The sequence below is a fragment of the Nomascus leucogenys genome, chromosome 4 (genome assembly GCF_006542625.1).
Source record: "Nomascus leucogenys isolate Asia chromosome 4, Asia_NLE_v1, whole genome shotgun sequence".
NCBI classification, from domain to species: domain Eukaryota; kingdom Metazoa; phylum Chordata; class Mammalia; order Primates; family Hylobatidae; genus Nomascus; species Nomascus leucogenys.
The window spans coordinates 47,559,614-47,630,789 of NC_044384.1; the positions used below are offsets into that span (position 1 = coordinate 47,559,614).

Consider the following 71,176-nt stretch of genomic DNA (forward strand, 5'->3'; position numbering starts at 1 on the left):
ATATGATTATGTTCCCATATAAGAAACTGAAGGTTTTTTTCTTCTGTTGACCGTAGAGTAAAATATAAAATTCTCAAAAATTTATCTTGATCTCAATTTGAGAATTTTTTTATTATGGAGCAGTAACAGTTTACCCATAACTTGGTAGTAGGTAACCACCCAAGAGAACCATGGAACTTGTGGCTCAAATGGCATGACTCTACATAGAAAACAATGATGAGATCAACCTTCAAAGGGCTGACTTTTCTTAATCAGGATTTTGATTGTAAACCATTGTAAACACATACTGCAAGGAAAGGCATATATGCTATTGCTTTTGCTAATCAGGCTCATATTAGTTTATTTTCACTCTGCTGTAAAGAAATACCGGAGACTGGATAATTTATAAAGGAAGAAGTTTAATTGACTAGCAGTTCTGCATGGCTGGGGAGGCCTCAGGAAACTTAACAATCATGATGGAAGGGGAAGCAGGCACGTCTTACATGGTAGCAGGAGAGAGAGGAGAAAGCAAAGCAGGAGAGCCCCTTATAAAGCCATCAGATCTCGTGAGAACTCACTCACTATCAGGAGAACAGCATGGGGAAAGCCGCCCCCGTAATCCATCACCTCCCACCCTCGACACATGGGAATTACAGGTCCCTTCCTCCACAAGTGAGGATTACAATTCAAGAAGAGATTTGGGTGGGGACCCGGAGCCAAACCATATCGCCTATTGAAAAACTGCTTTTAATCAGTTCCCCCTCTTCATCCTCTTTCTTCCTTTCCCCAATTCACTGAGAATAATCTGTTTTTCTCTAATGTTCTTCCTCCTGCTTTTCTACCGCCCCCTGCTTTCTATCATCCCCTCATATTTCCTCTTCTAGCACTAGCCATTCTTACTTACACAGAGCTTATGATGTGCCAAACGCTGTTCTAGACACTTTACATGTGTTATGTAATTTAATTCTTGCAACAACATTACAAGATGTGTATTTTTATTACTCATTATAGAGGTGAGGGAATTAAGGCATACAGACATTAAGTAACTTGTCTAAATGCACACAACTAGTTAGTGTGTGGCTGGGATTCAAACCCAAGCCATCTGGCTCCAGAGTCTCCACCTTCACCACCAGCATGTGGGCCACAATTATTCTTCTGTCACTAAAGTGACTTGCTACACTTTCCTTTTTTGGGGGTGACCACATGTCCAGGTTTGCCAAGGACAGCCAAAGTCTACTGTCCACAGTCTTTTTTTTTTTTTTTTTTTTTGATATGAAGTCTTGCTCTGAAGCCCAGGCTGGAGTGCAGTGGTGTGATCTTGGCTCACTGGAGCCTCCATTTCCCAGGTTCAAGCAATTCTCCTGCCTCAGCCTCCCGAGTAGCTGGGACTACAGGCATGCACCACCATGTCTGGCTAATTTTTGTATTTTTAGTAGAGACAGGATTTCGCCATGGTGGCCAGGCTGGTCTCAAACTCCTGACCTCAGGTGATCTGCCCTCTTTGACCTCCCAAAGTGCTGGGATTACAGGCTTGAGCCACTGCACCCAGCCCACAGTCAATTTTGACATCACCTTTTTCACCCTCAGAATTGTTCCTGTTTAGATAATAAAGTACATCACACTTTTCAAACTACCTACTTTTTATATCTACCATTTGTTAAATGTCTGCTACATACCAAAAAATCTGTACTTATTGTTTTATTTAACCTCATAGGAATTCCATGGTGCAGTGATTATTGTTCCCATTTTATAGCTGAGGAAATTGAGGCTCAGAGAATTAGGAAGCCTCCCAAAACTGCATAACAGTAATTACTGGTCCAGGATTAAAATTCAGGTCTATCTGATGCAAAAGCTCATGGTCTTAACCACTACCCCCATATTTACCACTTATGAAAGGCAAGAAGCCATGAAAAATCATCTGAAATGTCACTAGCCAGGTAAAGAAAGGTCTACCATTACTGCCTGCAGAGAGTTCAACTAGGGCAGTTATTCCGAAAGGGTGGTTCACAGACCCTGCAACCTCTGAGATCCTTCCATGGGTCATTGAGATTCAAAATATTTTCCTATTACTACTAAGATGTTATTGGCCTCTTTCACTGTGTTTACATTTGAACTCCTAGTGCAAAAGTAATGGTGAGCCCATGGCAAGATACCACTTCACACCCACTAGGATGGTTACAACTTTTAAAAATAGAAAATAATATTGGGAAGAATATGGTGAATTTGGAACTCTCACACATTGATGGTGTGAATGTAAAATGGTTCGGCTGCTACGGAAAATAATTTGATGGTTCTTCAAAAGTTAACATAAAATTACCATATGGCCCAGCAATTCCACTCCTAGATATATACCCAAAATACTACAAACAACAATACACACATAACTTCAAGCTTTGAAGAAGTTGATCAAATTTTTTGAAAAATAGCCACCATAACCTTCATGAAATATGAAATAGATAATTTGACTAGCCCTGTAACTATTAAAAAATGTTGAATTCATAATTCTAAAACTCCCCCAAAAGAAATTCCAGGCCCAAATGGTTTTACTGAAAATTCTACTAAACATTTAAAGAATTAACACCAATTCTACACAATCTCTTCCCTCTCCCCCAACAAAACAGAAGAGGAGCCAACATTTTCCAGTTCATTTTAAGAAGCTAGTAGTATCCAGATATCAAAACCAGATAAAGACAGTACTGAAAAAGAAAACCTGACCGGGTGCTGTGGCTCACGCCTGTAATCCCAGCACTTTGGGAGACAGAGACAAGTGGATCCCTTGAGGCCAGGAGTGCGAGACCAGGCTGGCCAATATGGTGAAACCTTGTCTCTACTAAAAATACAAAAATTAGCTGGCTGTGGTGGTGGGTGCCTGTTATCCCAGCTACTTGGGAGGCTGAGGCACAAGAATTGCTTGAACCTGGGAGGCAGAGGTTGCAGTGAGCCAAGATCATGCTGCTGCACTCCAGCCTGGGTGAGAAGAGGGAGACTCAGTCTCAAAAAGAAAAACAAAAAAGAAAACCCAACAGACCAATATCCCTTATGAATTTGGAGACAAAAATCTTTAACAAAATATAAGCAAATACAATCCAGCAATACATAAAAAGAATCATACACCATGACCAAGTGTGGCTTGTTCCAAGGAGTAAGATTGGTTCAATATTCAGAATCAATCAATGTAATCCACAGTATTAATCAGTTAAAGAATAAAAATCTCATGATTATATAGATTGGTACAGAGAAAGCATTTAAAACAATTCTACACTCATTTATGATAAAAACTTCCAGAAAAATAGAAATAGAGAAAAACTTCCTCAAGTTGAAAAAGAGAATCTGTACAAATCCTACAGAAAACATTATACCTAATAATGAAAGACTGAATGCTTTTCCAAGACTGAAAACTAGGCAAGAATGTCCACTTTCATCACTCTATTCAGTGTAGTTCTGGAAGTTCTAGTCAGTGCAACAGGCAAGAAAGGAAATAAAAGGCATACAGATTAGAAAAAATAAAATAAAACCGTCCCTATTTGTGAATAGCATGATCGTTTAAGTAAAAAAAAAATCTCAAAGAATCTACAAAAAAAAAAAAAAAACCTCTCCTAGAATTAAGTGAGCTCAGGACACAAGTTCAATATATAAAAATCAATTACATTACTGTATACTAGCAATAAACACATGGGCACCAAAATTTAAAATATGATAGCATTTATAATAATAGTTTCCTTGCTGGGCGTGGTGGCTTACACCTGTAATCCCAGCACTTTGGAAGGCAGAAGCGGTGGATCACCTGAGGTCAGAAGTTTGAGATCAGCCTGGCCAACATAGTGAAACCCCCGTCTCTACAAAAATACAAAAATATTAGCCAGGTGTGGCGGCAGGCGCCTGTAATCCTAGCTACTCGGGAGGCTGAGGCCAATCCTAGCTAACTGGGAGGCAGAGGTCGCAGTGAGCCAAGATCGCACCATTGCACTCCAGCCTGGGTGACAGAGCGAGACTCCATCTCTAAATAAATAAATTAATTAAAATAGTTTATCCTAAAATGAGATACACACAGATGTAAATCTAACAGAGCATGCACAGGACTTGTATGCTGAAACCTAGACAATGCTGAAGAAAGAAATCAAAAACGAACATAAGAAAGGGAGAGAGAAACTATGCTCGTGGATTGGAAGACTCAACTTAGTAAAAAGGTGTCAATTCTCCCAAAATTGATATTCAGATTTAATTCAATTCTTGGCAAAATCTCAGCAAGAGCTTTTTTCAGATACAGACAAGATTGTTCTAAATTTATGTAGAAAGGCAAAGAAACTAGTATAACTAAAACAATTTTGAAGAAAAAATAATAAAGTGGGAGGAATCAGTCTACCCAATTTTAAAACTTACAACACAGCTATAGTATATGTGTAGTAATCAAGACTGTATGGCATTGGCAGAGAAAGACTATATAATCAAGACTATACAGTAATCAAAAGTCTATGGTATTGGTAGAAGAGTAGATACATAGATTAATGAAATAGAATAGAGAATCTAGAAATAGACCCACACAAATATGTTAAACAAAAATGCAAAAACAAACCAATAGAGGAAAGATAGCTTTTCAACAAATAGTGCTGTAGCAATTGGATATCCATAAGCATCCCCCCCAAAAAAATGGGACTTAACCTAAACCTCACACCTTATACAAAAATTAACTCAAACTATATTACTGACTTAAATGTAAAACATAAAATTAAAAAACTTTTTTTAAGATATAGGAGAAAATCCTCAGGATGTAGGGCTAGGCAGAGAGTTCTTAGGCTTTACACCAAAAGTTCAATCCATTAAAAGGAAAAATTGATAAATTGGATTTCATCAAAATTTAAAACTTTTGCCCTGCTAAACACCTTGTTAAGAGAATAAAAAGACAAGCTACAGAGTGGGAAAATGTATTTCTAAATGACATATCTGACAAAGAAATAGTATATAGAATATGTAAAGAACTCTCCAAATACAACAATGTAAGAACAAAAAAGCTTGGGGCCAGGAGTGGTGGCTCACACCTGTAATCCCAGCTACTCAAGAGGCTGAGGCTGAGAATCACTTGAACCCGGGAGGCGGAAGTTGCAGTGAGCCAAGATTGCACCACTGCACTCTAACCTGGGCGACAGAGTGAGACTGTCTAAAAAAAGAAGAAAGAAGAAAAAAATCTGATTAGATGATTAGAGCATGAGCAAAAGACATGAAGAGATGTTTCACTCAAGAGAATATGCAGATGGGAAATAAACACATGAAAATAGGTTCAATATTATTAGCTATTAGGAACTGCAAATGAAAACCACGCAATATCACCACATATTTATCAGAATGGCTAAAATAAAAAAATACTGACGATAAGTGAAAAAGGTGCATCTAAAAAGGCTACATACCATATCATCCCAACTCTATGATATTTTAGAAAAGGCAAAACTATGATGACAGTAAGACTCAGTGGTTGCCAGTGGTTGGTGGGGAGGAAGGATGAATGGGCAGAGTATAGAGGATTTTTAGGGAAGTGAAATTATTTTGTATGATACTACTATGGTGGATACACGTTATTATACACTTGTAGAACCTATAGATTGTACAACTCCAAGAATGAGCCTAATGTAAATGATGGACTTTCAGTGATACTGATGTGTCAATGAAGGTTCATCAATTCTAACAAATGTACCACTCGGGTGCAGGATGTTGATAGTCGGGGAGGCTGTGTATCTGTGGGAACAGAGGTATATGTACTTTTGTTCAGTTTCATTGTGAATCTAAAACTGCTCTAAAAAATAAACTGTGTTTGAAAAAAATCATGACAACACCAAGAACTGGAGAAAATGCAGAGAAACTGGATCATGCATCTATTGCTGGTGGGAAGGCAAAATGGTATAGTGCTCTGCAAATCATTTTGGTAGTTTCTTTAAAAACTAAACATGCAATATCCCAGAGAAATGAAGACTCAAAAGCTTGTACACAAACATTTATAACAGCTTTATTTGTAATAGTCAAAAAACTGGTAACAACCCAGATGTCCTTCAACAATGAATTATTCAACAAACTTTAGTCCATCCATATCATGGACAACACCAATAAAAAGAAACAGACTTCTGATGGGCATGATAACCTGGATGAATCTGCAAAGAATTAAGTTGAGAGGGCAGGGGGAAGCAAATCCCAAAATGTGCCACACTGAATGGTTCTATTAATAGAACGTTTTAAAAATAACAAAATTATATAGAGAACATATTAATGGTTGCCAGAGAATAAACAAGAGGTGGGAGAAAAGGGAAATGGATGTGGCTCTATAAAGGCAACTTTAGGGATTCCTGTGGTGATGGAAATGTTCTGTGTCCTGACTGTATCAATGTCAATATCCTGATTATGCTGTTGTGGTATATATAGTTCTGCAAGATGTTACCATTAGGGAAAACCGAGTGAAGGGTAGACGGATCTCTCTGAATTATTTCATATTACTGTATGTGACTACAATTATCTCAAAATAAAATTTGAATTTAAAAAATTGAGTAAAGTGAGCCTGATGCTACAAGAAAGATGGGATTTGTTGCCAACGATAAAATTTAATCTTTCAAACAAAAGTTAAAATTTTGGAAAATTTCTTTCTGCCACCATGAGCATAACAATTTCCCAAGACTTAAAGACTTTAAAAATATATATATATTTTTTTAATTTGGGGGGTTTTAGTCATTTATTTACTTATTTATTTCGACACAGAGTCTTGCTCGGTCCCCCAGGCTGGAGTGCAGTGGTGCAATCACAGCTCCCTGCAGCCTTGACCTCCTGGGCCCAAGCAATCCTCACACCTCAGCCTCCCAAGTAGCTGGGACCACAAGCATGTGCCAACGTACCCAGATAATTTTTTTTATATGTGGAGACAGAGTCTCCCTATGTTGTCCAGGCTGGTCTCGAACTCCTGGACTAAAGTGATCCACCTGCCTCGGCCTCCCAAAATGCTGGGGTTATAGCCATGAAAGACTTTAAAATGAGATCAGTAGTGCAATTAACTAATGTTGTTTTCATACTGTATAATGAAATGTGTCAAATGTTGTAAAAGCTGCATAACTCAGTGAACCAATATTTTCTAAATGATCAATGCACAGTATTGCAATATCAGACATAACTGAAAGACTCAAAATACAAGATAGACTAATGGATTTTACAGGACGGAATACAAAAGTTCATTGATATGGTTTCGGATTTTGATTGCAACTAACCTGTAAGAAGTTACCATTGTCAACTTTTAACAAAATTATTTCAAAAGAATATTCATATTTACCTGAGAAAGCTATTCAAATATGCCTCCTTTTTCCAAGTACATATTTGTGTGAGGTTAGATTTTCTTCACATCCTTCAAACAAATTAATATATCACAACAGAATAAATGCAGAAGCATCTGTGAAAACTCAGCTGTCTTCTGTTGAGCTAGGCATTAGAGATTTTCCCAAAAAATGTAAACCAATGCCCCTTTCTTTGCTAAATATTCTCCTGTTTTGAAAAATATAGCTACTTTTCATATTTATGTTAGCATATAAGGGGCTTATTTTTTGTGATTAATAAATACATACTTTAAGTTTTTCCTGGTTTGAATTTCTAATAAACACTTATTTAAATCAATGAACTGCTCGTAAGCAAAATAGATCCTCAGTAATCTGTTTGAGATCCTCAGTAACATATTTGAGATCCTCAGTAATTTTTAAAGTGCAAAGACTCCTGAGACCCAAAACTTTGAGACTTGCCACTCAAAGAGTGAAAGGTTTTCTTGCTGATTATAGTCATATGCTCCAACAAATTCTAAACCAAGCTCATGTACCAAAGGGATTATATAAGAAAACAAGAGAATAGCCAGTTTTGGAGAAGAATGTATATTGACAGAGAGTGGGGAGCTGTCCCATTACCCTTCCCAATGCTGGGAAAGGATGGCACTGAAACTGCTGTGATTCCGCCTGGATGATCATTCCCATTGGGTGTTTCTAGCAGGTTTCTAAGGAATCAGTTGTGAGGACACCACACTTGGCCCCCATATGGAAGGATCAGTAATTTGAAAACCTATCTCTAACTGTTGCTCTCCCTTTTTTCTAGACAATATTATACTTCCAGAAGAGCCTGAATTGCTTTTCTCTCATTTAAAAGAAGGAAACACAAACAGCATTTCACCAATTTGACTTTGACCAAAATAGTGATTTATAGTATTTCCAGCTATTTACAGAAAAAGATCCATTTTTAGAAGAATGAGGTGGCTGTAATATCACTTAGGCGAAATCCATGATGAAGAATCCTTTTTAATTTCAATTGCTGGCCATATTGTCGAGTTAATCTTCAAAAAGCATGCTGCTAAAAGGGAAAAGAACAATTGATGATTTAATTTCTAAATTTAAAAACTGCTATTTAAATGAATCACAATAAAACGATCTAGTCTTTAAATGAAGTCCCCATCAGCAGTCTCCTGGCCTCCCTCCTAGCTGGCAATGGCTCCTGCCCCTGGTCTCCATTTAGAGCCCTGGCTTTTTGGGCCCACATTATTCAGATGCTAAAACATTAGGGTGAACACATACATTCGCCTCAGAAAAAAAGGTCATTCTGATTTAAGATCTAAACGACATCTGGGAGATCTGTTACCAGTGAATTAACTGTAGAAATGCCTAGCCTAAGATAATGTAAGTCAACTGCCTTGTCCTTAGGAATGTGTTTAAATGACCCAGAAACAAAATAGCTCTGTTGTAATATTATGGAGTGTGTGTGTGTGTGTGTGTGTGTGTGTGCATATGTGTTTCCACTTACTATCCTTACCATGTCCCCGATACTCTCATGGTTTCCCCGCTTTATTGACTTAGCTTCCTAGCTTCCTTCTTTCTCTTCTCTTTGGTTTGGTCATTTTTCTTTAATTCCTTCCAGGTTTTACTTGCTAAGTTAGAGCCCTTATAACAGCTGTTACACTTCTCATTTTCAGGGAAATATCCTGGCAGTCCCATCCACCCAGTTAACTTGTCCCCTCCTGCCCTGCCATTCTTCCCCCTTCCATGCACCAACTCCTGGCTCATCCCAATGGCCCAGGAGACCGAACTTGGAGGCACAGCTGCCATCAGGTTGACCTACCACGCCAAGTATTCGCTGATCTTTCCCTTTTATTTTGAGTCATAAAATAAGCTGAAAGTTGTCTTAAAACAAAACAACCTGTTTATATTTTAAATACTTTTCTAATAATTTTGTGAGGTAATTGATCTATTGCCTTATTATTAGCATTAAACACCTTCCTGATATTGAGGAAATAGGACAACAGCCTACGATAATACAATGATTTGCTTTCAGTTCATTATCATTGTCCATGTTTTGACTGACTTGGCCAAAAAATAATAATATCTTGATACCAGGCTGTCCCCTTTAAAAACTCATAGCTTTAAATATAGTATGTCTTGAATAATCGTTTTTCTTAAGAAAATGTACTCTCGCTTTAGCCAATTGCAGTATTTTTATTTTTGGAGATATTCTAATTGGGCATTTTTTCTGACTGGCTTCAGTAGCAATTTTCAGAGACTCCAATTGGAATGAAATAGAAATGGAAGAATTTTAGGGCTTCACTTTTAAGTAATGTTTAGATTTTATGCCACTTTCTCTGTGCTTCTTTGCAAGGAAGAATATGAATCTGCATGTAAAACTCTGTACTCTACTGCTGGAGTATGTAGTGGACGCTAGGGAACTGCTGCTTGGTCCTGCCCTTTGAATGAAGGCTGTTATGCAAGAAATGCCCTCCCCCAAAGGCCGTTGCCTTGCCCAATTTTATGCCCCCTCTTTGAGGGCAGCCCCATTCCAGTGATGGGAGTACAAAAGCCTGGCCACCTCCCTCGATTCAGGACATGCCTAAGAGGGAGTCATCCCCACTCCAGAGCTCCCTGAAGGATGGGCTGAGGTCTCAGCTGCAACCACATCACAGTCCAACCTCACCCTCTGCCCAGGCCAGCTCCCTCAGCCTATTATACGTGTTCCAGGAGCCCTCCCCAATAAACCTCCTGCGTACAAATATCCGTCTCAGAGTCAGATTCCCGAGGGACCCACCGGAAACAGGGTCATTTCAGGAGTCTATTAGCATTCTAGAGATTTGTTGAGGCAAGACTTTAAATCCTTTACTTGAAAACTTGCCTTAGAATTAGTTATTCCACATGAAGCCAGAATGAACTGGAACCTTCTTTAATGAAAAAGCTTCCCCAAACATGCCTGCATCCCCTTCCTACAGGCCTCAGCTCAGCACCACTACAAGGCCTTTAAAACAAAAACCCTTGCAGGCCACCTCTCTCCTTTACCAGGAAGGTTTGAACTTGCAGGCAAAATCAGTTGTGCCTTTCAGGTCACAGACCACCCCACACTCCAGGAAAAAAACCCACACACACAACTGTACACAATGTTGGATACAATTCCAGGAAGATAATGAAACTCCATAAATCCCAATTTAAGAATCATTGATTTACAGTGAAAGTAATAGGAACTTTTATAATCTGAAATCAGTTGTCCGAGCATAGGAAACGGAGAGAAGAAGGCAAGAACCAAAGTATATAAAAAATGTCCTAGTTCCTCTCCATAAGATTTCACCAATAGGTTGTGAATAATCAAACATCAGCCTCAACTTACATTTTGTGGAGTCAAGTTTGGTCTATTTGAGCTCATCCTTTCACGATATTTCTTCCTGGTGCAATAGACACTGACAAGAGTGATGATCAGCATCAAGGCGAACACAGCAACAGTAGATGAAACAGCAATGACTATGGTGTCTCGGGTGGAGCCTCTCTTTTCACACCTTTCTCCCATGTACCACCAGTCTTCCCCTGACTGGCACCTGCACATTGAGAGCAGAGTTATGACTCAGAGTTATGAGTTGATATCTAACTCCAGAAATTTTCACAGTTAAAGATGTGGATCACCTTTAGTCTATTTGATCACCAATAGGTCATTGCTATATGGAACTATTTTACCCACTCTGGACTGGAGAGAGACTAGCACCTAGAGCACAGGTATAAGCAATGGAAAGAAAAAATGGAATTCTTCCTAATCTGATACTAAAACAGTATCTCCAAGTTAGGAAAGGCCGATAGCACAGATAACAGAGAAAGTTTAGTTCTCATTGTCCCATGCCCGCCGCCCTCCAGATTCACATCTTGGCCAAGGGCTCCTCAGAACGTCAGTATCTTCATCTAGAAAATGGAGGCAGCTATACTTAAAATGACTGGACTGTTATGAGGACTTTTTCAGACAATTAGAATATAGTGTTCTATTTTTTTTCATAAAAAAATTGGATTGGCTATCACAAAGATAGTTCTTGTGGTTATCCAAAGCCCCAAAAGGAGAATAAAAAAAAAAATTCTATGAATGGCTGTGAGATGAGAATCAACTGATTTCATTCATAAGAACTATCAAGTAATTAATCCTACATTATGGAAATAAAATTTCTAACCAAAGAATGGAGAGATCTCTTCCAAATCATCCTTACCTGCACTCAGCTTTGCCATCTCGAACAGTGCAGACACCATCATTTTCACAGGTGGTTTTTGAGCAGAGGTCTTGAACACTAGGGGTTGGTGTTAGCTGGATTTGTGTAGAGTTGAGGTGAGATATGTCTAGGAAGATGGGGAAGAGTGTGGATGGAAATCAGCTTTTGTTTAACAATCATTTGATCTTTAAGTTTCTCTTAATGTTTCTTTTTTCCTTTTTTCTTTCTTTTTTTTTTTTTTAGAGGTGGGATCTTGCAATGTTGCCCAGGCTTGTCTTTGCTTCCGGGCTCAGACAGTCTTTCCACTTCGGCCTCAGAGTCCTGGGATTATAGGCGTGAGCCATGATGCCAAGCCCAATCTTAAGTTTCAGAATAGACAATGATCAGATTTTAGGCTTGTGAGAAATTCAGGTATCCTTGAAGCACAGTCTAGCAACATTCATAGGCAGCGAGATAAGAACTAGGCAAAAGGAAACTAGGCCAGCCTACTGGGGCTCCAACTCAACCACATGCTAGCCTGGATTGTGCGAGCCCAGAAGGGTACAAGCCACTGATACCAACTTTCAAGAGACAGATAAGGAAACCAAAACTCAGAAATGTAAAGTAATTGAGGGCATTGCCCAAGGTCACAGGTCTCTGGCTTGGTAGAGCAAGTTGGTGGAGATTTGGAGCAAGACACCAAGTGCCCTGACAACCAGCGTTAGTTCTTTGCAGTATTTGTTATTGCTTCTGGTTGAAATCGCTATGGTCAAAGAGAACTGATGCATACTGATTTTTTTCTCTGCTACATAAAATGTTTTCTCTCTTAACAAAAGTTATTTCTGAATAATTTCTCCAAGAAGTATCATCTAGATTTACTCTAATGGACACTGGAGTCAAAATTCTGGGGGTTTTAATTGCACCACCTTTCATCACAAACAAGAATCTGATTTACTGAGATCCAAGTGGGTCTTTAATAGAAAATGAGTTAAAATCCTACCACATAAAAAATGGAAACCACCAGAATTGCTGCAAAATGTATTTATTGGCTGCCAGGAGTAAGAAATTTAACATTAATCTAACAAGAGATTAATGTCATTTCTTTCAAGATATATATATATATATATATATATATATATATATATGTATGCATATATGTATGCATGTATGTACATTTGAAACAGATAAGACACAGACGTTTCCAGTCATTTAATTTCATGTGCTTGTGTGATATTTTTATTTCAGGAATCCTAGAGTATAATAGTTCTAGTTTAACTTATTTATTTTCTTTTTTTTTTTTTTTGAGACGGAATCTCGCTCTTTGACCCAGGCTGGAGTGCAGTGGCACGATCTCGGCTCACTGCAAGCTCCACCTCCCACATTCACGCCGTCCTCCTGCCTCAGCCTCCCGAGTAGCTAGGACTACAGGCGCCCGCCACCGCGCCCAGCTAATTTTTTATGTTTTTAGTAGAGACGGGGTTTCACTGTGTTAGCCAGGATGGTCTTGATCTCCTGACCTTGTAATCCACTCGCCTCGGTCTCCCAAAGTGCTGGGATTACAGGCATGAGCCACTGCACCCAGCCTATTTTAACTTATTTCTAAAGAAATTTCCCAACGTAAAGATTTCCACTATAGCTTCATGTGGTGGTCATTAAATTCTTTATTCTGGAATCCTCACTGTTTCAAATTAAATTGTTTTCATATTGTTAATAATTCATATTCCTCCCAAACCCCACTCATGCCCATTTCCCCCCACATCTCTATATAATACATCTAAAAGTGGAATGCAGAAAAAAACAGAAAATAATCAGTGGCCACAACAAAAAAAACTAGTTTATATAAAACTATTTTTATTGACATACCTTCCACTGTCAGTAGGATATAAACATCATCTCCTTTTATAAAATCTCTGCTTTTCAGCCTCTCGTGGGTTATAAAGGCACTGGTTCCATAGCCCCCACCTCTTCTAAACTGAGTTCCATTAGGGAAAAAAGCCACTGCTCCCACTTTGGAAGGCCTGTCCCAAAAATAGTTTCCATTATCTGAAAAAGCAATTTATATTAATGGAGTGTGTTTATCATCATCGTAGCTTTTGGTGGTAGGAAAGAACAGACAATGTGAAACACAATTAGGCTGGAACTCAAAATAATTAAATGATACTATTGACCTGTGATGTATTCCCTGGCAAATCACTGGGGCTTGTTCATTTATACTGTCCTAGAGGAAATTAAATTGCCTGGCAGGGAGGACCACACTCTAGAATAAGAGTGGAGAGGTACCAGAAGTTTCCTAGGTACCAGATATTCCTGGGAATAGCATATCTTTACTTATTGGCCAGTATAGAAACCCTCCTATCTATTAGAATAATTTAGAATAGCCTTCAAGGCTACTAAGAGAGTCCTTTTACAAAGTTACAGATTGTCCAGTTAAAGCAATATGTTGCTGAGAAAGTTTTTAATATCAGCATAGAATGATTTATCTTATTAACTGAATTATTCACCTAACAGAGCAAAGTGCTTCAGAAGTAGAAGACAACAAGAAGCACTGCTTCTGGGAAAAGATAATGACCTACCCAGCCCTGAGCTGTTTTTAATGTCATTTAGGAAGAAACGCTTTAGGAAAAAGTGAAGAAATTCTGAATGTCAAGTCCCTACAATTCCATTGGTGAATATTATTGTTTTCCTATGAGATTAAGTTGGACTTTTTTCTTTGTCGATTTGGTCCATGTTTTTCATGTATAGAATTCACATTTGGCAAAAATATTCAGCTTGCCATAATTCCACTTTTTCCTTTACTAGGGTCTCAGAAGCAAATAATTATTAAAATTAGTAGTGTGATCATTGCTTTCAGTGGGTTGCTTCTTTTTGAGATGGGAAAGATGGGGAATGATGTCATGATTAGCAAGTCCTCTGTAAATTTTTAGTAAGAAATTATAATGCATTCTCATACCCTTCCCACCAACGCCTGAATGCACCTGCTCAATACCTTCCTTCTGGTCAAAAACTACCTCCATTTCAAATGCTGAATTATTTTTGACAATCCCAGTGACGTGAACAGGTAGCATGAGTTAGAAGAACCCAACATCTGAGGGCCTCTCCACTGCAGGCCTTTCCACAGCTTCCACACTTGACCTGTACTAATTCTCATAGCAAATCTCTGGAATGGTTACTACAGCCCTGGCTTTACAGCTGAGGACACTGGGGCCCTAAGAGATTATTTGCTCAAGGTCACATAGCTAATGAGAAGCAAACTTTGGACTTGAACTCAGGCATGTCAGACTCTAAAACCAACACTTCTTGCACAGAAGTGGAAATTTGAGGAGGACCATCAATTCCTAGGAATACAGTCAGTATCTTCTCTATTTGTTGGAGTCCTTGCTGACATTTCTGATGAGCTCCTGTCTGACAGACTCAGTCCACAGTTCTTGAAACTTTTCCCCTAAATATCTGTTCTTAAGATTTGGGGCTCAAAATTCCCTAGGTAACTAACTGTGCAATCTCTCGTTCCCAAAATTATCCATCCCTCCTAGAGCAATGATTGTTTATTAGCAATAAAGAAAATGAGTTACAAACCAGTGGTCATAAATGGGTCTGTAGTTATACTCCGCTGATTGGACATACGCTGTCGAATGTCAGGATTTTGATCCAAAAGTGTCATTGTGGCTTGTTGCCAAGGACATGGCCACTGTAATTGATCATCATTGGCTCCAGAGATCAAGTGGAAATATATCCCTGCATTAGTCACATGGATTAGATTTAAGTAAATCTGAAAGGCATAACCTTTAGAAGAGTAAAATGGAGGGCTATACAGAGTTCCATTTGGGCTGCCAATGAACTGTGTGAAATTCCTTATATGCCAGATATGATGAGGGCACCGTGTTTCCGAAAGATTAATGTCATCAATAGACAGACCACCCAGTGATGCACCAGAGCCTTTGCGTCCTTCAAACACCACTCTAAACTTCTTGGTCACTTCCAATGTTACATGATAAAGTTGCCAGCTCCCAGTGGGTATTTCTGCAAAAGAGTCATTATTATTTCAAAGACAAAGAAGTTCAAATCATGTACATGTCAACATTAGATTTCTAGCCTTCTTAGACAAAGGGTCACCCAAAACTGATTTATTTCTACAGGTCAGAAGTATGGTTTTGCCAAAGCTCCAACCTAGAATTATTTACTTCAAGGTGCTTCTGTGGGGTCACACTGTTCTCTGGAATAGCTGAATGTTTCTCTAGCTGTTTCTCAAATAGATTACCCTTTTCTAGAGATCGGTGAGTAAATAACAACATCTAGCTCATGAGTACTTCATGCCCTACCTATGAGTTACCTGCCATTCTCCATTAAAGGGCCAGCAAACCCAACACTTGTAACACTTCTACCCAAGATTCCTGTGATACTCAGGCAAAGCCTTCTTTAATATATTTATAGTTTGATTGGAATACTTCCCTCACATACAAAATCTTCAATCAAATTTTTGGTAATATTAAACAAAATCCACCAAACCCTAGAAAGCCCACATCCTGCAATCTACTCTTTAGATCACTTCCCAGTGACTCAGCATTGTAAGTATTTGTCTGATATTTGGTACCACCTCCTTTCTTTCCAACCTGCACTTCCTCCCCAACTATTAGCCCATACCCCTTGCTAGCAGCACATGATATGCCATTTTGTCTCATTTTCTTATATCACATACTCAAATAAGAATCAGTATACTAAATAATCTGCAGAAGCCCCCAGATGAACAACAGCTGAGGAATTCATGTCAAACTAGTGGTTCACACAAAGTCTTAAAACAAAAATATGTTGGCACTTAACGTGAAACACAGCTACTTGAAAATAAGCTAGACATACCCAAATGACAGAAAATAAGCAAGCTTCTTAAGTGCCTTTTTGTGTTATTGTGTATCAATGACGAACCCACAGATTGCTAATAGAAAGGACCCCCCTTCCAATCCTGGACAATTATATATATTACAGATACATTATATCAATATTTGTATTAATTTAGATATTAATACATAAAATATAATATAGCAACATATATGGCTTATATATAAGGCTTTTATATATGTAATATATAATATATATTATATATAATTATTCTTTATATATTTTATATTGTTACATAAATAATATATATGTATAATGTGTGTATATTCTTAGTGAGATTAAGAACCTTACTGCTTATAGGTGTTCACAAAGAAAAATATCACCTGTATTTCAGATTGTTTCTCATTGTTAAAAACAGGAGGAAAATGGCATACTATATTGCATAATATGGATCCAATTGTGGAACAAATCGAATTACTCAATTCATTCAAGTCATGAGATGGTTAAGTGGAATAGACAGTAATATATTTGCCAGCCCACAGCCCCTCCCTTTCTTAGTCACCCCCTTAACCATCTACTTGCATAGGTGGTCAACATGGCTCTCCTCTCTGACACATTATTGGTATGAAGGGTGGGTACCCACTTCCCACTCAGGAATTGCTCCAGAAGCTGTGTTTAACTTAAGACATAAGCATCCCAGTTCTTCACTGGGATTTATTTTTTAACCTTTATATTAGAGGAAGAGTCCTTTGTCCAGACTGATAGCAAATTTGGTCAAACGTAAGCTGGGAAGTGAAACAACCAAAGTACCAGTCTTATAAAGAAAGCCATTCTGAGATAAAACAAGAGGTCCCCAGCAATGTTCAGAGACAGATCTATTAATAATTCCCCCTCAAGCCAGTGTCTCCCTCATCTGTCCCACAGGCTGTAACTAACCTTTAGCCAGGAGCCCGTCCTATTTTGCCTAAGCTAGTTCACATTGTGTTTTTATGTATTTTATTTTATTTTATTTTATTTATTTTTTCAGAGATAGAGTCTTGCTGTGTCGCACAGGCTGGAGTGCAGTGGCGTGATCTCAGCTCACGGCCACCTCTGCCTCCTGGGTTCAAGCAATTCTCCTGCCTCAGCTTCCCAAGTAGCTGGGACTATAGGCATGTGCCACCACTCCCAGCTAATTTATGTATTTTTTTAGTAGAGACAAGGTTTCACTATATGTTGACCAGTCTGGTCTCGAACTTATGACCTCAGGTGATCTGACTGCCTCAGCCTCCCAAAGTTCTGGGATTACAGGTGTAAGCCACTGCGCCCAGCCTTGTATTTTTATTATTTGCCAAGAACTGACCTCCATAGTGCCAGAGACTGATCCACAGTTTCTTAAGTGAGTGTTATATAACAGAGCACTCAGAAAGAATCTTCATTCTAGCTTCCTTTCCACGGCTTAAAACAAGACGAATCTAGTTCTTAGTTGAAGGGTAGTGACTCAGTAGCCCCTGCCCTATTGTAAATTGTTGCATTAACTAAAGAAAAGACCGAAGATTGCCTCATTTTGAATCCCAACAATAAGGATGTTGACATTGTACCTTTTATTTCTTCCACAAGGGTTAAATTGCCATCCACATTGTCTGCAGAATACTCCCTGATGTAGATGTTCAGTTGATCACTTTCACTGCCACTGTTATATAAGTAAAATTGCAAGCACTGAAATCCTCTTTTAGGGTACAGCGTTCTACTTTCCAGCACTGCTGTGGCTCCCACATTTACAGAGCTGCTATCGAAATGCATGAAGAAACCAGAACCTGTTAAAGAAAAGCAGAATTGAGAGAAAAACAGATACTGGGTATAGGAATGTGTGTTTGTTAATGGTGGTGCTAGATTCTTTACACGAGGTGTAAGTAACATCCATATATAAATCGTCAGGGAGAAATGACAGAAGCCTAAGCTACATATCTGGCACTTGCAAAAGCTAGCAGATTGACATAACAGTATAAAACTCAAACCTCTCTATTATTTATAAGACGTTTACTTACAATAGTAGTTTTCCGTGGGCACTAATCCTTGCTTATCTTCATTTGTTATGAGCTATAAAGATACAGCAAGTTTAAGTATCAAATGCTAATTTTTTAAAAATCCACTGTAAGGCTGCAGGTCAAGCCCAAACAGCAGGGCTAAAAGGTAGATTCTACATGGGACACCTTTCAAGTGTCCACAACCCTGGTCCAGCTCCAAGTGGGAAGAGCTACCATTGGAAAAAGATGCTACAGAGGGTTGTTCCCCCACTGAGAATATGAAAAAGGAAAATGGAAATTAAGTCAAAAAGAGGGTTTGAAATTTGGGTGGGTAGAGAGTTGTAGCATCTGTGTCTCCCAAGGCTAATTCAACATGAACTTCTAGGTCTTTCTGGAGAGGTGAACACACACTGCGGACAGAGGTGAGAGTCCAGCCAGGAAACCAGGGCCTTGGCTGACCTGCCCCCTGCCCCTTTTTTTTTTTTAAACACTTTCTAACTTCTTTGGCTTCAAACTGTCACAAAAAAAGAAGGAAGAAAAAAAGAAAAGGAAGAAAGAAATTCAACTTTCAGAAGATATTGTAACTACAGCAACCATCTGGGGAGATTCACATTTTAATATTTTTAAAATGATACTTGTAATGAAAAAATTGAGAATAACTGAACCTGATAATTTCAGAGGCACCTCCCACTTATCTGCTTTCATTATCTGCAATACTTAACCTTCTAAGCCATCTCTAAAGAAGGCAGAGCTAGTAATTCTGGTCTGAGTGTATATATATTTTCTTTCCTTTTTTTTTTTTTTTTTTTTTTGAGACAATGTCTTACTCTGTTATCCAGGCTGATATGCAATGGTATGATCTCAGCTCACTACAACCTCTGCCTCCCAGGTGCAAGTGATTCTCCTGCCTCAGTCCCCCAACTAGCTGGGACTACAGACATGCACCACCACACCCAGCTAATTTTTGCATTTTTAGTAGAGACAGGGTTTCACCATGTTGGCCCAGCTGGTCTCAAACTCCCAACTTCAGGTGATCCGCCCACCTTGTCCTCCCAAAGGCAAGGGATTACAGGCATGAGCCACTGCACCCGGCCCAATTTTCTTTACCTTATTTCAAGTATTTGCTTAGTTTCCACTATATGCAGGGAATTATGTTGGGCATTTAAATATGGTTCTAGGAGCAGGCGATTTATGAAAGAGATAACATTAGGGAACCTTTCCCTTACCACAGAAATTAGCTTTCAAAAACAGAAAAAAAGTGAGAGCTACCTGGTCTGGATTCTTCTTCTTTTCATCCCTCCCTCCCTATCTACTTTCCTCTGGTCTGAGTAGGACCACTATCCACTATCCAAATATGCATTTAAAAAGAAAAATAAAAGGAAAAGCACCTTTTTGCCATTAGAGGCTTCCAATTCCTGCCTAGATCATCTGAGCTATTAAGCCCTGGCCCTAAGTTCTGAAGTCTAGTTTTACATATTTGTTGCCAGAATAAGCAAATAAGTAAAAATTTGGTCCTTGTAGCCACATAACTACTTAAGGCAAAACAAAATGAAAATGGAAAAGGATATGCATCTGAAGAAAATTAAATAAACTCTGCCTTTTAGATATTTTTGTAACAGGAGCATATAATCACATCCAGATACAGTTCTGAAACAATAATTCACAGCTTATTGCTGTCCATTGGAAAGAGTCTCTTGTATTCTGCAAACTTCTAGAAAACAATAGTACTGCCCCTGAGATAAGAGGCCTTGCAGGAGCCCCAGTCCGGTACACTCTCTTATGGGAACGCACTGGTAGAGGCATCACAGAGCCAAGCTCTGACTTATAGAAAGAAAAATAAACTCAGGAAGGAAAAGCAAAGAAATTAACAATGTCTTTATCAGGTGCAAGGCCTACTTCTCAGTAGTAACCTAATGAATAATCATTAATAATTCTGATAGAAATTAGAGATAAAATCCCATTCTTTCATAGAGAAGTACGTGGCTGTAGCCACTGAGTATACAATCTAGGAATATCTCACTCCTGTTACCTTGGCACTGGCCCATGTTGGAGTGATCATTCTCTGGCCCCCTGGGAACCTGTGAAACCCGTTGCCAGTCAGCATTATCTCCTGAACTTTGGATCATGCCACATACATTTTCCAGTTCAAAACTGCATGAGTCCATAAAACTCAAGGAAGAGGCTACAAAAAGCAAAAAACAATTATTGACACTCATACAACATGATAATCTAAGTAACAAAAACTGAACTTATCACAGTATTAGAAATGCCAGGTTGGTATTACAGGAAACACCTAGCTGATTCTGGATGCTGGTGGCTTAAAGATCCCTCTTTATTTGCAGAACCCTACAAAGAAGGTCATTAATTCTGTAGATCTGAATAAGCTCCCTGCCCCAAGTCTTTTTAAAAAAAAATTATCTAATTCGTACAAACCTGAGTCTATCCTCCCCTAGTTATTCAAGTCATTAAGCCACAATGCAGATTATTTGATCCCATTCATATTACAACTAGACATATCATTTTGGCTAAAAGGAAGTGTGAGTATCAATCTGACCGACATTTGAATTAGTGACAGCTTTAAAAACCTGCCTGAGGCATATTCCTACAGGACCCAATTTGTTTTTAGATCTCAACACCAGATGCGGTGAAAAGAAAATGCTGCTTCCAAGTTGTAGATTGAGATCTGAGTGCTCTTCTGTTTATTTCCTGAATATCAAATCTCTATAATCTCAGAAACCCCACCAATGCTCGACAAAATGGCACAGACTATCATTTTTTCCTACATAACAGGAAAATATAAGTCATTTCAAAGAACCTGTCACATACAGCAGTTATACAGTTGATTCAACTTTAGGAGATCAGAGTCACTGAAATCCATTCGTTGGCCGATCACATCCTCAAAGTCTGAGATTCTTGTGACAATTGTCGGCTCCGTTCCGTTTTGGAATGCAGTTTTACTGTAGTGCATTACTGAAGTGTAATCATAGGGAACATTCAGGGAATCTGATACGTCGTCACTATAGGTGTTAAAATTGTGCTCTCTGCCTAAAGGATAAATAAAAAATATTTACTTGATGTTCACAAAATTCAGCTTATCTTACTCCAAATACTGCTCACTTAGAAATGGAGAATATAATAAACTCAAGCAATTGTTGCTACAACTAACAACAGTTTCATTATTCCCATCTTACAATATAATATTCAAGCTTAGAACTGTGATACCAGCAGTCACACTGAACATATCTAAGGTTCTGTTGCAGCCCATAGTTAGGACAGTGACATTTAGTCTAAGGCTATAAAAACTGCTCGTGGAAAGGAGGATTCTAGAAAGTGCTGCTAACCAGCCTGGGCAACAAAGTGAGACCTCATCTCTAATAAATATTTTAAGGCCGGGCGTGATGGTTCACGCCTGTAATCCCAGCATTTAGGGATGTCGAGGTAGGAGGATCATGAGGTCAGGAGTTCGAGACCAGCCTGACCAACATGGTGAAACCCTGTCTCTACTAAAAATACAAAAATTAGTCCGTTGTGGTGATGCGCGCCTATAATCCCAGCTACTCAGGAGGCAGAGGCAGGAAAATTGCTTGAACCCAGGAGGCAGAGGTTGCAGTGAGCCGAGATTACGCCACTGCACTCCAGTCTAGGTGACAGAATGAGACTCCAGCTCAAATAAAATAAAATAAAATAAATATTTAAAAAATTAGCCAGGCATGGTGGTGCACGCCTGTAGTCCCAGCTACTCTGGAGGCTGAGGTGGGAGGATTGCCTGAGCCTGGGAAGTCGAGGCTGCAGTGAGCTGTGATCATGCCACTGCACTCCAGCCTGGGTGACAAAGTAAGACTCTGTCTCAAAAAAAAAAAAAAAGTGTTGTTGAACCAGTCAGGGCATTGGCCAGCAATGATGGCAGGCTGAGGACGTCCACAGTAGATGGAGATGGAAGTAAGAAGACTTTGAAGGGATGGTGAGACGAAACCTGGAATAACTTTCTAGTTATCCTACAAAGGAGTCATTAAAAAGCATTGACATGCGATTATTGACTAACCATAATTCATGGTTACTTGAATAGGTGTAGATGTATTTAAAGCATAATGAACCAGCCTGGCCAACATGTTTAAACCCTGTCTCCACTAAAACTACAAAAATTAGCCGGGCATGGTGGCGGGCGCCTATAATCCCAGTTACTCGGGAGGCTGAGGCAGGAGAATCACTTGAACCCAGGAGGCGGAGGTTGCAGTGAGCCGAGATCGCACCACTGCACTCCAGCCTGGGCAACAGAGTGAGATTCTGTCTCAAAATAAATAAATAAATAAAGCATAATGACTATAGTTAGTAATAATGTATTGTATATTTCAAAATTGCTAAGAGAATATATCTCAAATGTCTCACCACAGAAATGATAAGTGAGGTGATGGCTATGTTAAGTAGCTTGTTTTCGTCATTCCACATTGTGTACATATGTCAAAATATCACTGTACCACATAAGTATATACAATTATGATTTGTCAGTTTAAAATAATAATAAAAAACAAAAATGAATAGATTTAGAGAAGACATTCAGGCCATTTAGCATTATACTAATGGGCAACTGATTCCAACTTGAAATGGAATGATTCTGTGGACACATTAAGGTGGTTCTAATCTCCAAAACATAAAGATGTGTTATCAAATGTGAGCAGAAGTTTTGATCAAAAATAAGACTTTGGGAATCCTAAAGAGTGTGGCTGTGGATTAAAGCTAAACACTGCTGTTTCTCTAGAAATCTTTTAGTTTGCTGCTATGCCTGACCCCATTTGAGACAAGCAGAGGCGGGGGATGAAGAGCAAGAGCTGTGATTTCAAGAAGTGTGGTGTCAGGGGACCTTGTATAGGGCACTCCTCACAGTGCCTCAGACATAATAGCAATGCCCTTTCCTCTCTCTCGCCCCACACAGGCAGGACAGATGAGGAAGCTGAGTGTCACTGTGGAATGTGGAAAACATGAGCTCTAGTCAGACATGGTTATTAAGACTTTGTGACTTTGAACACAAAATCATAAACAGTTCATGCTACTCAACTATTACTGAAAATTGTTCCGTGAAACAATAAATCCAAATACTATACAATCTACTCTGCAAAAAGAAAAAAGACCATGATCAAATCATTTTGGGAAATGCTCCTTTTCTTAGAGATTTACAATTCCTGTCAACCTAGTAAACACTCAGAGCAGTATAGCAGGATAAGTAAGTCTAATTTCTTTTAACCTAGGTGCTATGGCTTGAATATGTCCTCCCAAAAGCATGTATTGGAAACCTAATCCCCACTGCAACAGTGTTGGGAGGTGGGGCCTAATGAGAGGTAATTAGGGCATGGGCTCTGTCTCATAAATGGATTAATCCCATTGCTGCAGGAGTAGGTTTGCTACTGCAGGAGTGGATTCCTTGTAAAAGGACAGATTTGGTCCTGTTTTTTCTCTCTGACTCTCCCTTGCTCTTCTGCCCTCTGCCATGGTATGTGACACAGCAAGAAGGCCCTCGTCAAATGCCCACCCCTTGATTTTGGACTTTCCAGCCACCAGAGCAATGAGGAATAAATTTCAGTTCTTTATAAATAACCCAGTCTGTGGTGTTTTGTTATAGCAGTGCAAAATGGACTAAGACTTGGGGATCTGCAAAACTAATCTGGCCACAGACTCTGTTCCACATAATACTCATGAACGTATTGTGGGACTGAATATGCTTTAAGAACCACAAAACCAGTTTCTAAGAGCATATCTAGCTCATATGGCTTCTGGAATACTTGTGCTCCAATAACTCAGAATGAGTTCGAGCTGAATGAATTAAGACATCAAAACATCAAAGTTTTAAAATTATTAACAGTTGCCACAGATGACAAGAGAGGACACATGCTTAGAAATTCAGTCCTTAACTAAAAACGTAGGAAAAAAAGAGAAATGTACCTGACAGAATTCTGTCCCACATTATCCTGACATAGTCATCCCGGTCGGAACGCGACTGCTCGTGCCAGAATCCCAGAGCATGGAGGAACTCGTGTTGAACCGTTGCTATTCGGTCACAGTTTGCCCCGATGGAAAGTTCTTGCTTCCCAACCCGCCTATTTCCTACTGAAGACCAGCAGCTTATAGGAGAGTTTACAAGAAAGGGGGAAGAGGATGTTACAATCTGAGGTCTCAGGGCAGAATCCCCACTGCCTAGTCCACTTCATTACCCACCTTTGCTCTTACATCTGAACACTGTGCATTTCTCTCATAACCCAGGTGATGTAGTTTGGACAATTGTCCCCACTCACATCTCATGTTGAACCGTAATTCCCAGTGCTGGAGGTGGGACCTTGTGAGAGGTATTTGAGTCATGGGACGAACCACTCATGGCTTGGTGCTGTCTTCGCAATAGTGAGTTTTCATGAGATCTGGTCATTCAAAATTGTGTAGCACCTCCCCCTCCCCACTCTCTCTCTGGCTCCTGCTTTTGCCATGCGACATGCTTGCTCCACCCTCACCTTCCACTATGATTATAAGCTTCCGGAGGCCTCCCCAAAAGCTGAGCAGATGTCAACACCATGCTTCCTATAAAGCCTGCAGAACTGAAAGCCAGTTAAACCTCTTTTCTGTATAAATTACCGAGTCTCTGATATTTCTGTACAGCAATGCAAGAATGGCCTAATATACCAGGTGTTGTATAATATTAAAAAACCTTACAGACCAGGTGATCTTTAAAGAACTTGCCCTAACACCAAATATTACATAGGAGCAAATCATCCCCACGGTGGTCTAGACCTGGTTTTTCTTGTGAATTTCAAAGTCTTTGAGACCCTCTTTGTTATGCCTGTGCCCATTAACAAGGGTTTTACAGGGACAGCAACCACTCAGAATTGCTGAGCTCAAGACAAATAATACTGTCGCCTTCTTAACTCAAGAAATAAGAGTGGTTAGGTTAAAATAAGCTTAAGTACAGACATGGACACACATAAATACCTATGTTTTTTACTTGAAAGGGATAAAGAGTATGTAAATTACAAACGGTATGAAATTCACAAGGTTGTGGGTCTGACGGCATGCAATCCCATCCACTCTCCACTTTGTCTAAAGGCAGTTACATGTATGGGAATATAATTTCTATGTCTACAAAAACTAGATCCAGTTGTTTTTTACTCTCCAGCGACTAGCAAGAAAGTCCCCACCCCTTCCTAAAGGTCAGAGCCTAGGATGATTGCTGCAATGTAATGTCCCAGGCACTAGAGTTCTCCTTAGATGCCTTAGAAGACTAAGTCTTCAACTTACCCACTGCCCTTGAACACTGATATATAGTTTGTTTCTCCAGCCCAAGGCTTAAAGTCAATACATGTTTTTAGGCGATAACGTTCAAATGCATTGAGGATAACTCCCTTAGCATTCATTTCTGAAGGAAGAAAACAAACAAAAATATGCTTATTAAAACAATCACCACTGAAAAATCTTCCATGGAAGCAGGCCATTGCAATATATTGCTTATCATGAGTTAGTCCCTTCATGAATGTTGAGTCTTTTATTTTTACAAAAATTAGAATTCAGTACCCATTGAAAATCATATACAATATCTGCTTATTCTTCAGATCCCTTATTTGGCCTCATATTTCTCTAGCACTCACTAATGGTGCATTACTAAACAATAAAAATGCATTTCTTTACCTCAGAGAACATATCCATTGGATCACAGGCAATCAAAATAAATAATCACCATCACATACTTCATCTGAGAAGCTATAATATGTATTTAAAGCCGCACAGCTGGGCTTTTAATCTGAGGAGCTTGAGATGGGAGAGTCTATGAACACCCTGAAATAGTATGCAAAGTGTGTATGTGTGTGTGTGTGTGTGCGTATGTACATATGCAAAGTGCATTTTCTAGAGAGAGCTTTCATGAGGTCTGCAAGTGAGTTCAGGGCCCAAAATAGGGGTAAGAGCCAATGCTCTGGATATAAGAGTGATATGGATATGGAACTCAAAGAAGGCAGAGGCGTGGAAGAAACATGCAGGAAAAGAAACTTGTGAGTGACCAGGAGGAGCGGGCTGTATCAGATGCACATGGAGAGGCATGACATGGGCCAGGTCCTAGTGAAGTGAAAGATGGGAGCCTGCCAGGAGGTGGGAGACAGTATGGCAGAGGGGAAAGTGCTTGGACTTTGGAACCAGACACACCTAAGTTCTTCCCTATCCTCACCACTCGCTTCTGACATAAGACTTTTGCCAATTCAATCAACCTTTGGAGCTTTGGTGTTATTATCGGTTAAGTGAGGAAATAAAATCAACTTTGCAGGATATTGTGAGGATAGTAAGAGAAAGTAAAGGTGAAGTTCCAAGTAAAATTAGCATTTGTCAAATGTTCATTTCCTTTCTCCCTACTTGAGTAACCATTGCATAGACGTTCAAGGAAGATTACTTGGTATGCCTCTGTTGAGGCAGGTCTAAGAAGATCAAGAACAGGATTCACATAGGGAAGACCCTAAAATCCATAAGTTGTAAAAGGCACTAAGTTCAGACTTTTACAATACCACATAAGTAATACACTATCGTTATAAATAAGTTAAAAAATTGATATGAATAAAAAGAAATTTAAAATCCTATCATCCAGGAATAATCAATCACCCTTACCATACATTTTGTCTTTGAATACATATATAACATACATATGTTAATATTTCTATAAAAAATAAAGTCATCTACATAGCATTTTACCAACTATTTTTTCACTAAATATTATGTCATCAAAATCCTTTTTCATCATTGAGCATTGTTTTTATCATTTTAATGAATAGAGGATTACAAATTGGATCCATTGGACATTGGATCACAGGCAATCAAAATAAATTGCCACCACATACTTAATCTGAGAAGCCATAATATATATTTAAAGCCTCACAGCTGGGCTTTTAATCTGAGGACATTGAGATGGGAAGGTCTATGAACACCCTGAAATAGTATGCCAAGTGTGTGTGTGTGTGTGTGTGTGTCTGTGTGTGTGTATCTACGCATGGCTGTAACATTCAAAATGTTCTGTCCTATAAGTATCATATTTGGGTCATTATTTCAAATGTAATATTTCCTTCAAATAAGGTATGATAATACTGACCACCATATCACTGTTTTAAACAGAATATAAAAGACCATACTAGTTTAGGCCATTTATCAAAACTTAATGAGGATAGTTTCTTGAATTAATAAATGAAGTAACACGTGAAAGCTTTATAAACACTGAGGCCCTTTACCAAGATAAGATCTGTTTTCCATATGCCTTTATTTACCGAGGGCCTTAGTTAACTTTGCGTTATAGATGCAGAAAGCTCCACTTGGAACCATGCCAGGCTTTGGAAAATGAGGCAAGTTGCTGGCAATCCTAGGAGTTCAGTAAGCAGCTGTTCAGGATTGTTTCCCCTTAGTAGCCCCTTCAGGTTTCTAGCACCTTCCCCTTCATTACCATCCCCAACTCTTTACCCTCAGCACCCCCAACTGCCTTTTCCACCTTGGTGCTAAGGCAAAGAATTATAACTTAGGCCCTGGAAAGTATATATGGCTGCTTTGAGTGTTACTCCTTTCAGGGAAGTTGCATCTACCAGCCAGGTAACATCTGAAGTTCAAGCTGGAAGACTACAGCCCTACTGGTAGAATTTCACAGGTTGACCTACTAGAATCCGAGTAATAGGGCCTTCCAGAAATCAACCCTTCATAGGTATTTACTTTTGCTACCTGTAAGAGTGGCCTTGCTTAGTAATTTTCTTAGTCTGAGTCATTTGAAGATGGTATATATTTCTGAAACGTAAGGATACTTTTCTCAATTTGAACATAGAAAACCAGTTGAATTCTACAATATTAAACAAAGGTATTTTCTAAATAAGAAATAATCAAAATCACATAATTGAAAAAATTGGTCTATAAAAATTTGAAGTTTGATTCTATTATAAAGACTATACAATATGAAAAAATGCAATAACATTAAGTGAAAAAATTAGAACAAAAAATTTAAGACATCATAGTTATAACTATGTAAAAATTTGCACAGTTTGGATGGTAGGATCTAGGCTGAATTTTTACCTAACATTTTTCATTTATATATATACGTATGCTTATCAATTTATTTCAAAAATGTTATTACATATAATATGCCAGAGACTATGGTAATCCCCCAATTTGCAAGATGAAAAATAGCTCTTATCTTCAAGGCATTCATTATGTTGTTTATAATGTTGTTTAAAAAATAAATAAAGCTCATAAGGTTAGATGGCTTTGGTTAAATACATGGCAAAAAAAATAGCCTAAGAGATATATAAAATTAAAGCTCCCTAATCTTTCATGGAACATACTTAGGAGAATAATTTTTTTAAAAAAAAGAAATATAACTGGATGTGGTGGCTCACGCCTGTAATCCCAACACTTTGGGAGGCCGAGGTTGGTGGATTGCCTGGTGAAACCCCATCTCTACCAAAAATACAAAAAATTAGCTGGGCATGGTGGCATGCATCTGTGGTCCCAGATACTTGGGAGGCTGAGGTGGGAGGATCACTTGAGCCTGGGAGGCAGAGGTTGAAGCCTGGGTGATAGAATGAGAACTCATCTCAAAAAAGAAAGAAGGAAGGAAGGAAAGAAGGAAGGAAGGAAAGAAAGGAAAGGAAAGGAAAGGAAAGGAAAGGAAAGGAAAGGAAAGGAAAGGAAAGGAAGAATTAAAACAAAAGAACTTAAAATTTTTTTAATCAAAAGACTAGACCAAAAAACATGTATATTCAAAATCTTTCAGGTTCCTGATTCCAAAAGTCAATGAACATCTTTCTCTCCTCACGCTCCCTGTGCTCTTTATGGCTTCCAACCCCGCTAACTACTCCTGCCCTGGCTTTCCCTACCCTACTGTTAGTTTTTCATCTATGTTTCTGGCCAATTCCCCCTTCTCAATAACTTCCACCAGATCTTCCTTCTATACCAGTTCCAAAAAATGGCACTGAGTTTCATTCTCAACCATCTTCTTACTTATTCAACACAACCTTCCAGGATAAATCAATAAAATCCAGTTATCTATGGAGCACCTGCTCTATGCAAGGCACTGTGTGAAATGCTCATCCATACTCACGGCTTCAACCATCTCTTATATCCTAATAACTCCCAAACATTTCTCGACCTTGAATGACCAGGTCGTCTACCAACAATTTATTTGGTATCTCCACCACAGTGACTCTGATGCATTTCAAATTCTGCATGCCAAAAACTAATTTCCACCACACTTCTCTGTCTCATGCTCCTCAAGGTTAAATTCTCCATTCTTGTTAAAGATATTACCATCCACTCAGCTACCCAGGACTGAATCCTGAGCACTAGAATCTCTTTCCCTACACCCACCTTCTTCTTGACCTCTTACAGTCAATCACTAAATCTAACAAATGCATCCCAAATAGCTTTTAGATTTATCTTGGTTAGGAATCTCTTAATTATTTCTCTGAATTTCCTCAGTAGTTTTCTAACTGGTCCCCCTATCTTCTTTTTACCCCACTAATGACACATCTTCTATACTTCAACCCAAGCGCTTATTTTAAACTGCAATTTTAACAACCTCACTGCCACAATAATACTTTTGGTGGCTCCATGTCATTAGTATACACAACAAGTTCTTTAACACGGGAAAGACCCAAGTCCTTCCCCATTTGGGTTCTGCCTACCTGCTCAACTTCCTATCTCCCCACTCTCAATCTAAATTCCAGCTCAGGATTTTCTCCCTTCTTCAAGACTTAGCAGATCGTGGTGCATCTGGCTAAAGCACCCTTCCCTTGCTATAAGAGGCCACACTAGCCCACATGGTGCCTGTGTGCCAATTAGAAAGAGGCACTACACCTGAGCAGGTGCTGCAGTTGCTGGCTGGCCAGATGGGTGAACAGCACTTTCACACAAAGAAACAAATGCCTCCTGGTGAACAGAAAGAACGTAAACCTGGTATCAGCTCCACTTGTTTCCTGGCCCAGCCACCTGAGAGCAGCCTCTTGAAGCAGCTCTACATCATTAATGGCATTCTTTTTTTTTTTTTTTTATACTTTAGGTTTTAGGGTACATGTGCACAATGTGCAGGTTTGTTACATATGTATCCGTGTGCCATGTTGATTTCCTGCACCCATTAACTCGTCATTTAGCATTAGGTATATCTCCTAATGCTGTCCCTCCCCCCTCCCCCCACCCCACAACAGTCCCTGGAATGTGATGTTCCCCTTCCTGTGTCCATGAGTTCTCATTGTTCAATTCCCACCTATGAGTGAGAACATGCGGTGTTTGGTTTTTTGTCCTTGCGATAGTTTACTGAGAATGATGTTTTCCAGTTTCATCCATGTCCCTACAAAGGACACGAACTCCTCATTTTTTATGGCTGCATAGTATTCCATGGTGTATATGTGCCACCTTTTCTTAATCCAGTCTATTGTTGTTGGACATTTGGGTTGGTTCCAACTCTTTGCTATTGTGAATAATTAATGGCATTCTTCATTCATTCCTCTCAGTCAAAAAGTCTTGGAGAATCTGAAAGCTGAGATGGCATGGCGGCACCAGCTCCAGGAGGTCATGTCAGTTGTATGGTGTACAACTTATACAATCTTCATGGCAGTCCTGCTATATAGTATCCTCTGCTTATAATGCATATGCTTTTCTATCCAGGTTGAGTTTAATGCCCCTCCAATGTGTTCCCATAGCTCTTTGAACATATCACTAATCATAATGTTTATTCCATTCTATCATAATTCACTTTTGATTTATGTGAATCTCCACTGAAATGCATGATCTTTAAGGAAAATAGCAGGGTTTTCAAATACCATATGTCTTCCCATAAGTGGGAGCTAAATACTGCATACACATGGATGTAAAGATGAGAACAAAAGACACTGGGGACTACAAGAGGGGAAAGGGAGGGAGAAAAGGGTTGAAGAAGCCACCTATTGGGTGCTATGCTCAACTCCTGGGTGATGGGTTCCTTTGTACCCCTAACCTCAGCATCATGCAACACACCCATGTAACAAACCTGCACACGTACCCCCTGAATCTAAAATAAAAGTTGAAATTTTAAAAAACTATAACAGGCTGGGTGCAGCGGCTCATACCTGTAATCCCAGCACTTTGGGAAGCCGAGGCAGGCAGATCACTTGAGGCCAGGAATTCGAGACCAGCCTGGATGATGGTGAAAGCCTGTCTCTACTAAAAATACAAAAATTAGCCAGGTGAGCTAGCACATGCCTGTAATCCCAGCTACTCGGGAAGCTGAGGCAGGAGAATCGCTGAAACCTGGGAGGTAGAAGTTGCAGTGAGCCGAGATTATGCCACTGCACTCCAGCCTGAGATCGTGCCACTGCATTCCAGAGCAAGACTCTGTCTCAAAAAAAAAAAAAAAAGAAAAGTAAAATTAAAAATTAAAAAACTATAGCAGGGTTTTTACTCAAACTTTTCCCAAACAGCAATTTCTAAGCCAATGCTGGTCAGTGACATCATTGTCACTAGTCCATAGATTAAAATGAAGACCATGTTTAGAGTTTTCCAACACATTTAAATTTCTTGTATAGAAAAGCTGTTCTTAGTTTTGGATTTGGTTCTTCTGACTTTTTAACATTTTAATATTACACTAATAACATTATTTATTGTATGAAAAGAGGATGATGAAAGCTCTTTTATCATGCTAGCTTGTTGTTTAAGTTCCTGACCTGGCAAAATAAAATGTTGATAGAACAATGCCAGTTCCTCAAATTTTGTTTAGTTGGTTATTTTATGCATTTTCTCATATGTGTAATTGATCATAGGGGGAACCACTGCTTTAAAATAAAGACTGGCTCCCTGTGAGCCCATCAATCAGGCCCTGCACCTGCTTAACAAAGTGTAGGGAGCCGTGCACGTGGAGATCTGCGCCTGCCTGCACCTCCTTGCCCGACTCCACTACATCATGGGCAAGTACGCAGAGGCCCTGAGAAGCCAGCAGAAGGCAGTGCTGATGAGCGTGCAGGTGATGGGCATCGAGCACCCCAACACCATCCAGGAAAACATGCACCTGGCCCTGCACTGCTTCACCAGCAGGCAGCTGTCCCCAGACCTGAGCCTGCTGCAGGGCACCCACTACCTCATGCGCTAGTGCTTGGGGAAGACACCCCAAGGTGGCATGCTGGACAACATCAGGCGGGTGCTGCACAGGGTGATGGAGTACGACCTGTCGCTGTGCTTCCTGGACAACGGGCTGGCCGTCAGCACCAAGTACCACGGGCCCAAAGCCCTCAAGGTGGCCCTTGGCCACCACCTCGTCACCTGGGTCTATTAGAGCAAAGCTGAGTTCCGGTCGGCCCTGCAGCACCAGAAGGAAGGGCTGCACACCCTCCGTAAGACCCAGCTGGACAAGGACCAGGAGAAGACCAAGGAGAGCTCTGAGTACCTCAAGTGCCTGACCCAGCCAGCCGTGGCCCTGTGGCGCACCATGCATAAGATCTATCGCAACGGCTCCAGCAACAACATCCTGCCCCTCAACTTCACAGCCCCCGGCATGGCCAGCGTCTTGGAGCAGTTCAAAGACATCAATGGCATCCTCTTCATTCCTCTCAGCCAAAAAGACTTGGAGAATCTGAAAGCCGAGGTGGCGCAGTGACAGCAGCTCCAGAAGGCCAGCAGAAACAGGGATAAGGCCGAGGAGCCCGAGGTCACCAAGCCCGAACCAGCGGGGGCACCAGAGGACCTGGGTTCCCAGCCCCGGGCTGCCAATGACCCTCTTTCCCGAACTTGCAGGGATAGAGAGGGACAGGCAGACGGACAGTCAGTCAGTGGCCCCACTCACCAGGGATCCAGACTCTAGGAGAAGGGAGCATACCCGCCATGGGAAGAGGAAGCAACGCCCTCTTCTTCCATGTTTCACCCTCACTGCACCCCCAGCATCCTCCTGGGACCCTGGCCTGGCCTGTCTGCTCTCCAAAAGATGTTTTTGCACTGGTTCAATGAATATATGATGTAGAGCCCCTCCCCCACAAAAAAAGACTGGCTCCCTAATCGTTATGTCCCTAGCATAACAGAGTAGGCTCTCCGTAAATGTTGGTTGAACTCATTGCTATATTGATCAAGACACTGTAAATATTTCAGACAGAGTCATTTAGGTTACTTTCATTGTTCGTTTTGCTCATTTTTTTTCAAAGTAAATGTACATAGCCGCACAAAGGAGCAAACCAAACAAAACCTTAAAGACCATATAAGCCCACCCTTTGAAACACTGTAATCATATTTTGTCAGAAATATACATTAGTTACGAATACTCCAAGGTGCATACTAACCCAAGCTATCTTCTAGAACATATGGAATGGTATGAGGCCATCTATACATTTCTCCGATGATGGAATTTCTAATTTGTGCCTGTCAAAAATAAATGCAAAAGGGCTAGTTAAACAAATAAGGCAAACACTTAGAAAACAATCAGTAGTTAATCTAGAAATAAATGAAGTTTAAAGCTCTCCCAGTTCACACAAACAAATTGTGTGTGTGTGTGTGTGTATGTAGCCCTACTTTTATCATAATATAACAAAGTTTCTAGGAAGAAATTACTAATTTCTATCATTAATTTTGTTAATACAGTTGAAGAAGGAATAATGCAAAAAATAACTGTTGGAAAACTGAACTACAAATATTGGTAGATATATAGGTTAGTTTCCTATACTTAAAGATTAAAAATTTGCTAGAAAACAGTGATAGCAAGACCTTGATAATCTGGATCTCACAATATCAGAAAAAGTCACACATGAGCTGGGCCAAAGTTTTCAAAAATTTTTAAAGGATTTTAGACTGTATAATAGAAAATGAGCAATATTTTACTAATGTATTTACTTAGTCCACAAATTGAATATTGTCCTAGAGAATAGAGATTCCTTGGTAATAAAGGTCTCTGGCTTCATGGAGCTTATATCTAGTGGAGGGGAGAAAGAGTATGTAAAAAAAAATGTTTAAGCAGGATGAATGCAAGAGGGAGGAAATTAGAAAGAGAGATGTGAACAAGGGCACAGGGATGAGGGAGTACATGAGATGGAGTGATCAAGACAGGCCTCTCTGCAGGGATGATATTTAAGGGGAAATAGGAATCGCAAGACAGAGCCAGCATTAAAAGGGGTCCTGGGAAGGTGGTTTCAGGCAGAGGGAACATTAGTTGTTCTGGTTCTGAGGTGGGAATATGCCTGGGATGTTTTGAATATGTGTTGAGACCAGTAGCCTGATGAGTCTAAGAGAGAACATGGATGAGATAAGAGGAGAGGAAAAGAGAGGAGAGGGGAGGGGAGAGGGGAGGACAGAAGCAGGAGCTAAGGCGTGCTAGGCTTAGAAGGCTAGGGCTAAATCCGGAGATGATTCTAAACCCATAGGCAACTATGGAAGAGTTTCAAGCCAGGAGGTGAAATGAAGTCACTGCCTATTTGAAAAATGACTTTGCTGTGAGAGATAGGGACAAGTAACAGGGTGGAAAAGATTATAGAGGAACAATATCTGAAATGGAAAGACAAATTAGGAGGCTAATGGAAAAAGCCAGGCAAGAGATGATGGGGCCTGAATTAGAGTGATGGAGAAAAGTGGACGATTTGCAGTGTATGTTAGAGCTAGAAATGACAGAACTTGCTGACGGGCTGGATGGGGAGTGAAGGAGAGAGGAGAAGCAAAGATGACTCTCGAGGTTTTTATGTGTTCAGTTGAGTAGAGTCAGGTTGTGAGGATGACTTTATGAAGAGAGGAGAGTGGGGAGGAACAGTTTGAGGGGAAGGTCAGAGTTCACCTGATCAGAGGACACCTTAGGTTTGAGATATCTTGTAGACATTCAAGTGGAGCTGGCAAATTAGTGCTCAGATAGACCAGTCCGGAGCTCAGGGAAAGGAGAGGACCAGAGATATGCCTTTGGATTCATTGGCATGGAGATGACATTTAAATCCCTGGACCAAGGTGAGATCAAGAGAGAGCACAGATAGAAGAGTAGGCTCGGGACTAAGCCTGGGACACTGCAGCTCTGTTTCCTGGGGGTGGGAGGACTGTGAGGGATGTTGATGATTATGATATAGGAAGTAAGGGAGTGACTCAGGACTGTGTTGGAAGGAAGAGCAGCATTTTACAGGAAAAGATCTACTGGATAATTTCTAGGCCACATGGTGTACATATTTTTTTTTTTTTTTTTTTTTTTTGAGACGGAGGCTTGCTCTGTCGCCCAGGCTAGAGTGCAGTGGCGCGATCTCGGCTCACGGCAAGCTCTGCCTCCCAGGTTCACGCCATTCTCCTGCCTCAGCCTCCCAAGTAGCTGGGACTACAGGCGCCCACCACCACGCCTGGCTAATTTTTTGTATTTTTAGTAGAGACAGGGTTTCACTGTGTTAGCCAGGATGGTCTCGATCTCCTGACCTCGTGATCCACCCACCTCGGCCTCCCAAAGTGCTGGGATTACAGGCATGAGCCACCTAGCCCAGCCACATATTTTAAACTATGTTAGCTCTATGGTAGCTCTTATCAAATTGTCTTCTTTCTTTTTTTCAAATTTATACACTCTCCAGTATAATAACATGTTCTAAACACATTCCTAAACAAGCATCCTAGTTTCTCTCTATCATCACCAAAAGGGATAGTAAGTAGTAAGTTTCTTAATATTTTTCAATCTAGTCGGCAATAAACTATATCTTGTCTTTTGAAAAATAGTGCTGTTTTCCATTCTGTGAGAGAACACTGAAAAAAATAGTGCTTTCATGATAGTGAACTTTTTAGTCCCCCTAATCTACATGCAAGGTTCTTGTGTTTATCTGTGTGGCATGATGACTTAGATGAGAATCAGCACTCTTTATGAATAGGTTTGGGAGGGTCTTAACTTGGCAACATTATTTTTAGCTAAGGCCAGGGTAGAAGTCCAAAATCTATTGATTGTAGTAAAAGGCCTGATTCATTGAAGATGTTTACAAATTCAGTTTAATTTTGCCTCCACTAGATTGAATCTGTGAGGTCCTATTTTAAAATCAAAATGTCATATTGCTCCAATAATGAAAATCAATCAAATCAATAAGACTAAGACATATGTAATGAGTTATGGTGGCTTGAACCACACAGAAATCTGAGTAATGAAAGATGAAGACACAATTATATGCATTTCTTTAAGTATAATATATTCATTGAATAAATGTGTAACCATGATTCTGCACCCCTAGAGATAGTTAAGCTTAACAAAATTCATGCTGTCTAATCTTTCTCAGTTACTCTGAATTTGGCTTGCAGTGGTTAATGGAAGATTCTTCCTTATACTGTTTAACTCACCCTATCAAGTCTGATGTCACCCTCAAAAAGATCCAGTCCCAAACCTAAGAGTAAAGATAAAAATTCATGTTAGCAAATTGGATTCAACCTCTTTACTTAAGAGATTATGTAAAAGAAATCCACAAACCTTCATTGATATCAAATATGTCCTGGTCCATTCCGCCATCTACATCTTTGATTAAAACAACAACAACAAAAAATTGAACATTATGTTTATAAAAGGAGAAAACCTTTATCATTTATATAATCAGAAATTAGCGAGTTTCTTTTGGCCTCAGGTAAGTGACTACTAGATTCAGACTCAACATACATTGATTGACTGATTGATTGATTGATTAAGAATCTCCTATGAGCCAGGTTGGGCTCTAAAGAGCTTTTATGTATGTATTCTGTCCTATCGACATTTCTTGCATGTCAAATGACTTCAGGAATAAGAAATTGGTTGCTCTGTATATTATTAAGCTTAATTTGAAAGACTAGAAGACTAGATTAAATAGGAAACAAATGATTAAATTTGGTCAAACTAGCCCAATCTACTCATACATGTATATCACTTGCTAGTAGTATACCTTGGAACTTTCAAGCAAAATTCTTAAGTTAAACTTGAATTACTATTTTAAGTTGCAAAGGTGTACATAATATGGCCAAATCTCTGAGTATGCAAATGAATACTGAGTAGACTGTTATTATTAGGTCCATCTGATTTGACACAAAATAACAAAAACAATAATAGCAAGCATTTATGGGATGTCTATGTGTCAGTTACTGTGCTTGGCCTTTCCTATACCACCATCTATTTCTCTGCTGGGCATATGAACCCTGGAACATGGACAATAAAATGTCCCCCATAAATCAAAAGAATCCAGTGTTAGATCAAAGTTCAATGCAATTATGCATCAATTATGCATATGTAATTATGTATGATGTTTAGCATTAAATATGTCCTAGGTTCTTTATAACCTAGAGCAAAACTCAAAATAGACTCACCAAAGTTTTCTGGAGTTGGCTGGGAAATAAACACATAAACAAAACATATTATTATAATGCCCATGAATGGTCTTCTTGGATTCAGTTTATATCTAACCATTTGTTGTTTGTTTGTTTTGTCATTAATATTATGGATTACTTCCTGACATGTATTTAGGATGGCTAAATTGAAGTTTAAGATGACTTTTTGACCAAAGGGTCTTCTCATTTCATGTGGAAAATGAAACTGCCTGTTAAATCAATTTGAAGGTGAAGGAAACAAGAAACAAACTTCAAAAATTGGGGGAAAAAAGGCAGAACATAAGACTCTAGCTCTCAACTAAGTGCTCACTTCACACGTGATTTTCTAAAGCATTCATGGAGCAATGTTTGAAAAACCAAATAATTTATTCTCAATGTTGAAATAATACTGTAATTTATAACAATTCTTTAAAAAGAAATGTTATTCAAGACTCATTAATCAAGTTATTTTGCGTTCGTGTTTCTCCCAGAATAATTCTGCCTTCAAAGACAATACAAATATTTTTTTAAAAAGGGCACATTTTGTGATTAATTTTTTTTTCTGAAAATAGATTCTCCACAAATGGTCAATGAAACTCAGACTACATGTGCAAAGGAAAAAAAAAAAAAACAAGTAAACCTGAGAAATGTCTTAGTGTAATTGAATTAAAAAGCTCATAGGACTGTCTGGGTTATGTTACCGGTTCCACTAACTAAGGGTAATTCAGTTCACCTTCCAGGTACTCAGACTATCCATAAAATATGATCAGTACCTGCCTTGCATGGGTATTGTGAGGGTTACAGTATATAATGTGAAAGAAGGCTCATTGTAAGCTATAATAAATTGTCACAAAAGTGTAAAGTACAATTTTATTCAAATACAGCTTACATATCTAAATACTAGAATCATTTGGAGTGTTTAACAAAATGTGGGAATAAACTGGATGGATGGTTACCATCATTTTTGACATTAACAACTGCTTTGCATGTTTCACACTATAACCACACACGGGCATACACTCATAGAGGAATGGCAGTGCACCTACAGAATAAAATTATCAAGGATTTATTCCTAATTACAGTTTAACATGTATTCATCAGTATCTCTTGTTTGCAATGCTCTAGTTCCTATTCATAGAATGTCACCCCAATATAATAATTGTTATTTTTAAATAACAACTGAAGGTTTTCCACTAGCCATTTGAAACTTCATTTTAAAACCTTGGGTTGGTTTGTGATACAAACTACCTGACAGAAAAGATTAGTCCAAATTGTAGAAGGATTAGTCTAAATTGATGAAGAAGCAGAAGAGAAATACCACGTTATAAAACTTTGTAAGTACTGATGGTGCCTGTGACACTCATTCATGTCTCAAGTTACGTGCAGCAATCTGCATTTCATTCAGCAGTAAAAATGGAATGATTTTCAAAATTCACATTTATAATCTCATCAAAAGAAAACTTGTTACACAATGATGAAACTAAAAGGAAAACATAACTTTATATCAATGTCTCTACTCTGGTGTGGCTATTTGTCACTCCCTACACCCTGCCCACCCCTAATCTCCAATAAGAAACACTCATTTGAGATCAACATTTCAAGATGTATAAAAAACAAAAAAATAACAAACATTTGTTCTTTAACAATCAATATCAACTGCCCCAAAATTTTTAAATTGTTTTCTATATATTGTTTCCTTACCAAGCCAGAAATCACGAGAAGAGCATCCAAGAACAGAAACCAAGACAGATTCCATAAATCCATGTTGTAGCTTCCAGTTGAAAGTAGCTAACTATGACATTCACAGTTGAATTGACTTCTTTAAAGGCAAACATTGTAATTTATAGCCTTTGATCTCAATGATCCATATTGCAGGTCAGCTTGACGCTGTAGTAATACCTCCAATCAAGGGATGAAAGTCCAGTATTTTTAACACAGCTCTGCGGAGTTGGTTTGTTGGCTTTTTTTTTTTCCTGTGTCAACAATTAAGTGCCTGGCTGAGACTTCTTAATGAATACATTCTCTAATGTATATGTACTGGTCCCTAAGACTAGTAAACACCACTTAAGCAAAAAATATATATATCAAATTAATTTTTAATCTTGATCTTATGAAACTTCTCCTGCTCATATAGCCCCTGCTTTAATATATCCAGTTATGTCCACTGCTTTTTATCATTCACTCATTTAATAAAAATCATTGAGTGCCTATAATTTATTGACTTATAAAATCCATTAATGTGCTAGAAATCAGGCACACCCGTTATTCACATATAAAGTAGTAAGATAGCAATGTACTTCATCCCTAAAAATTCACATCAAGCAAACACTGGTGAGACATGGGTCATAAAAGTAGGAATGGTCACTGATTTTCTAAGAAAATAATGTTCCCAATCCATCTCTTAATTCTTTCTCACTTTTTCCTTCTTTTCTTGAGATAATTTCTCTTTAGAAACAACCTGTTCTCTCAGTTCCCATGGCTTCATATTCAACTTACTTATGATGCAGGATAATATTTTTCAAATATTAATTTTTGGCCATGGTGGCTCACACGTGTAATCCCAGCACTTTGGGAGGTCAAGGTGGGTGGATCACCTGAGGTTCGGAGTTCGAGACCAACCTGGCCAACACAGTGAAACCCCATCTCTACTAGAAATACAAAAATTAGCCAGGTGTGGTGGTGCATGTCTGTAATCCCAGCTACTTGGGAGGCTGAGGCAGGAGAATTACTTGAACCTGGGAGGCAGAGGTTGCAGTGAGCCGAGATCACACCACTGCACTCCAACCCGGGCAACGGAATGACACTCCATCTCAAAAAAAAAAAAAAAAAAACCTAATTTTTTTCTAGTTTCCCCTTCCTCTCTCCAGCTTAGCCTTCACCCCATTTTGTGCTAACAGAAAGACTATCAAGAGACGTGTAGCATAGATAAGGGGTTTGAGAGGTTGCTTCTTGAGTACAAGCCAGCCCTTCCCACCCTATGAGGGTAGGATGAGAATTAAATGGGAAAACTGAAAACTGTAGTTATAGTCAGTTCTTCGCTTGATCCCTGAGATCCCCTAGATATATTATAGGATCCAAAATCAAATGGTCCTGTTTCTTGGCTAGAGCTACAAGGAAGCAAAGGGACTCTACAGAAGAAGGCACATCTTGGGAAGAGGAAAATAACTCCTGAGGCCAAGGGAAGCACAGAAGTATCAGAAAAAGCTGTCATGCCTGAAGAGCCATGTGGATAGGAATAAGGATGTCTCCATTGCAGGCTGCACAGAATCACAAATAAGGACCAGACAGAGGGACTGACATTTTAGAGGATGCCTGTGAGGATAGATGACATCAGGGATCATAAGGGACCTTCCCAATACATTGGGACTGTTAATTAAGGTTAGGCACAAGCCTAAAGGTAAAATGTGAATCCTGAATTAGCCGCAATTAAATTTTTGACATCTATGTGAATGGGAACCTAAAATATCAATTATTATAACAGACCAATGGAACAGAGTAGAGAACCCAGAGAAACCAGATGCCAAGAACTTACACTGAGGAAAGGACAGTCTCTTAATAAATGGCACTGAGAAACTGGATATCCATATACGGAAGAATAAAACTAGATCTCTGTCTTTCATCATATACAAAAATCAACCCAAAATGGATTAAAGATTTAAATGTGGCCGGGCACGGTGGCTCACACCTGGAATCCCAGCACTTCGGGAGGCCGAGGTGAGCGGATCACAAGGTCAGGAGTTCGCAACCAGCCTGGCCAACATGGTGAAACCCTGTCTCTACTACAAATACAAAAATAAGCTGGGCGTGGTGGTGCACACCTGTAATCCCAGCTACTCTAGAGGCTGAGGCTGGAGAATTGCTTGAATCCAGGAGGCAGAGGTTGCAGTGAGCCGAGATCTCACCACTGCACTCCAGCCTGGGTGGCAGAGCAAGACTCTGTCTCAAAAAAAAAAAAAAAAAAAAACCAACAAACTAACAAACAAAAAAAGATTTAAATGTAAGACCTGAAACTATAAAACTACTCAAGGAAAACATTGTAGAAATGCTCTAGGATATTAGTCTGGGCAAAGATTTTTGGGGGGTAAGACCTCAAAGACACAGGCAACCAAAGCAAAAACAGACAAATGGGATTACATCAAGCTAAAAAGCTTCTACACAGGAAAGGAAACATTCAATAAAGTGAGGAAACAACTCACAGAATGGGAGAAAATGTTTGCAAACTATCCATCTGACAAAGGATTAAGAACTGGGATATATAAAGAACTAAAACAACTCAATACCAAAAAGACAAATAATCTGATTTTAAAATGAGCAAAAGACCTGAACAGATATTTCTCAGAAAAGACATACAAATTGCTAAGAGCTATATGAAGAAATGCTCAACACCACAAATCATCAGGGAAATGCAAATCAAAACCACAATAAGATATCATCTTACCTGAGTTAGAATGGTTATTATCAAAAAAAAACAAAAGATAACAAATTCTGGAAAGGTTATGGAGAAACAGGAAGACTTGCACACTGTGAAAATGTAAAGTAGTAAAGATATTATGGAAAACAGTATAGAAGTTCCTCAAAAAACTAAAAATAGGACTCCCATATGATCCAGCAATTCCATTGCTGAGGATATATCCAAAAGAAGGGAAATCAGTAAATTGAAGAGATATCTGCACTCCCACGTTTATTACAGCACTATTTGTAATACCCAAGATATAGAATCGACCTAAGTATTTGTCAACATATAAATGGATAAAGAACATGTGGTCTATACACACAATGGAATATTATTCGGCCATAAAAAAGAAATCTGTCATTTTCAGCAACATGAATGGAACTGGAGGTCATTATAAGTGAAATAATCCAGGCACAGAAAAACAAATATCAAATGTTCTTACTCATATCTGGGAGCTAAAAAAATATTTATCTCATGGAGGTAGAAAGTAGATTGGTAGTCACCAGAGGCTAGGAAGGGAAGGGAAGGGAGGAGGAGGAGATGAAAAGAAGTTGGTTAAGGGGTACAAAAGTACAGTTAGATAAAATAAATGATTTAGTATTTGATAGTACAGTAGGTAAATTATAGCTAACAATTTATTATATATTTTTAAATAGCAAGAAAAGATTACTTGAAATGTTCCCAACACAAAGAAAGGATAAATGTTTGAGTTGATGGATACCCTAATCACCCTAATTTGATTATTATACATTGTATATAGGTATCAGATCATCATATGTACTCCCAAAATATAAACAATTATATATCAATAAAAATTTTAAAAGAAAAAGTATGATTATAGAAAAATAAAGACAGGCTGGGTACAATGGCTCAAGTCTGTAATCCCAGCACTTTGGGAGGCCAAGGTGGGGCAGATCACCTGAGGTCAGGAGTTCAAGACTAACCTGGCCAACATGGCAAAACCCCGTCACTATTAAAAATACAAAAATTAGCTGGGAGTGCTAGTGGGCACCTGTAATCCTGCTATGGAGGCTGAGGCAGGAGAATTGCTTGAATCCAGGAGGCAGAGGTTGCAGTGAGCTGATATCGCACCATTGTACTTGAGACTGGGCGAAAAGAGTGAAACTCTGTCTCAAAAAAAAAAAAAGAAAAGAAAAAAGAAAAGGAAAGACATTTATTAAGCACAGTTGCTTCTATGAGCTAAGATTTGTAACTGAAACACCTGAGTGAATTCTCTGTGTTGATAAAAAGCAGTTCATATTTGAAGTTAGGAAAAGTGGAAGCAGGAAGAACAGGAAGCAATCATTCCCAGGATGTTGGAGTCTGTTTGAACCCTAATTACAGAACATGGGCAGAGCCGCACTAGGAATCTCATGGAAGTCATTGAGGCATGGCTGAAATCCATTTTCCAAAAAATGTATTTTGCCTACAATAAATAGATATCTTTTACAGTTTGTTCTTTTCTAAGGTTGTCAATGCAGCTCTGCTGCAGAAGCTACACTTGGCTGGTCTAACATACCTCCAGCTTTCATCACTTGTATCCTGCCCCTAGAAAGCCTTTACAAGCTTCATCATGGCATTAGGAATCTGATCCCAGGAAACTGTCTCTGCCTTTGGTCATTGGTCCACCTCTGGTGTTCATTTTTCCGCAGGCAACATCATCAACAGGAAACCCAATGCTGAGATGATAGGATTTATATACTGTTCTGAGATTTCCCCTGGCACCATCAGGAAAGCATATTTCTCTTAGGAATGTCATTCTTAAAAAGTTTTTGCAAGTTATGTCATAAGTTTCCCAATACTAGCTCTTTATGAAATCTTACAAACATTTGCCTAACATATTAGAAAGTTATGTATTTATTTGAATTTCAATTAAATGGATTTAGGAAAAAGAAGAAAATGAAGGTAGAGTAATTATAGAAGTCCCTGGGAAACTATGAGAATACAAATTCAATTGGAACTCAGCCAACTAAGGGGTGGAAGGGCTCATAAGACATCTTCCCAAGACATTGCCTGGTATTGGACAGACTAAATCACATATTTCACACAAATCTTCCAAGTCCCTCCCCCAAATTACCATCTTTTACCCCATTTTTCAAAATTGTAGTAAGTTACTATATTAATCAAGGTTTACCAAAGAAACAGAACCAATAGGATGTGTGTATAGATAGATTGGATTGGCTCACATGATTGTGGAGGCTGGTAAGTCCAAAATCTGCAGGGTAGGCCAGCAGGCTAAAGACCCAGGCAGGAGTTGATGTTGCAGCTACAGTACCATGGCAGTTCACTTCTTCTTCCTCTAAAGACCTAGAGGAAGAAAATGAAACTCTTTTCTCTCTTAAGGCTTTCAATTGATTGGATGAGCCCCACCCACATCTGGATGGAGTAATCTAAACGTTAATTTCATCATTAGAAAAAAAATACCTTCGCAATTATGTTTAGACTGGTGTTTGACCAAACATCTGGGTAGCATAACCTAACTTAGTTGACACATAAAATTAACCATCACAGTTACTTTTTTTGCTTCTTTTCTTGTGTTTCCCAAGGATGGGATTGTGTGTGCCCAACGCTAACATGGTTTAAAAAGCCATTCATGGGATTTCCAGTTTCCAGTCTGGCATGTAAGAAGTCACCACTCTGCACTAACAATAAGTGAAAATATGAACAAACTGAAAAATAACCAATTCTTCTTAGATTTATAAAAGTTAGGTTAGAGGACAAAATGCTGTTGCTAAAGTGGGAGAGACCAACAACAGGTGAATACCCAGAATCACAACAGAGCAGAATCTGCCATAAGGAACCATCACTGGGTTAAGGAAATGTGAACTGTAACTGACAAGTTCCTGGAGGGTCAATGTGGACAAATCTGAGTGATAAAAACTCCGAGGGGACCTGTCATGGGGAAGGGGTGGGGGGCATGCTTTTCCAAGTTTTACCTCCAGGAGCCTCATCAAGTCTTCACAGTGAGCATCAGAGAAAAATTCCCTCATGATTACATCAAAGGCAGGGGAAAGAAACTATTCTGAAAACCATAAAAGCACTATGTTCTTCTGCTTTAGGTTCTGATAAAACCTGCTGGGGTTTTATCAGAGCCTAACTCATCTGACGGAAGGAAAACACCCAATTCTATCTGACTCCACCCTTCCATGTGGAGGAACTACCCAACTCCAGTCCACTCTAGCCATCCTGCCCCACCTATGGGGGTGAGGTGGGGAGATCTGAGAAGCACATGTGGAGTTCACAGTCCATAGGCACAGGCTTACTAAAACACTGAGATCTAATCATAAGAGTATAGAATGCTTCCCTTCCTCCCACGCCTTACCAACACATTAGTAAAGACCTAGTTACAGCAATTCCTTTTGCCTGGTACATTATGTTCAGCTATCAAGAAAAAAATGCAGGGCATACTAAAAAGCACAAACACAGTTTGAAGAGACTGAGCAAGCAATGGAACAAGACTCAGATATGGCAGATATGTTGGAATTATCAGACCAGAAATTTAAAACAACTATGATTAATATGCTAAAGGCTCTAACAAATAAAGTAGACAGCATGCAAGAGGACATGGGTAATATAAGCAGAGAGATGGAAATTCTAAGAAAGACCCAAAAAGAAATGCTAGAAATAAAAAATACTGTAACAGAAATGAAGAATCCCTTTGATAGATTTATTAGTAGACTGGACACAGCTGAAAGGAACCTCACAACTGGAGGATATCTCGATAGAAACCTCAAAAACTGAAAAGCAGAGAGAAAAAAAAAAAGACTGAGGGAAAAAATCCAAAACAGAATATCCAAGAACTGTGGGCCAACTACAAAAGATGCAACATACATGTAATGAGAATATCAGAGGAGAAGAAAAAGAGAAATGAACAGAAGAAATATGTGAACCAATGACTCAGAATTTCCCCCAAGTTAGTGTCAAACACCATAACACAGATCCAGGAAGCTCAGAGAATACCAGGCAGAATAAATGCCAAAAATCTATACCCAAATATATCATTTTCAAACAACAGAAAATCAAATATAATGAAAAAAAATCCTGAAAGAAGACAGAGGAAAAAGAACATCTTACCTATAAAGAAACAAAGATAAGAATTACATTAGAATTCTCAGAAATTATGCAAGCAGGAAGAGGGTGAAGAAATCTTTAAAGTGTTCAGAGAGAAAAAAAAAACTAGCCAAGAATTCTTTACGTTAGGAAATTATCCTTCAAAATTGAAGAAGAAATAAAGCCTTTTGAACAAACAAAACTTGGTGAAATTTTTTTGCCACTAAACCTGCTTTGCAAGAAATGTTAAAAGAAGTTCTTTAGAGAGGAAGAAAATTATATAGATCAGAAACTTAGATCTACATAAAGAAAGGAACATGCATGGGAGAAGGGATAAATGAAAGTAAGATAAAACCTTTTATTATACATATTTTTAATTGATCTACCAGATAACAGTTTGCTCAAAAAATGGTACAGCAATGTATTTGATTATGTATGCACATATATACACTTATGTGTGTTTATATATAAGTGAAATGAATAACAGCAATGATATAAGGATCAGAAGGAGGAACTGGGATTATTTTGTTATTATAAGGTGCTCACACTGCCCGTGAAGTCATATAGTCTCATTTATTTATTTATTTATTATTTATTATTTTTTATTTTTTTGAGACAGTCTTGCTCTGTCACCCAGGCTGGAGTGCAGTGGTGCGATCTCGGCTCACTGCAAGCTCCGCCTCCCGGGTTCACGCCATTCTCCTGCCTCAGCCTCCCAAGTAGCTGGGACTACAGGTGCCCACCACCACCCCTGGCTAATTTTCTGTATTTTTAGTAGAGACAGGGTTTCACCGTGTTAGCCAGGATGGTCTCGATCTCCTGACCTCGTGATCCGCCCGCCTCAGCCTCCCAAAGTGCTGGGATTACAGGCGTGAGCCATCGCACCCAGCCATATAGTCTCATTTAAAAGCAGACTTAGATTAGTTGTAAATGTATATTGCACACTGTAGGATGCCAATAAAAAAAGTTTAAAAGGCAGTATAACTTATATGCTAAGAAATGAGAGAAGATCCAATCATATAAAATGCTCAACAAAAACCACAAAAGGCAGAAAAGAGTGAAAGACAAAAATAGGAACACAGAAAAGGGCAACAAACAGAAAACAGTAACAAATATGGTAGATATTAATCCATATATAAAATAATCACTTAAAACATCAATGGCCTAAATGCACCAATTAAAAAACACAGATTGTCACAGTAGATCAAAAAACAAGACCTATACATTGTCTATTAGAAATCACCTTTTTTTTTCTTGAGACAGGTTCTTGTTCTGTCGCCCAGTCTGAAGTGCAGTGGCACTATCACAGCTCACTGCAGCCTCAAACTTTTGGGCTCAAGCGATCCTCCTGCCTTAGCCACCCAAGTAGCTGGGATTACAGGCATGCGCCACCACACCCAGTTAATTTTTTTTTTTTAATTTTTTGTAGAGACAGGGTCTCACTATGTTGCCTAGGCTGGTCTCCAACTCCTGGGTTCACGCAATCCCCCCAGCCTTGCGAAGTGCTGGGATTACAGATACGAGATACTGCATCTGGCCAAGAAACCCACTTTAAATATAAAGACACAAAAAGATTAAAAGCAAAGGGATGAAGCACGTCAAACCCAATTATGTATAAAAAGAACTACACACCACAAACAAGTGGGATTCATCCCAGATATGCAAGGCTGGTTCAACATTAAAAAAAAACTCTTGAAACTTAATAAGAAAACAACAGCCAATTAAAATATGAGCCAAAGACCTTAACAGATACCTCACTAAAGAAGATATACTGATGGTGAAGGAGCATATAAAAAGATGCCCTGCATCATATGTCATCTAGGAAATTAAAATCAAAACAATGATGAGATACCATTACAAATGATGAGATACATTTGGCCATTAGAATGGCCAAAATCCAAAACACTGACAACACCAAATGCTGGTGAGGATGTGGAGCAACAAGCACTCTCACCTACTGCTGGTAGGAAAGCAAAATGGTACAGCCACTTTGGAAGACAGTTTGGCAGTTTTTTACAAAACTAAACATAGCCTTATTATGCTCTGGTTTCTTGTCAGAGCATATAAATCTTTCACCTCTTAAATATATCCTTACCATATCATCCAGCATTTGTGTTCCTTGTTATTTACCCGAAGGAGTTGGAAACTTATGGCCACACAAAAACCTGCACATGAATGTTTATAGCAGCTTTATTCCTAATTGCCAAAACTTGGAAGTGACCAATATGTACTTCAGTAGGTGAGTGGATAAATAAACTGTGTTACCTCCAGACAATGGAATGTTATTCTGCACTAAAAAGTAATGAGCTAGCAGGCTATGAAAAGCCATGGAGGAAATTGAAGTGTATATTACTGAGTGAAAGAAGCCAATCTGAAAAGACTACGCACTGTGTGATTCCAACTATATGGCATTCTGGAAAGGGCTAAATTAAGAAAACAGTGACAAGTTCAGCAATTGCCAAGGGACAGAAAACAGGAAGGGATGAGTAGGTAGAGCATAAAGGATTTTTAAAAGAGTGAAGCTATTCTGTACATTACAGTTGTGGATTCATGTTAGTATACATTTGTCAAAATAAAACATACAGCACCAACAGTGAACCCTAACGTAAATTATGAACTCTGGGTGAGAATTATGTGTTAATGTAGGTTCATCAGTTGTAACAAATGTACCACGCTTGTTGGGGATGTTGATGTGGGGAAGCCATGCATGTGTGGGGGGAAGGATATATGAGATATTTCTGTCCCCTCCAGCCAACTTTGCCATGAACCTAATATAAATAGTGTCTAAAAAATAAAGTCCAAGAAAAAAAATTTAAGAAATAAAAACCGTTCAATATTTTAACAAAAACACGTAAGCTGAGAGTATCAGGTGTACATGTTATAGGCCCCTGATACAGGATCACCAAGATTCAGTCAAGTTTCACCACTAGCAGGTGGCATCTTCTGTGCACCCAACACTGTGCATCATCTTGCTTCTGCTCTACTGCATTGGCGTTTTGTTTTGTTTTACAGTGTGTGCCTTCTGAGAAAACTACTAGAATAACAACCATTTTCCAAAGGATGTAAATGACACTACCTGCAGTGCAACAACAGAAAGAGGCCAAAAAGTAAACAGGGTCACACACTTACTACAAGACTACACTGTTGCCTTGGAGACTCCACTACAATGTGTTCCTGAAGTGGGAGGGGGTCCATGGCATTGTTTAAGCATTCGCTGTACCTCGCAGTAGAAAATATCCTGCACCAAAGCAAAAAAAAACAACTTGTCACACACTCATGGGTAGATGGGTGGATGGAGAGCACATCTCCTGTGCTCAAGTTGACTTCAAAGAGAAATGTAGTTGAAAAAGCTGAAATAGCCTTTTAGATAATTTTGGCTGTTCTACTTAAGTACTACACCCGAACTCAACAAGCTGTAGTTTCTTAAACCACATCAGTGAACTTTTCATGTTCTGTTATTTTTAAGTCCATTTCATATGCTGTTATATTCAAATCTATTGGTCTATCTTACATTTGAATGGATCCTTTACCTATGCATGATTTTCTAACATCATTCGTCTTTTAGAAAATCTAGGCTCACTGAGTTATGCAGATCTTACAAATGTTGACACATTTAGTTATACTTTATCAGATAAATCACTTTGTTAATATCACCACCAATCTCATCAGAAAACTTTAGACGTATCTGGGAAACTGTCAAGTTCATAGTAGCAGATACAAGCTTTCCAAAATTCCAACTTTCTCTTGAAAGCTTAATTTTTTTCATTGCCAGTAAATACCATCAATTGATTTTCTTGATATTTTAGGCTCACTCCATTCACTTTCTTTTCTTTTCTCTTTTTTTTTTCTTTTTTTTTGAGACAGAGTCTTCCTCTGTCACCCAGGCTGGGAGTGCAGTGGTGTGATCTCGGTTCACTGCAACCTCCGCCTCCCAGGTTCAAGCGATTCTCCTGCCTCAGCCTCCTGAGTAGCTGGGATTACAGGTGTGTGCCCCCATGCCCGGCTAATCTTTGTACTTTTAGTAGGGACAGAGTTTCACCATGTTGGTCAGGCTGGTCTCAAACTCCCGACCTTGTGATCCGCCTGCCTCAGCCTCCCAAAGTGCTGGGATTACAGGCGTGAGTCACCGCGCCCGGCCTCCATTCACTTTCGAGAACACTTTCTGACAACTGCCTAATAACCATAGTTTGTCTATCAGTTGTTCTTTAAGTAAATATGGTGTGCCATGAAAAAGGCATCTTTTCCACAACTCAATCACACAAATGCTTTTCTTCCAAATGTGTACTTCACATTTTGTCATGCAGAATATTAAAAAGATGTGTACTCAAGGGTCTAGATTTAATAAAATTAATTTTTGTAGCATCATCTGGACATTTTAAAGTGAGACTGTTTTGTTATTATTGTTTTTACTGTAAGTGCACAATGATGAAAAATACAATGACTACCATTATCACTGCTTTTGCACCAAGGTACAGTTGTCAATGTAGTTTTTTTTTTTTTAAAGACAAAAAGAGTCAGTTTTATTGTAAAAATAGTTTTGACCTGTGGACTCTGAGAGAGTCTCAAGGACACTCAAGAGTCTATGGACCACACCTTGAAACTGTTGCCTCATGGTGATAGGAACATAGAGCTGCACTAAAAAAGACTGGGGTTTGAACCCTTAGCTGAGAAGTTCAGCTTTGCATTAGCTACCTGAGCGTAAGAAAGTTAAACTCCTTGAGCCTCAACTTTTTTCCTTCTGTATAGATGGGGTCTCCCTATATTGCCCAAGCTGGTCTTGAATTCCTGTGCTCAAGCAATCCTCCCACCTCGGCCTCCCAAAGTGCTGGGATTATAGGCCTAAGCCACTGTGCCCAGCCTCAACTTTCTTTTTTTTTTTTTTTTTTTTTTTGAGACAAGAGTCTCGCTCTGTCGCCCAGGCTGGAGTGCAGTGGCGCAATCTTGGCTCACTGCAAGCTCCGCCTCCCGGGTTCACGCCATTCTCCTGCCTCAGCCTCTCCGAGTAGCTGGGACTACAGGCGCCCGCCACCACTCCCGGCTAATTTTTTGTATTTTTAGTAGAGACGGGGTTTCACCGTGGTCTCAATCTCCTGACCTCGTGATCCGCCCGCCTCGGCCTCCCAAAGTGCTGGGATTACAAGTGTGAGCCACCGTGCCCGGCAACTTTCTTATGTATAAAATAGAAGTAATAAAAGGACAGGATTAGCATATTAAAAATTATATATGTAAAGTAAGTGCCTGAAAATTAGACCAAACACTACAATATGGACCAGAGACATGTATGTAAGGAAGTTCATGCAAAAGGGAACTATTAGAGAAAACTAAAGTGTTCTTTAATTAACATATTCATGCATTCATTCAAAATATTTATGGAGAACCACATCCTGGTGTTGTGCTAGAGACTGGGGACATAGAAACAATTGACATGATCCCTGCTTTTAAATAGTTTACAGGGGGCACAAGCATTTAAATAGACTGTAAGGGCTTCGTCTGATCAGTTATAAGAAAGGTATCCACCAAGTGCTAAGGTCAAGCAGTGAAATACTTGCTCATAGTCTATGTCTGGACCTCGGAAGCCAATTTAAAAGGGAGGATGGACTCTTGGGTCAGTCCAAGTAGAGAAGAGAACAGAGAGCCTAGTTTTGGCAAGGTTTACTGAGTCACCAAAGGGCCTGACGGGCTGAGAGGGAGAGAGGGAGCTGCACCATTCTGAACTGCAAACTCTGCCCTTGGATGGAGAAGCGGGTCAAGGCGAGATTGTCACGTGTACTGGGTTTTCAGATCCCCACCATAGTGGTGAGAAGAAGCTGCTTCCCCTACATATGCACTGTGATATGATAATACTCAGCTGTTCAATGACTGAGGACTTCTGCTTTGACAGCTGCTGCATGTGGTGGGCCTTGATTGTTGACTTTGCTCCATGTGGCCAGAAGGGCCAGGTGAGCATGGAGTGGGTGAGATGTGACTCATTGCAGGTTTTGGTTAGAGTAAAGGGGAAAGAAAAACATTTGCTTCCCAGTTCAGATGTCTTAATTTAAGCCACAGGTAAGTGTTTCCATGGAGTCAGCTATCAGATGAGAGCTCTGAAGGGGTATGCTAGGGCCCAGAACACGAAAGAACACCACCATACAGACGCAGAATATTAGGTTATCATTTTTTTATGACAAAATAGACAGGAAGTACAAGCTGCTGTTCTATCTTCATCTGAGAGAGGAAAGAAGAAAAACAAAGAGAAATAATGAACAAGCTTGGAAATCATGACCACACTTACATGTGGGACATTTCAGATCTGAGGACCAGAAGCCAAGAATAACCACCAGTTTTCACAAAGTGGCCCAAAAACTGCATAGTGCAATGACTTGATTTGCTTCAATTATGCTAGAATCATCTGAGGATGGCTTTATCATACATAATCCTTTGCACTAATGTAGATATTTCTCACTATGAGGTTATGAACAAGGGGAGAATTTGAAAAGGGAGGTAAGTTACACATTCATACCTTCATTGCATGGGCTCATTACTAAATGGATGGATGGATGGATGGATGGATGGATGGATGGATGAGTGGATGGATGGGTGGATGGATGGATGGATGAGTGGATGAATGAATGGGTGGATGGGTGGATGGATGGATGGATGAATGGATGGGTAGATGGGTGGATGGATGAATGAGTGGATGGGTAGATGGGTGGATGGTTGGGTGGATGGATGGATGGATGGATGGATGGATGGATGGATGGATGGATATATGAGTGAATGGGTGGATGGATGGATGGATGGATGAGTGGATGGGTAGATGGGTAGATGGGTGGGTGGATGGATGGATGGATGGATGGCAAAGTGGATCAGTGGGTGGTTTGCTGTGAAGTATGAACTTTAAAGTACATAAATTTTAGAATGAAATTAAAAGCTTCCAAGGTAGTATGGCTCAGGAGAACTTTCTGGGGGCCATTTGGTGAGAGAATAGAAAGCAGACTTGAGAGTCACAATCTCGGCCTAGAACAGGAGATTAGAAATCCTGTGAAAATTTCTAACACTCTGTGTCAGCGAAGCCACTTACTTTTTGTTCCACTGATACTACATCAGGAGAATTCGAGACAGTGTCTTTGAGGGATGAGAGATCCATAGACTCTGCTTCAGGATCTCTGAGGCTAGAGAGTCGTGTGGTATCTATAATCCTCTCGCCATAATAATTCAGTAACGTGGGGGCATTCTTCACCTCCATTGATCTTAATTTGGGGCCCACAGCCGTGGATAGAAATCACAGGTTCTGAGACTGAGAAAGAAAAAAATAATTACACCTTAATTTCATTAGCTTGTAATTAAAATGTGGCATTTCTCTCCATTGTGAAAATAGACATCTACATCCTTACCACCCTGAATCCACCCAATCTTGTTGGATTTCAAAAGCTAAAAAGGGTCAGTCCCAGTTAGTATTTGGATGAGAGCTAGCCTGGGAATATTGGGTGCTGTAGGCTTTAAAAATAGATAGATAGATAGATAGACAGATAGATAGATAGATAGATAGATAGATAGATAATAGATAGATAATAGATACATAGATACATAAATAGAAATTTTAAAAAGAAAATAGGCAACAAGTCATAGTCATGGTATAAGTACCTATGACTTTGTCATCAATAGAAACATCAAATATTTTCATATCAGATCACATTAAGGTCCTAGATCTCAAAATATCATTTGTACTCATTGCTACTTTGAAATTACTATAGTTCTTAGGCCCACAGCTAGATCTTGTCATTTAATAGCTTAAAAAAAGAAACGTGTGTATTACTATATCATAAATTTATTCTTTTTCCTAACAGTATCTCAATAAGAATTGATTTCCTTTGTAATCCTATGTATATTTTATTTTGCACATTTAAAACATTATTCTGAGGAGGAATCCATGAGCTTCATTAGACTAACAAGTCCATGGCTCAAAAATGTTAGAATGGGAGCTGCCTCTTTCAATTGTCCCCGCTGTCCCTGCATAGACATTGCCCTGAATTCTCATGAAGGGATAGGCAGTTTTTTCATGACATTTCCAGGAAGCAGCCCAAACCACCAAGTCAGAGGACTGTCAGCAAGCTGTTTTATCCATTAGGAACCATAGAAACAGGGCCCAGGGCCAATGAGCTTGAACAATGCTGTCTACAAACATGCTTGAGACAGACCTAGGGGGAAAATTATTTGCTCCTACCTAAAAATAAAGCTACAGATGTGAAATCAATAAATGTCTAATTAAACATGCTACCAAATAATATGTCAAACTCATCTGTCATTAAATTTGATATTCATAAATATTTTTGCATTAAAAAAAAATGTCAGATTTTCTCACTTTGCAAGAAGCCTCAAGTAAACATGTTTATGAAGAAAGGCTATAAAAGATTAAAAGTTACTCATAGCCAAATATTTTCAGAGGCAGAATTATAAAAATATGCCCAATATTTTATGGAAAGAAGAATCTATGTGTTGTGGAATGTCTGCGTCTTAATATGTTTGACGGGGTGTAGGGTGGGCTTCAAAACAAGATGGGAAGGGGGTTAAGTCTTCCTAGGTTGCAAAACCATGACCACTATAAGTTGTGACTTGTCCTCTTGGCTCCCGTGAGGAGCACAGTCTCAGAGTTTAGGACTTGGGAAGATTTCCAGCACTGACATCCCTTTCCCCTTCCTACCATGGGCTTCCCAATCCTCCCGCTGCTCTCTCTAAGCCCTCACTTTCAGCCTCACTGCCCTCTCCTGGGCATTTCACTTTCTGAGAAAAGTAAAGAAGACCCAGTTTAGTGAAAAAAGCCGGGCATGGTAGCTCGTTCCTGTAATCCCAGCACTTCGGGAGGCCGAGGTGGGAAGATCGCTTGAGCCCAGGAGTTCAAGACCAGTCTGGGGAACACAGCGAGATCCCATCTCTACATATCAAAAACTAAAAATTAAAAGAAAAGAAGAAAAAAAATTTGAAAAATATTTGAAATTTGATACATTTATTTAAAGGCACCAAAGATAGGGAAAATCAAAACGTTAATGTTCTTCCTCACGCTTACACTAAAATGTAAGATTTGTGCAAACAAAATTGTCCCAAAGCCTAGACTTAGAAAGAACTTCTTCCTGGGAAGAAATTAGCATTCCTGATAAAACTCGTAAGTCATTTTCTAAGGAGGTTTATTTGTTTGTTTGTTTGTTTGTTTGAGACCAAGTCTCACTCTTTTGCCTAGGCTGGAGTACAGTGGTGTGATCTCGGCTCACTGCAACCTCTGCCTCCCGGATTCAAGTGATTCTCCTGCCTCAGCGTCCCGAGTAGCTGGGATTATAGGCACCTGCCACCACGCTTAGCTATTTTTTCGTGTGTGTGTGTGTGTGTGTGTGTGTGTGGTTTTAGTAGAGACAGGGTTTCACCATGTTGGCCAGGCTGGTCTCAAACTCCTGACAGGTGATCCACCCGCCTCGGCCTCCCAAAGTGCTGGGATTACGGGTGTGAGCCACTGCGCCCAGCCCTGAGGAGGTTTAATAGGACTAAGATTTGTTATGGGAATCTAGTTCCCTGCCCCCTGTGTTACTGTTAGATGCTTTTGACCAACTTGTAAAATTTCTGTATTTAATCTAACAAGGATTATATAAATATCCTCTTTTTCTATAAAATACTCCTACTGAGCATAAATCTTTCAATTTGCTTCCCAAAGGACTTTCCCTATTTAGGCAACGTTGTCATAAATTTTATCTGTTTATGATTAAATTGTCTGAGAAGTTTAGCATGTCTATTGTTCTTGTTTTCAAATAAGGGGTTAGGCAATATGTTCTTTTGGAAATGTAACTCTAAGCATGGTGGCTTCTGTACAGTTGAATTGCTTTATAAGCATATATTACATTTCTAGAGGAATTCCTTTAAAGAGTGTAGGCAAAGGAATTTGGTTTAATCACATTTCTCACATAGTTTGTTAAGGTACAATACTATTACAATATAATATTTTAGAAGCTCATATTATGACCCTCATGCAAAAATAAAATGTATGTATGTCAAAGATTGTATTCAGTTAATCAAGAAGGAAACCAGTAAGATGTAAGAACCAGTTTAAGAGAAAATTTGAACAACAGTCATGTATAGAGAGGGAATTAGGAATGCTGAAATGCATATGCTAATGGTTGTAAAACTTATTAATATTACGTAAGAAAATGAAATGTAGCATTTGGGGTTATCTTTCTACACGGCAGAAATCAATTATATGTCTACCGGACAAAGCATTTGCATTTCTGTTGACAAGAATTGTTTGCCATGACTACCAGTTTCCTGCAAGTTCAATTCTGCCCTAGTCATTAGGAGACAATCAAAGGTACACATCCCTATAAAATCAGATAACATTCTCTGGACAGTGCACAGAACTCCACTGAAAGGTTACCGTGCATTCTGTTTAGCCAATTTTTAAGTCTTGGACAAATTTTCTTGATAATACATCATTTTATCAACAATTTTACCTTATCAAAAACCAATGCACAGAACAAATTAATGTTAAGGACCACGCAAATTATAGGTGAACAATTGCTAGCTCCTCCATTTTCCTCTTTCTGACTTTATAACAATAAAATGATACTTTCTAAAATTATTTATAATTATAGTAGTTTCAATCTAAATCCCTTTTTTGTTTTGAAGAAGGAGAAATGTGAAAAAGGAGATTCTAGCACTCACTTGGAAAAGTAAGCATCTGAAAATAGTCAAGAAAATTTGAAAAAAGAATTGACTGCTATGGCTAGGCACAGTGGCTCACATCTGTAATCCCAGTACTCTAGGAGGCCAAGGCAGGTGGATCACTTGAGGCCAGGATTTCGAGAGCAGCTTGGCCAACATGGTGAAACCCTGTCTCCACTAAAAATATAAAAATTAGCCAGGCATGGTGGTGTGTGCCTGTAATCCCAGCTACTCGAGAGGCTGAGGCACAAGAATCACTTGAACCTGGGAAGTGGAGGTTGCAGTGAACTGAGATCATGCCACTGCACTCCAGCCTGGGCAACAGAGTGAGACTCAGAAAAAAAAAAAAAAAAGAAAAAAATTGAAAAAAAGTCTCAAAAAAGAAAGAAAAAACTTGACAGATGGGGTGGTGGATATTAGTAGCTATGTAGGAAAAAGGTGAAGAGGCTTGCCTTCCCTCACATTAATATTAAAAGTCATTTGAAATTTATAATAATAAAAATAGTAACAAAACAGGAATGGATATATTGATAGAATATTAAATAATATAAGGCCCCAAACCAGACCCAAATGTAAGAATCTACCACATGCTGGAGGTGACACTGAAAATCAGTAGAGAAATGATGGGTTGTCAACAGATGACACTGGGACAGCTAGATCCTTCATTATTTCAAAAAAATTAAAAGACCAGGGTATTAAACCATCAGCTGGAGTAAGCTGGATGGAGATGAGAAAAGAAATTCAGACATTTTAGACAGAGGGCACCCAGAGCAAAGGAATTACAGTAAAGAAAGAGTTGCTGCGTGTATGAATGAAACAATGGATTCAGACAAAGAGTCCAATCAATGCCCAGCAGAGAAATGTTGAGAAATGAGGGGGACAGAGCGGTCAGGAGCCAGCCATGTCAGCTGAGGATGCCATTCGAAAGAGGCTTGAACTTGATCCTAAAAAAGATGGGAAGCCTCTGCAGTTTTTAAGTAGGAAACTCTCATGATCAGGTGTTCCTTTTAGGTTGATTACTCTGCTGCCTGTTTAGCAAGTGGGTTCCAAAAGGTTAAGATAGTGATATGGTTTGGCTGTGCCCCCACCCAAATCTCATCTTGAATTGTAGTTCCCGTAATTCCCCACGTGCTGTGGGAGGGACCAGGTGGAGATAATTGAATCATGGGGGCAGTTTCCCCAATCTTGTTCTCATAATAGTCAGTGAGTTCGCACAAGAGCTGATGGTTATATAAGGGGCTTCCCCCTTCACTAGGTACTCATTTCTCTCTCCTGCTGCCGCGTGAAAAAGGACGTGTTTGCTTCCCTTTCTGCTATGATTGTAAGTTTCCTGAGGCCTCCCCAGCCCTCTGGAACTGTAAGTCAATTCAACTTCTTTCCTTTATAAATTGCCCAGTCTCGGGCAGTTCTTTATAGCAGCATAAGAACAGACTAACGTAGATGGGATGCAGAGACCATTTAGGATAGTTACATAAGAAGGAGGTTCCAGAAATATCTAGGAATAGGAGCCAGATTGTAGAAGTTTCAGGGAGGAATTGATGGAAAGAAAAGAGAGTTGTCAGCACTATCCTCACGATTTAGGATTTGGGTGGTGAGAGGAAGGAGAAAGGTAGGGTGGTAACTAAGGGAGCAGCAGGTTCTAACAAAGCTTAGACCTAGCCTTGGCATGCTGGCAGCAAAGCAGGAGCCAGTGGAGACAGGGGAGAGGAGAAGACGAGAGGGAGGCCTGCGGAGAGTGGGGAGGAGTGGGGCAGGGAAGAGTTGGGGCACAGCCAAGACCCATCTATTTAACTTTACGAAAAGGAGAAAGGGGCTAACTTGGGGAATGGGCTAGTGTCATGCACTAAGCAGGCCTCATACTCAGCACTCATGTTCTTGTCTTTACCAGTTTTTGGAAACTGATTCTAAAAGGATAATATGCCTAATAAAAAGGACAAATCAACTTATTGCTCTAGAAAGCTCATAATCCATTTAACTTATTTCCTTTACCTGTTTTATGCCGGTGTTGTTCTCAGTCCTGGGGATGAGGCATTAAACTAAACAGTCAAAGCCCCTGCCCTCGTGGAGCTTACATTCCCATGGGAGAGAAGACAATTGCCAATTACCACGGAACACAATGTCAGGGAGTCGTAAGTGCGGGGAAGAAATAGAACTCAAGGAAAGTAGGTAGCAAGGCTGAGGAGGGGAGCTGTTTTATACGATGTGGTCAGAGGAGGAATCTCCAGTCAGATGACATTTTTCTTAGACCAGAAGAGCATAATTTAGTGAATGGTGGGCATAGTAATCAAAGTTCCAGGATTGGTCTCACGTCTACCTGAGACATGACTTCTATTCATAAGTCCCTATTAAATGTTTCTTTCTGAGAGGGGAAAAAAAAAAAAAAAAGGACCTTTCAGGATTAGCGATCCTGTAAAACACAACCTTCTAAGAAAATAAATAAATAAAAGAAATCTAGGCTAGTTATCAATTATACAGTGGCATTTCCCAACTAAAGGTTTATTTGGGCCTCAAATCAACCTTCCCTTAATCCAAAATGTGACTTGTCTCATTATAAACTGTGACTCAATATTTATTTCTGGTTCCAAAATCAGAATTTTGGAGAACTGAAGGATACAGTTGGTATTATAATATTTTAATTTCTGACAAGTTTCCATGAAAAACAATGGGGACAAACTAAGAAAAGCCTGAAACAAATGGCTGGGATGTCTAAAATGTTTTAAATCTCTTTGTAATTTAATTGTTGATCAAACGTGGTGCTGTGTGCTTCAAGTGCTGAGCACTGACCTGGTCAACAAGGGTACAAGTTTTTTTGTTTCTTTTTTTTTTGGTTTCTTTTTTTTTATTATTATACTTTAAGTTTTAGGGTACATGTGCACAATGTGCAGGTTTGTTACATATGTATCCATGTGCCATGTTGGTGTGCTGCACCCATTAACTCGTCATTTACATTAGGTATATCTCCTAATGCTATCCCTCCCCTCTCCCCCCACCCCATACCAGGCCCCAGTGTATGATGTTCCCCTTCCTGTGTCCAAGTGTTCTCATTGTTCAATTCCCACCTATGAGTGAGAACATGCAGTGTTTGGTTTTTTGTCCTTGCAATAGTTTGCTGAGAATGATGGTTTCCAGCTTCATCCATGTCCCTACAAAGGACATGAACTCATCCTTTTTTATGGCTGCATAGTATTCCATGGTGTATATGTGCCACATTTTCTGAATCCAGTCTATCATTGATGGACATTTGGGTTGGTTCCAGGTCTTTGCTGTTGTGAATAATGCTGCAATAAACATACGTGTGCATGTGTCTTTATAGCAGCATGATTTATAATCTTTTGGGTATATACCCAGCAATGAGATGGCTGGGTCAAATGGTATTTCTAGTTCTAGATCCTTGAGGAATTGCCACACTGACTTCCACAATGGTTGAACTAGTTTACAGTCCCACCAACAGTGTAAAAGTGTTCCTATTTCTCCACATCCTCTCCAGCACCTGTTGTTTCCTGACTTTTTAATGATTGCCATTCTAACTGGTGTGAGATGGTATCTCATTGTGGTTTTGATTTGCATTTCTTTGATGGCCAGTTATGATGAGCATTTTTTCATGTGTCTGTTGGCTGCATAAATATCGTCTTTTGAGAAGTGTCTGTTCATATCCTTCACCCACTTGTTGATGGAGTTGTTTGTTTTTTCTTGTAAATTTGTTTGTGTTCTTTGTAGATTCTGGATATTAGCCCTTTGTCAGATGAGTAGATTGCAAAAATTTTCTCCCATTCTGTAGGCTGTCTGTTCACTCTGATGGTAGTTTCTTTTGCTGTGGAGAAGCTCTTTAGTTTAATTAGATCCCATTTGTCAATTTTGGCTTTTGTTGCCATTGCTTTTGGTGTTTTACACATGAAGTCCTTGCCCATGCCAAGGGTACAAGTTTTTAACAGCCCTATCCTTTAAGATCCCACTGCCCGGCTGGGTGCGGGACACACATCTGTAATCCCAGCAATTTGGGAGGCCAAGGCAGGCGCATCACTTGAGGTCAGGGGTTCAAGATTAGCCTGGCCAACATGGTGAAACCCCATCTCCACTAAAAATATAAAAATTAGCTGGGTGTGGTGGTGCGCACCTGTAATCCCAGCTACTCTGGGGGCTGAGGCAGGAGAATTGCTTGAACCCTGGAGGTGGAGGTTGCAGTGAGCCGAGATCATAGCACTGAACTCTAGCCTGGGTAACAGAGTGAGATTCCGTCTCAAAAACAAAACAAAAACAACAACCACCGCAAAAAATCAAGATCCCACTGCCAAAAGGCCAAAAGGGATGGCTGTTGGGAAATTAATTACATCAAGATGGCTACAACAGAACATGGCCAAAGTATTTGAGAATATAACATCAGAGAAAGTAGCGTCTTGGAGAAAATCTGCTGTAACTTTTCCAGTTGCTCTGTAAAGAAGATACTTCTCAATCTCTTTCTTAATCATTCATTATGCTGACTTTGGCTCTATTGAATATTTCTTCATTTTAGAAACTCTTTATGTCCTGTTTACCCTGAAACCTCTCTCCCTTTTTCTCGAACCTTGCTGAATTCAGCCAGATTGGCGAACATACCATATTCTTTTTATGATCTCAGTAGCTAGCAAGATACCTGACATATGATAGGTACTCAACAAATATTTGCTGAACTAAACCAAACCAGGTCACGCCTTGACAAAGCTCCAAGAATTCTTCCTCAGGTTCTTCCTCTGCCAGACCCAGGGTTCTATTCTTGCCACGTCCTCCCACACTACATTCATTCACTCAGTAAATGTATGTGGAATGGCTATTAAGCACCAAGATCTGTTCTGATAAGATATAAATGTACAGAAAAGGCTTCTTTCCATACAAGAAACTAGGGAAGCAGAGTTAAAATAGCTACATTGGTATTAAAAAAAAAAAAAAAAAAAAAAATTCCGGCTGAGCACAGTGGCTCATGCCTGTAATCCCAACACTTTGGGAGGCCGACATGGGTGGATCAGTTGAGGCCAGGAGTTTGAAACCAGCCTGGCCAACATGGTGAAATCCCATCCTTACTAAAAATACAAAATTAGCCAGTGGCACACACCTGTAATCCCAGCTACTTGGGAGGCCGAGGCATGAGAATTGCTTGAACCGAGGAGGCAGGAGTTGCAGTGACCTGAGATGGCGCTATTGCACTCCAGCCTGGGTGAGAGAAAGAGACTCTGTCTCAAAAAATAAATAAATATAATAAACAATTTTAACATATATAGAAGCTACCATAAAGGAGCTACTCACTTATTTTTTTGAGATCAAATTTACTTGATAAACTTAATTTTATGATTATATAAAAGGGCAAAAAAAAATATGTTCTGAGAGCCAAGGATACAGCAAAACAGGCCAAAATCCCTGCCTTGATAGAATTTACATTTCACAGTAGGACACAGATAACTAAAATATAGACCATGGGAGAAGGTGCTAAGAGATGTGGGGGAAAAATAGGTTTATTAGGATTTGACCAGAGAAACAAGACCGTTAAGAGGTATTCACAGTGGTGGGCTGGAGCTGGCTAGTACTGGCCTGAGAGAGCTATCAGCATCTTCTCTCTTCTCCCCATTCAGTGATGTCACATCAGTGGCTTGAAATTGGCCCTGGTAAGAATATTTATACCTGCCCAGCTACAGCTTTAAAATTTAGTCTATTTATAAGAAATGTGGACCATTATTTGTACTTTGTTCATAAAAAATATTTAAACTGAAAATGAAAGATATTTCATGAGATTTGTTTTTGTCATGTTCTCAAATACTGTATACCTTTAAAACCTTTTCAACTAATAAAAATTAATATATTTAAAATAGCATGTGGTTCTCAAATTTATTTTGTCATCCAATTATAATTACATGATAAACCTACTGGCTATCATATGTTTGAATATTTATATATGTACAATAGCTACAGGTTGTACTTTATGACTTTTTTTGGTTTTTGTTTGTTTGTTTGTTTGTTTCAAGACAGGGTCTTGCTGTGTGAGGCAGGCTGGAGTGCAGTGGCATAATTATGGCTCACTGCAGCTGTGATCAGGGCTCAAGTGATCCTCCCACCTCAGCCTCCCCAGTAGCCAGAACTACAAGCACACCATTGTGCCTGGTAAATTTTTTTTATTTTGATTTTTTTTTTTTGTAGAGACAGTCTCTCACTATGTTGCCCAAACTGGTCTCAAACTCCTAATCTCAAGTGATCCTTCTGCCTTGGCCTCCCAAAGTGCTGGGATTGCAGATATGAGCCACTCTGTGCCCAGCTTGTCTGGATGACTTTTATAAAACAAAATAACATCTAAGTCTCTAATTATACCCATATCAATATATCCTGCATAATCTTTCAAAAGTTTAGCCTCCACCAGGTCATTACCCTGTTCAAAGCCCTGCAGTGCCTCTGGGGTAAAGGACAGACTCTCTGAGGACAGACTCCCAGGCATCCTCATGATCTGGCCCCTCTGCATCTCAGTCTTATCTCCCCGTGCCACACCCTCCTGAACTTCTGTTCTGGGCACCCTGTTCTACTCACCATCACCTGAACACACCTTCCTGAGCCTCTGCCCCAAGAATGCTTCCCCCTCCTGTTATTATATAGTTATGATTCACCTTCCAAAGTCCAGGCCAATGCTAATCCCTTCTATGAAGCCTTCCTCCCTCCTCTGAGCATCTATAGCACTTATTTTCCCATATGTTGTTGAAAGTACATTTAGAGATATGTTATCGTTTTCCAGTAAGTTATAAGTTCCTGGAGACAGGATGATACCATACCCTTTGCCCTATATCCATAGTTTTTATGCTACTGCTGGTCTGAGAAAATATGATTTTACTAAAATATCATTTTGATTTGTTGGAAGTTTAACAAAAGCTATGTTTTAGTTAGTATCTATCTATATGGTTTATTGTAAATAACATTTCCTTTTAATTCAGTAATTTCCCACGTTCATGTGGTTCAATGCTTAGCTTTTGGACTTCTTATTGGATAAGTTAAATTTATAACCAATCTTTATTAAATGCCTACTCTGGGCAAGGCATAGAAATATGATCATTCAGACAAGGCGTTGACTCTTATGTCATTTGCCTTCTAGAAATCTAAAGTTTCATGATTATGTTATAAAGGCTGCTGTTCAAATCACTAGAAGGACATGTAGACATGATGATAGTATGGATCAAAACAAGGAAGGGGGCTGGGCATGGTGGCTCACACCTGTAATCCCAGCACTTTGAAAGGCCGAAGCAGGTGGATCACCTGAGGTCAGGGGTTCAAGACCAGCCTGGCCAACATGGTGAAACCCCGTCTCTACTAAAAAAAATTTTAAAAATTAGCCTGGCATGGTGGAAGGGTGCCTGTAATCCCAGCTACTCGGGAGGCTGAGGCAGGAGAATTGCTTGAACCTGGGAGGCGGAGGTTGCAGTGAGCTGAGATCACGCCACTGCACTCCAGCTTGGGCAACAGAGTGAGACTCTGTCTCAAAATAATAAAAATAAAAATACAAAAATTAGAGCCAGACATGGTGGCTCGCACCTGCAATCCCAGCACTTTGGAAAGCCAAGGCAGGTGGATCACCTGAGGTCAGGAGTTCGAGATCAGACTGGCCAACATGGTGAAACCCCATCTCAATACAAAAATTAGCCAGGCGTGGTGGCACACGCCTGTAGTCCCAGCTGCGCGGGAGACTGAGGCATGAGAATCACTTGAACCCAGGAAGTGGAGGTTGCAGTAAGCCAGATCAAGCCACTGCACTCCAGCCTGGGCGATAGAGTGAGTCTCAGTCTCAAAAAAAAAAAAAAAAAAAAAAAAAAATTAACTGGGTTTGGTGGCTCGCGCTTGTAATCCCAGCTACTTGGGAGGCTGAGGCAGGAGAATGGCTTGAACATGGGAGGCGGAGGTTGCAGTGAGCAGAGATCATGCCATTGCCCTCCAACCTGGGCGACAGAGACTCTGTCTCAAAACAAACAAAAAAAACAAAAAACTAGGGAACGGGACCTTGAGTTTCATGGACCCCTGGGTACAGCAGTTTTGCTCTGAGAAGTGGCAGAGAGGTAGACATTCTCTTCTCCCTTTTGCCCATTTATGATCCTCTACACTGTGTTGAAATATTCCTCTGCTACTGTGTCCACACCTTCCATTTTCCGAAATATGTATTCTGTTTCCCTTCAGTTCAGCAGACATATATTGAGCACCCACTATTTCAAAGGCATAGTAGAAAGCACTGGTTTCCTGATTCATCAATTAATGCTACATATTATTATAACATATAATATAGATGTATATAGTCTATAATATATGGATTTCTATATGTATATTTTTATAAGCAGAGTAGAGTAGCAATTCATAACAGTGAGGTTCTAAAGTAAATATGTTACATGAACCCCAATGAAAGTAAAAGTACTCTTAAGAAGTCCTGGCCGGGCGCCGTAGTTCACGCCTGTAATCCCAGCACTTTGGAAGGCCGAGATGGGCGGATCACCTGAGGTCAGGAGTTGAGTGAGACCAGCCTGGCAAACATGGTGAAACCCCGTCTCTACCAAAAAAAAATTACAAAAATTAGCCGGGCATGGTGGCGTGTGCCTGTAATCCCAGCTACTCGGAGAGGCTGAAGCAGGAGCAACAGAGCGAGACTCCGTCTCAAAAAAAAAAAAGTTCTTAAACAGCCTACAAAAGCAAGCCATAAAAGGTACGAAGGACGTGAGGCCACCTCAGGAAACAGCCAGCTCGCGATTGCACAGGAGACTCATTCTGGGGTTAACACTCCTTAAGAGTGAAATTGATGAGTCTTTGCTGTGTATATGCGTTTAAGTGTGTGTGCCTGTGCTTTTTTTCTAGGGCAAACAAAATTATAAAGATGTGCGTACCAGGTACAATAAATCACGGTCTCTTTCTCCTTTCCCGGTTCTAATTGCCCCCAATAAAACCGCTCTCCACTCTCCAGCCTGCCATATTCCGCGCTGTTCGGTCTTTGAATGGTTGATGCGTAATGTCACGGTTCTAAGCTGCCACCTTGTGGCTGTCCCAAGTGTGTGTTTTAAGCAGCCTCTTCAATGTGCCGCTTGCCTCTAGCTATACTTGTAATTCGATGCGATTCCTTTTGCTTTCTGCATTTTGTGCTTCCTTCCCCCAGAGCTGCTAGTTGTCCTGTCGTAGATTCACGAAACTGGATTACAATACCTGACATCATTCAGGATAACAAGTATACCAAGAGCTTAAAATTATGGCAGAGTTGCACATTGCTTTGAACTCTAGTAGACACGATTATATTTTTCTCCCAAAATACTTTGTAATATTTATTTTAAAGTCCCAGTATCCGAAAAGCAACAACAAATTCCTTTCCCAAGCATTTATTGAGCACCTATTAGCCACTGCCTTTGGGAGTTCCCAGCCTTATGAGGTGACATGTGGGGCCATGTGGCAATTGCAAATAATGCAGGTGGACCACTGTACATTGGGGGCCTGGGAAATCACTCTAGAATCTCTCTGAAGGGGTCAGCAATGCCTTCACAGAAGAGTCCAGGCTGAAGCTTAAGCCTGCAGGTCAGAGGGCCAAGGTTGGAGACAGGTTAGACATCGCAGACAGAAGGAAAAGCAGCACTATTTTGGTGAGGAAGTGCACACATCATTCTGGGACTTGATCCCCAGAGCTTTGCCAGCCCAAACAGCACTCCAGGTGCTTTTAAGAATGTATTTATGGCCGGGCGCGGTGGCTCACGCTCGTAATCCCAGCACTTTGGGAGGCCGAGGCGGGCGGATCACGAGGTCGGGAGATCGAGACCACGGTGAAACCCAGTCTCTACTAAAAATACAAAAAAAAAAAAAAAAATAGCCGGGCGTGGTGGCGGGCGCCTGTAGTCCCAGCTACTCGGAGAGACTGAGGCAGGAGAATGGCGTGAACCCGGGAGGCGGAGCTTGCAGTGAGCCGAGATCACACCACTGCACTCCAGCCTGGGTGACAGAGCGAGACTCCGTCTCAAAAAAAAAAAAAAAAAAAAAAAAGAATGTATTTATGCCAGGCACAGTGGCTCACACCTGCAATCCCAGTGCTTTGGGAGGCCGAGGCAGGAAGATCACTTGAGCCCAGGAGTTTGAGACCAGCCTAGGCAGCAGAGTAAGACCCTGTCTCTACTACAAACTTTAAAAATTGGCCAGGCATAGTAGCACATTCCTGTAGTCTCAGCTACTTGGGAGGCTGAGGTGGGAGGATGGCTGGAGCCCAGGAGTTTGAGGCTGCCATGAGCTATGAATGAGCCACTGCACTCCAGCCTGAGCAATAGAGTGGGACTCTGTTTCAATTTTTTTTAAATAATGTATTTAAACATTCTTAAGAGAACTCCTCCCTTTTTACCCAAATAAAATATACTGAACCATAAGGACTTTCTGAATTAGTTTGACCAACCACTGCTATTACCCAATATTTGTGTTCTCTTCCCTTAATAGTTTTTCAATTTCACAATTACTTATTCTAAAGCAATACTAGGTCTTTTCACAGCATGTTCACTCTTGAAACTGGATTGCAAACTGGCTGACACTGATGTCCCCAAGAAGCCAGTGAAAAAATAGACTTTTGGTACCTAGTAGCAGAGCAAAGAGAGAGGAGAGGAAAGCTCCTGTTTTCTCTTGTCTCAACAGTACATGCCCACAAATTAACTCAGAGATGGATAACTCATGGGCAGTAAACCCTTAGGAGCCTTAGACACTATAAGGGGGCCACACCTGTGGCAAATGTTATCTGTGTAGTAATAACATCCCACAAAAATAAGAAATATGGCTCAAATGTATCTAAAGGTTGGGTGATTAATAAATTATAAATCTATTTAGAGTTGTTAGTGGATTCATAGATTCATTAATAGATCTAAAGGAAGGGCCAGGCATGGTGACTTATGCCTGTAATCCTAGCACTTCGGGAGGCAGAGGCGGGAGGATTGCTTGAGACCGGGAGGATTGATTGAGGCCAGGATTTCAAGGCCAGCCTGGGCTGGGCATAGTGGCATGTCCCTGTAGTCCTAGCAAATTGAGAGGCTGAGGTGGGAGGATCACTTGAGCGTAGGATTTTGAAGCTGCAGTTAGCTATGATCACACTACTGCACTCAGTCTGGGTGACAGAGCGAGACCCTGTCTCCAAAAAATAAAAAGGCAGAAATAGATCTAAAGGGAGAGATAGACTGCAATGAAACAACAGTAGGGGATTTTAATACCACAATCTCAGTAATGGACAGATCATCCAAAGAAACAATGGAGTTAAACTGAACACTAGATCTAATAGGCCTAACTAATGTTTACAGAACATTTCACCCAACTGCTGCAGAATACACATTTTTTTTTCATGAGCACATGGAACATTCTCCAGAATAAACCCTATCTTAGGCCACAAAACAATAAATTTTTTAAAAATACAGATTTTATCACTGGGCATGGTGGCTCACACCTGTAATCCCAGCACTTTGGGAGGCTGAGGCAGGCGGATCACTTGAGGTTGGGAGTTCAAGACCAGCCTGACCAACATGGAGAAACCCCATCTCTACTAAAAGTACAAAATTATCTGGGCATGGTGGCACATGCCTGTAATCCCAGCTACTTGGGAGGCTGAGGCAGGAGAATCGCTTGAACCTGGGAGACAGAGGTTGCAGTGAGCCGAGATCACACCATTGCACTCCAGCCTGGGCAACAAGAGCGAAACTCGGTCTAAAAAAAAAAAATTACCAAGTATCTCTTCTGACCACAATGGAATAAAACTAGAAATCAGTAACAAAAGGAACCTTGGAAAATACACAAACACATGGAAATTAAACAACATGCTACTGAACAACCAATGGGTCAATGAAAAAATTAAGAAGAACATTAAAAATTTTCTTGAAACAAATGAAAATGGAAATACAACATACCAAAATCTATGAGTTATGGAAAAAGTAATACTAAGAGGTAAGATTACAGCAATAAATGCCTATATCAAAAAAGTATAAAGACTTCAAATAAATAACAATGCACCTGAAGGAACTAGAAAAGCAAGAGCAAACCAAACCCAAAATTAGTAGAAGAAATAATAAAGATCAGAGCAGAAATAAATGAAATTGAGACTAAAAGACAATACAAAAGATCAACAAAAGGGTTGTTTTTTGAAAATATAAGCAAAATCAACAAACCTTTAGCTAGACTAAGAAAAAGGAGAGAAGACCCAAATAAAATCAGAAACAAAAAAGAGACCTCAGAAATAGAATCATTAGAGACTATGATGAACAACTATATGCCAATAATTGAAAAGCCTAGAAGAAATGAATAAATTCCTGGACACATACAACTTAACAAGGATGAACCAAGAAGAAATAGAAAACTTCAACAAACTAATAACAAGTAACAAGATCAAAGCAGTAATTAAAAGTCTTCCATCAAAGAAAAGCCCAGGAACTGATGACTTCACTGCTGAATTCTACCAAATATGTAAAGAACTAATACCAATCCTACTCAAACCCTTCAAAATAACTGAAGAGCAGAGACTACTTCCAAACTCCACAATACCAGCATTACCCTGGTACAAAAATCAGACAAGGACACAGCCAAAATAAAGGAAACTATAGGCCAATATAATTGATGAACACAGATGCAAAAATCCTCAACAAAATATTAGTAAGCCAAATTCAATATTTAAAAGATCATTCACCATGATCGAGTGAGATTCATCCCAGAGATGCAAGGATGGTTCAATGTATAGAAATCAATAAATCAAGGAAATGAATATGTCAGAGACATCTGCCCTCCCATGTTTATTGCAGCACTATTCACAATAGCCAAAATATGGAATCAAAGTGCCCACCAATGGATGAATGAATAAAGAAAACGTGGTACATATACACATGGAATAACATTCAGCCATAAAAAGGAATTAAATTATGTCATTTAGCAGCATAGATAGAACTGAGGGGCCATTATGTTAAGTTAAATAAACCAAACACAGAAAGATGAATATTGCGTGTTCTCTCTCATATGTGGGAGCTTAAAAAGTGGATCTCATGAAGATAGAGAGTAGATAAATGGTTACAAGAGGCCAGGAGAGGGAGATGGGAGGATGAAGGGGAAAAAATAATGTAAGTGTATTTTATTACCACTAACCTGTATACTTAAAAATGGTAAAGATGGTAAATTATATATGTATATTTGGTCTAAATAAAAAATAAGTAAATAAAAGATATTAAACCAAAAAATAAAAATTGAAGGACGTGCAAGTAAAAAGCAAACAAAAAATTTTCACAGTGGTTCTTAACTCTGGCTGTACATTAGAATCATCTGGGCCCTGCCCCAAACTAAATCAAAATCTCTGGAGGTGGGACCTGGGATATAGTTGTTTTTCCAAAGATTCTTATGTGATTCTATTGAGCAGCCAATGTTGAAGATCTAGTTGGGAAAGAGACTTACACAAGTTGATGGTGATGCTGTGATAGAGGCATGAAAAAAGTGCTATTGAAATCATACATTCTGCTTGGGGCTGCAATAGAATATGAGCTCAATGAAGGTAGAAGCCTTTGTCTGTTTTGTTTACTGATATGTCTCAAGCACTAGAGCCTTTATTTCTAGCACAGTCACTCAATTCATATTGTTGAGCTGTAGCTTTAAGAGTGAACAAATAGAATGTCAGCAAGGCAAGGTATGGGAAAGGCATTCAAAGAAGAGGTACTTGGAAAATAAAAAAAAAAAAAAACAAAGTAAGTGCAGCACATATGGGAAAATTTTCAAATAGTTGACTAAAGCTAGATTATAATGTATAATCTCTAATGTATAGTGTATAATGGAGACTAGTGTAAAACTCCTTTTATTTCTATAAAAAGAAATTTGTTCTGTAGTGTGCAAAAATTGGTAAGGTTCCAAAGAACAAAACGGTACACGATTTATAGTTTTCAAAAGTAACACTCAAGTTCTAAGGTTATCAAACATTTCTCTTTATGGACCTGGATTCCTATTAACAAGATGACTGCCTCCATTTTTGTAGTGGAAGAAAGTTGATGAGGTCAGTTTTCCTGTGTTTAAAACTCCACTAATAGTTTGATCAAAGACGCTAAACTGGTAGATAGTCCTGGCTTTTGTTACAGAAGCACAAGATATAAACAGAGATTACATTAGAGAAGCAATATTGAAATATTGGGATTTACATACTGAAAATATGTAACATTGTTGGAAATAAGTATCTCCTAAGATAAAGGAAATTATAAAACTAGGTACACCTGAAAAGAATTCTGAATTTAATGTCTTAACAGATTGGAAAGGCAATTCTTTAAAGAAAATTTCTTTTTGGAGGAAGACTCATGAATTAGTGAAAAAAAAAAGTCATATTTCAACAAGTTCAGACTAAGGTAATATGATCCTTAGGCAAGAGATATTAAAAAGAAAAAGTTAGTAGAGAGGATATTCTAACAACATTATTATAAATTGATCCCAATAAGGAAGAAA

At 39.5% G+C, this 71,176-nt stretch overlaps 1 protein-coding gene across 2 annotated transcripts; it reads right to left on the bottom strand.

Moving 5' to 3' along the window:
• Positions 1-8,157: 8,157 nt before the first annotated feature.
• Positions 8,158-39,362, bottom strand: MEP1B (meprin A subunit beta). Of its 2 annotated transcripts, none has more exons than XM_003261957.2 (15): positions 39,253-39,362; positions 37,552-37,570; positions 36,692-36,736; positions 36,565-36,608; positions 33,576-33,654; positions 25,567-25,684; positions 24,226-24,404; positions 21,118-21,336; positions 20,321-20,473; positions 17,866-18,081; positions 15,029-15,472; positions 13,319-13,498; positions 11,477-11,603; positions 10,621-10,825; positions 8,158-8,331 (listed from the first exon to the last, which is right to left on the bottom strand). In XM_003261957.2, exons 1-15 carry the CDS (start codon positions 39,313-39,315, stop codon positions 8,317-8,319), a joined length of 2,106 nt encoding a protein of 701 aa, XP_003262005.2. In that variant the 5' UTR covers positions 39,316-39,362; the 3' UTR covers positions 8,158-8,316. The 2 variants fall into 2 exon arrangements, with proteins under 2 accessions (XP_003262005.2, XP_012361803.2); XM_012506349.2 differs by having other exon boundaries at positions 8,158-8,328; positions 39,253-39,361.
• Between the last annotated feature and the right edge of the window lie 31,814 nt (positions 39,363-71,176).

Bases quoted from the DNA above. Each gene is read 5' to 3' on its own strand.
- MEP1B (XM_003261957.2), bottom strand. From the start codon at position 39,315: ATGGATTTATGGAATCTGTCTTGGTTTCTGTTCTTGGATGCTCTTCTC. The intron at 24,405-25,566 runs GTAAGTTGAAGA...CTCTCCTATAAG, and splicing joins TCAGTGTTCAAGGGCAGTGG to CTGCTGGTCTTCAGTAGGAA. The intron at 18,082-20,320 runs GTAACAGGAGTG...TTTCTTTAACAG, and splicing joins CAACATGGGCCAGTGCCAAG to GTTCTGGTTTCTTCATGCAT.